The sequence below is a fragment of the Panthera uncia genome, chromosome F1 (assembly GCF_023721935.1).
Source record: "Panthera uncia isolate 11264 chromosome F1, Puncia_PCG_1.0, whole genome shotgun sequence".
In the NCBI taxonomy this organism is placed as follows: Eukaryota; Metazoa; Chordata; class Mammalia; order Carnivora; family Felidae; genus Panthera; species Panthera uncia.
Genome location: NC_064813.1, coordinates 36213713 through 36285801, shown reverse-complemented (window position 1 = coordinate 36285801; position 72089 = coordinate 36213713). Strand labels below are relative to the sequence as shown.

At 39.0% G+C, this 72089-nt stretch overlaps 1 protein-coding gene across 3 annotated transcripts in view; it reads right to left on the bottom strand.

Moving 5' to 3' along the window:
- Positions 1-71270: 71270 nt before the first annotated feature.
- The window catches only part of NEK7 (NIMA related kinase 7), a 158922-nt gene continuing 158103 nt past the window's right edge, over positions 71271-72089 (bottom strand). For all 3 annotated transcript variants that reach the window (XM_049634306.1, XM_049634308.1, XM_049634307.1), the window contains one exon: positions 71271-72089. This exon is cut by the window's right edge and continues 1987 nt beyond it. The gene's annotated coding sequence lies outside the window, so the exon portion shown is untranslated.

Sequence of the window (72089 nt, the reverse complement as noted above, 5' to 3'; positions counted from 1 at the left end):
ATCTCTGGCTCACAGCTTGCAGGTGAGAGCCTCAGCCGAGGAGCCTTGGTGTCAAGAAATCAGCAGCTGCTCGTATATCACACTGGTCATTAGTGGAGGATCATTCTGGACCTTTGCCCACAGCACCTTGCTATGGCAGGAGAAGGGCTATAAAACCCTAGGCCCTGTCAGCCGTTGTCACTTAGGTGAGAATTTATCAGGTCTCCGAGTGCCCTCTGACTGGATTATTATGAATAATGAATGAAGCTTTATGCTACACTGAAGCATTAATAAGATGGGAATGACTGGGAGAAATTCCGCGCACCACAATCATGGTCGCTCTCTGGGTTAGCAAATCCACAGCTGGTGGGCCTGCCCGATTCGGCCTCTGCTGAATCCGTGACTGAAGTGAGGTCCTCCTTTAATTACAGAGCCAAGCTTCCCAGTCTGAGATTTAGCCTGTGGGTGGTAATAAAGAACCAAGAATGAAGTTGTGTGTGCACACTAGTAAAAGCAGACGAAACGAATTTTAGATTCCTTTACGGTAACAGTCGGAATGTTTCGTGTCAATCATATATTTTACTATCACTCTAAAGCAAGATTCTACTGTTGAAATGGAAGCCTTGTAGGAAATTTCTAACATATACATGCAAGTGCCTTCCATGACTAAGATACTTGGGGTTTGGAGAAGTGAATGTTGCCACTCTTCTAGATGTGGCTGCTCCTGTGTGAGTCTCAGAAATATGTGAACTGAAATGTAGGAAGGCTTGAGAAACGAGGGTCAGAGTGTACCACTGATATGACAGACAGCAACGTGTCTCAGATATGTCTAAGTAGGAACCATTTTCTAAAACCGAGGGAGGATTACATGTCCCTTCCAACAGGGCCAGCCTCGGAGCAGATACCTTCTCTAGGCTATCATCATGGCAACTGTTTCAAGACATTCCATTTTCTTCCTTCCAGGTTCTCCAACTTTTAGTAAAAAGTAAGGGCATCTGAGTATCTTTCTCAGAAAACACTGTTTTATCAAATGACATAAAGAACAGCCTACGCTGTTTTGATTTTCCATTTGAATTTCTTCCCAGACTTCAAGGGCCAAGGACTAGACAATGTGTTTGTTGGTTTGTCTTCTTCAGTAGACTCACCTACCAGCTCCCACTCAGTTAAATTCCATTCTTCAGATATTTTCTGAATCCATAAACTTTTCAGGACTCTGGGAAATTATTTTTTTGAAGACATTTCTTCTACCTGAATGGGTTGATACTCAAGAATAATATCCCTTTCTTGATGTACCAGTGAAAACCTGGACATTACACTTCAGTGCTCTAAGAAATGCTGTGATGAAGTTCCTCTTCCAAGTGACAAGAATAGGAGTTTCAAAGATGTGGGTCTATCTCAGGCTGGTTAGGTACAAGATGACCTGGAACATAAACTCAATTTCTTTGGTCCTCAGTTGCCCCATCTGTAAAATGAGGGAGGTAGAGATTATTTCTTAAATTCTACCCAGGTTATAATTCTAAGACTCATTATTGACTTAGGGAGACTCAGAATACATCGACCCCACCGTTGTTATAACCATGAGAAAGAAAAAGCCAGAGGCTAAAATACATTAAAAAATGGATCCTGAAAGAATCGTCTCCTGTTATTGGTACAAAGAAAGAAATCTAGGGCTCCTGGGTGGCTCAATCGGTTAAGTGTCCGACTCTTGATTTCAGCTCAGGTCATGATCTTATGGTTTGTGCGTTCAAGCCCTACATCAGGGTCTCTGCTGTCAGTGCAAAGCCTGCTTCAGATCTTTGTTTCACTCTTTTCCATCCCTCCCCCCACCACAAAAATAAATAAACATTAAAATTTTTTTAAAGAGAAAGATGAAAGAAAGAAAGAAAGAAAGAGAAAGAAAGAAAGAAAGAAAGAAAGAAAGAAAGAAAGAGAAAGAAAGAAAGAAAGAAAGAAAGAGCAAGAAAGAGAAGGAGGGAGGGAAGAAGAAAGAAAGAACTCTATTCCCTGGTCATTCAGATGAATAGAAGTCATCAAGTACAATCACTTAACATCAACTTGACAACTTGTGCATGCCTTTCACTGTGTTTTTACCCATTCTCTTCCCCTCTTTTATTCCTAAACATTTTTCTAGTCTAGAATTATAAAATTTTTAGAACTGGAATGGAATTTCTAGTTGGTCAAGTTTAATTTCCTCAAATTCTCTGCCTCTGAAAGCCTGCCTGACAATCTAAACAACCCCAAGTGCTCTCTCACTCTCTCTCTCTCTCTCTCTCTCTCTCTCTCCATTGACTATATTGCCTGTTTCACAAGTTAGGCACTTAAATAGTAGCTTGGAAAATGCAATATTCATGCATAAGACTCACCTTTCTGAGATTCCTCAAGACAGACATTTTGTCTTCAATTTCTTTGAATTCTTCATAGACTCTAGCAGCGTCTTTCTCATAACATTTATTGAATGATAATGTATTAAGTATCTACCCTGTGTCAGAAAATGTGCCGGTCCTTATGGATAACAAAGGTGATTAGCACATATTTATTACCCTCACAGACTTCACAGTCTGGTAGATATTTAATATTGAAGCATTGCATTGTTATAATTTAGATGACATCCTTGAGGGAAAGATGAAGCGATATGGATGCAGAAAGCATTAGCTAAGAAGCTAACAGGTTAGATGATCGCATACAAAGGGCACTGGATAATTACTGTGCTGATGTCAGTCTTCAAGTAGATTCCCAGTGTCATAGTTTTCTTGTTTCTGCTTCACTCATCATCATCTTTGATGATCTGGATGAAGATGTAGAGAGTACGCCTGTCAAATTTATGGCTAAGGGTAATTCTCAATTCCCTGAATTATTAAGTTATGATTCCAAAGGAACTTCTTAGGTTGAAGTGATGGCCTGTGTCTAGGAAAGTGAAATTGCCCAGCATGAAATAGGAGCCTGGTTATGAATACATCAAACCACATTTATGAGGGTAGAATAGGGGAATGTGCTATGGGTGTCCTCAATGAGAGCATGTTCAGTATGAAGCAATAGATCATTTTCAACCTCAACCCAGTATCTAGAGGAGGTGATATCCTGCAATAGGAAATACCTATAATGTTAACTGAGGTGTGGGTGCCACAATTTATAAGGAGAAATATAATCAAACAAGAGCACATAGGGAGAAGGAGAACCCAATAGTCAAACTGACTCACAATTATGTCATAAGAAGGAAGATGGAAGGAATTAAGGTGGTTTTCTGAAAAGGAATAGAAGAGAACACAGTCATGGTCTTCAATTATTTGTAAGGCTTTGCAAAAAGGATTAAAGTTAGTCTGTGTAAACCTAAATAGATGTTGGAAAATTCACAAGGGTAAATCTCAGCTCAGCATAAGAACGAATTTTCAGCCAGCTATCTAAGTAGACAGAGTTGAGAGGTGGTAAATGTGGAAGAGAAAATTCAGAGAATCCTCAGATCACCAGGACCTCCTATCCCCAACCATCTAACTGCATATTATACATTGAAACCACTCTGTTTCAAGAGTACTGTGGATATTTTGTTGTGAGTATGGGTTTTGTGTATCAATGACATATTAAGAAGCTGTTGTTCAGAAAGCATGATACTGCATATATGAAAACTTCACCTCTATCCACCTCTTTTGGAAGGTGACATTAGAAGGGCCATTAGCTAAATATTTTCCCAAGGGGAAGCCTAAGTTAAGAGCTGAGCTAGTGCCCGAAGGAAAGTTTTCTGTAATTCTCCACAAAGAAGCAGAGAATGAGGAAAGGGGAGAAGTGGCCCCATGTGACCAAGGGGAAAACTGACCCCCACACAAGAAGACTTTTTGATCCCCACACAAAAGGAATCCTTCCTTCACCGACACACTAAACTGACGGAGGTACCAGGTAGGCAGTTCTTTTTTTTTTTTTTTTTTTCTCTTCCAGGTCTACTGAGAAACGTATGTATTCCTGAAAAGGAATACAAGTAGGTAACGCACGTAACACTATATAAGATTAAGGTGTAGAGCATGGTTTCATTTACCTATATTGTGAAATGATTATCACATGGATTTAGTTAACATCCACCATCTCATATAGATACAATAAAAAGGAAAGGAAAGCAGGGGCGCCTGGATGGCTTAGTCGGTTAAGCGTTCCACTTCAGCTCAGGACATGATCTTGCGGTTTGTGGGTTTGAAACCCACATTGGGCTCTGTGCTGACAGCTTGGAGCCTGGAGCCTGTTTCAGGTTCTGTGTGTGTGTGTCTCTCTCTGTCCCTCCTCCGCTCACACTGTCTCTGTCTCTCAAAAATAAACAAAACTTTAAAAAAAATTCTTTAAAGAAAGGAAAACACATGTCTCCTTGTGATGAGAATACTCAGGATTTGTTCTCTGAACGCCTTTCCTGTCTATCACACAGCAGTGTTAGCTGTAGTCATGATGTTGTGCCTTTTATCCTAGTACTTACTTACCTTATAACTGGAACTTTGTACCTTCTGACCACCTTGCCCCAATGCTCCCTCCTCCCAACCCCCCGCCTCTGGTCACCACAAATCTGTCTCTTTTTCTATGAATTTAGTATGTTTTTGTTGTTGTTTTTAGATTCCACACACAAGTAAGGTCATAGTACAGTATTTGCCTTTCTCTGTCTGATTTATTTCACTAGCATAATATTTTCAAGGTCCGTGTTGTTGCAAATGGTAGGATTTCCTTGTTTTTATGGCTAAATAATATTTTATTGCATATAAATATATATACCCACAACTTCTTTATCCATTCATGCATTGGTGGACACAGGTTTTTCCATGTCTTGGCTATTGTAAACAATGCTGCTATGAGTTATGGGGTGTATATATCTTTTTGAGCCAGTGTTTTTATTTCCTCTGGATATATTTCCAGAAGTGAAAGTGCTGGATTATATGGTAGTTCTATTTTTAATTTTTCTGCAGAACTTCCATACTGTTTTCCATAGTGGCTGCACCAGATAGCCTTCTACTCCCTTCCCCTCTCACCACACATTCAGGGTCTAGAGGAATACAGAGGAGGAGAAAGAAAAAAAAAAATGTGTGCTTAGAGACCTTCAAAGCTCAGTCTTTCCCCTCCAGAGAAAGCCTAGTGATAAAAAATGAGCTGCTACCAAAGAAAAGTTCAGGAACCAGATAGTGGATTGAAACTGTGTCCAAACTGAAATTCAGTGAGTTCTCATTCACAGCATCAGGAGGGCTTCATGGAAACCTTGCAGAGGGGAGGGGACTCCAGTCTCAGACAAGGGCTAACCAGGGGGATCTTTAAGCCTCTTTCCAATTCTAAGATTCTGGATTTAAAACGCACCCTACAGTTCTGGCTGACAAGCTTCTGTTCTCCATGCTTACATCTAAATGAATGTTTATAGGTCTAGGTGGGAATTTTTAAACGATCGATTAAGTAAAAACAAAACAAAACAACAACAACAAAAAAACAGGTCCTTTTAATTCACTCACTCAAACCTCATCATCCAAATGAATTACTCCTAAGGGGTTCCTGGGTGGCTCTGTAGGTTAAGCATCAGACTCTTGATTTTGGCTCAGGTCATGATCTCATGGTGGTGAGATCGAGTTCCGCATCCCAGCTGCATGCTGAGTGTGGGTCTGCGTGGGATTCTCTCCCTCTCTCCCACTCTCTCTGCCCCTCCCTTGCTTGCTTCCATGCTCACTCTCTCTCAGAATAAATAAAAATTCTTAAAAAATGAATTGCACTAGGGGAGCCTGGGTGGCTCAGTCAGTTAGGCATCCGGCTTCGGCTCAGGTCATGATCTCACAGTTTGTAAGTTTGAGCCCCGCATCGGGCTCTGTGCTGACAGCTCAGAACCTGGAGCCTGCTTCCGATTCTGTGTCTCCCTCTCTCTCTGTCCCTCCCCCGTTCATGCTGTGTGTGTGTCTCTCTCTCTCAAAAATAAACATTAAAAAAATTTTTTTAAAAATTGCATCTAAATGAGTGGAATTTTCTGATAATTGTGAGGAACTTGTACAGAGTAGAAGCTCTGTGTGTGCATGTGTGTGCAAGTGTGCAAGTGTGTGCAAGTGTGTACTTGAGCACATGTGCTCTGCTGAAACATGTCTGCTGGGGGGGGGGGGGGGGGGTGGTTCTTCCCACTGAGCCAACACAAGTTTGTTATGCAAAACATTGGCATTGGCAGAGTTTCATACCACCACTAAGCCATAATCAGCTTGGCAGGCATGAGGGATGCCACAAAACCCCAAGGTTAATTGGAAACAAGGCAATAAACACTAGCCTCTCCCAGGGCAAGCCTTAGACTGAGAAGGTGTCCGAGGACATAGTCTACTTCAACTTTAATGCACAGAACTGCTATTTAAACTCTCAAAGGTAAAAACAAGCAATGGCAAGTTTATCAAGATTTTAAGAAAACTGCACAGTCTTCTTTTTTTTAATGTTGAAAAGAACATAAGGAGTTTAACGACAAATCACCTAGAGTTCACAAACATGAAGGAAACTTCTAGTCATGGAACCACACACAGGCATTTCAGACCACCCTGAAATAGTTTTATATTCTGACATTTATAGGGTCTCCTTGCTCCCGAGGCTTGTTACACCCTTAAAATGCAAACTTATGTTACTTCTGGGCACAGGACTGGTATCTTCACATGACATTAGACAGACAGTTCATAAACAGGAGTCAGAAGATAAAGAGTGTTGAACACCTAAGACCTTTTCAATTTGCTACATGAATTTTACTTCAATAAGACAATGTTAAAATGGAAAATAAAAGGAAGGAAGTGGGTGAGGGGAGGAAAGTATAGTTCGGGGTCAGAAGACATTAAACACAAGGAACATTTAGGGTCACAATAAATGTGAAGGAAGATGATGACAAAGGTAAACCAGTGAATACTCTGATAAACAGGAGTGAAACTGGACCCAGGACCAAAAGAAAATGTTTGAACAGGAGAAAATGAACAGCAACAAAGATGAAAATTGAGAAATTAAAAACAATAGAGCCATGGAAAGATAAGAGATACATAATATATAAAAGAAGTTGAAAAGAAGTAGAACAAAATTATTTTAAAAAGGAAAAGAAATGTAAAAACGCACCATAATCAATGCTGCTGTCTTTGCCCCTAAGAGCTCAAACAAAGAAAGAAGAGATGCCCATAATTATTATTTATTCATGTCCTTTGCTTCAGTGGGGTTCTCCTGGCAAATTTCCAGCAGCTTTGCCTTTTGCAGACTAGGGACTTCAGAGTATAGCTGCTCTGCGGATTTGGCCCTGTAATCTCCTTTAATGTTTCTGTTGCACCAAAAGGTCACTCTCAATTCAGATGTTCATAAAATTGACATTAGTTTGATGTCCCTTGCAGATCTGGAGCCATGGCAGACAGGGGGCTGCCCATGATGGAGATCCGACCTTGGACGTAAAGAATCCCCTCCACCTTTTGTCATCTCCTAAGGTTTAATCATTTTGCTGCCACACCAGACCTACCTCTTCCATCGGAGTCTGTGTGTCCTGCCCCAAGCCACAATTTCAGGAGCAAGCCATAATGACTGATTTCCATAAAGCAGCCACAGTAGTAGAGGACGCAGGCCGAAGTGTCACGGCCTGTCCTAGGAACCTGAACTACATTGCAATTTCAACAATAACTTAAGATGTCTCTCTGCCTCACAACTGTGCCCTGCGGCAATTTCCATGTGTTAAGCCTCTGGTAGGTCCCAGGTCCTTTATATATATTATCTCTGATAGTTACTCCAGTCTTGTGAGTTGTTAACATCCTCACCGTACATCTGAAAAAACAGGCTCAGAGGGTTTGATGTGTTCAAGAACATACAACTAGAGAATGTCAGACGTAGGCTCTAAACCTAGGTTTGATGGAGGAAAGCATTCAGGTTTTCAACTTGACCGCATTGGCCAGATGGGTAAAAGTTGTTTTATCCATATTTCCAATCTTCTCTAGGCTAAATTGTCGCAGGATTTTTTTTACCACAATACCCAGGATTTGTTGTCTCACCGCTTTGAAGAATGAAGAGGTGGACACAAAATGAGCAGCAGACCAAAGTTTATTAGAGTGAACAATCAGAAAGGAAGAATCCCAGGAAAGCTCTCTTTACAGAGAAGGGACATTCTAAAGTGAATGACTAAGGACTGCAGGCAAGGGTCCTTGTTTTATAAGGTTCTGGTCAGCCCCTCCTTCCCTTCCCCCTTCTTCCTTCTCAGGTTCTACCCTTTTTGGCTTGAGAGCTCTAGGTGCTGGGTTGTCCATTCCTGATTGGCTCATTTTTAGGTCTTTTGTCAATTTCCTGAGGGAAACCTGACGGGGGAGTAGGTGGGGTCTTTTACATTCTTAAAAGGAGCCTTATGCCTGAGGGGGTTTGCTGTGGTCAGACACTCTCAGCATTGTTCCAAAATAGGTGTTTTTCCCCACCCTGGGACCTCAGGTCCTATCCTTTCCCTCTCTGCTTATTTTTTTTGAAATTTTTTTTTCAACGTTTTTTATTTATTTTTGGGACAGAGAGAGACAGAGCATGAACGGGGGAGGGGCAGAGAGAGAGGGAGACACAGAATCGGAAACAAGCTCCAGGCTCCGAGCCATCAGCCCAGAGCCCGACGCGGGGCTCGAACTCACAGACCGCGAGATCGTGACCTGGCTGAAGTCGGACGCTTAACCGACTGCGCCACCCAGGCGCCCCACCCTCTCTGCTTATTTTATCCCATCTTTTCCTATCATAAAATTAGAGTAGAAGATTTTAGTAAATTCAAGGTATTTTACTGAGTGGTGTGGTGTGCCAGGCGCCGGAATTGAGAGCGAAAGAGCAAAAGTTTCTCCTTTTAAGAGCTTACCTTGAAGTGAAGGACGCAGACACATAGGCAAAATGAAGGGTCCCAGGCCCCTGGGGTTCTAGGAAGGATTTCCCACTCCCCCGGAAACTCAGTCTCACTGGCCCACTTAGAACCAGTAAGAATCAAGTTTTCTTGTTTTAATAAAAAGTAATTAATAAAATAATTTAATGAAAATAAAAATTCTTTCTCAAGAAAATATTGAGGCTGAACCATTCTCCCCAGTACTAGTCCCATCCCAAATAACAAAATTCGCTCTGCAGACCCTTTTCCCAGAGCCACTGGGCCAAGTTGCCTGCAGTTCACTAGACTAATGAACCTAAAATCTTATCAGTCTGCATTTCAGTGGTAGGAATCCATAGAGATAAATCTTATCTCTCACATACAAAGACACAAGCAAGACCATTAGATAAAGTCTTTGTCTAGGCAGCCATAATTTCAACAATGCAAGTAAGAGTCTTACTTGGTATTTCACTCCCATTTCACTCTGTCTTTCCCCATATAATGTCACTGGCCAGGGACAGCCTTATACATGGATAAAGTGGTGACTGCCACATCAGGTAATACATGGGGTGCCTGCGAGGGCCCTTACTCCAAATATACCTTTCTCACTGGCTTATCTCAATGCCTAATATGTCACCATTTTGGAAGAACACGGAAATCTTTTTATTGATGTTTATTGTAAAACTAATGCACACTCACTGGGGAAAAAAATTAAGCACATAACTATGAAATAAAACGTGAAGGTCTCCTTTTGCCATCCCTTCATTCCAAACCCACAGGCATTTCCTGAGAAAATCATGAATGTAGATAGTTAGATATTTGTAATAATATACTCAGTCCCCTATTGATAGACATTTCATGTGTTTGTGATGTTTACAATTACAAAATGGTTGCAATTAATATCCCAACATATATATCCTCAGGCATGTGTGGGAGCATTTCTAAAAGATAACTTTTTAAAGATGGAACTGTTGGGAGAATATTCATTCTAAATGTTCATAGATACTTGTAAAGATTCTGTAAGCCAGGGATCTAAGTTACAGTGAGTACACCAGAAATTGACTATACCATGAAATCTTCCTCACTTGTGCTGCATCCCAGAAAGAAAAATACGTGGGCACGTATCCATAAGCATATGTCATGCATTCAAATAACACCCACTATATGTGCCCTGGAAGCAAAAACAGTTGACTGCTGTTGCTTTAAGCCATTATCAACCATTTGAGAGTGGGATCTCAAGACAGTGGGTCACAGTAAGTGTGGGGGGCACCTGGGTGCCTTAGTTGAACATCTGACTTCAGCTCAGGTCATGATCTCGCAGTTCCTGAGTTTGAGCCCTGCACTGGGGTCTTTGCTGACAGCTCAGAGCCTGGAGCCTGCTTAGGATTCTGTATCTCCCTCTCTCTCTGCCCCATCCCTGCTCGCGCTCTGTCTGTCTCTGTCTCTTAAATAAATAAACACTTTAAAAAACTTTTTTTTAATTAAAAAAAAGTGTAAATGGGAGGCAATGTGAGGCCAGGATGCACAGTATAGAGAATATGATTGCACAGGTGTGGGAACTAGAAAGCAGAGGTGGGCATGGAGAGAGGAGCGGGAGGTGATGAGAGGAAAATGTAAAGGGAAGAGAGAAAACTACAATCCATTCACAAGATTACCTAGAACTAACTGTTCAAAGCCACCTTCTTTTCATTTGTTCCCTGACAGAGACTTCTCACAAAACAATGGAGTGGGGAGAAAAAGAAATAGACTGGAGAGGTTGAAACCCATTGCCACAAGAGGAGAAAGTGAAAAAAAGAGTTCCAGAGTAGTTGCCTCTGCCTTATGAAAAAAGAGACCTAAAGTGCCTGGCCCCAATGTTAGTTTCCTTCCTTTCCTCTCTCTCCTCCAAGCTCTCGGAGAGCTGCAGTGGGAAATAGAATGAACTGACACTTTACGTCACTGTCACTCCTTGTCCTTCTGACAGGTGGTGTAAGCCAACAGGCTACTATCAAGTTTCTTGGCCTCAACTACAGCCACCCTCCCCATCCTGGCATTTCTACACAATGAGTGCTACTCTTCTCTCCATTTCTATACCTTTGCATATACTGTTCCCTCTGCCAGGAATGTTCTTCTACTAACCCATTATCCCCCTTTTCTGTGCCAACAGCTATCATCCTTCAAGTTTAAACTCAAATGCCAGTCTTCTGGGATGCTGCCCTGACCCCACCCATACATTTCCCCCTAGGTTAGTCAGTTCCTCTCATTAAATATTTTCAGCACACTCTTCCCCTTCTATCCCAATGAGATTCAATAATCGTTTATGACATTTCTTGTTTAGGTCTAGATGAAGGAGCCATGAGAGAAGGAATACATCTGCCTTGGGCACCAATGTGTCTACAGCATGGCATAGTGCCTAGCACGCAGTAAAAACAGTGTAAATACTGTAGAATGATGATCAAATGGATGGATAGAGAGTAAAAAGAACAGTGGTCAAAAGAGATAGAGTTGTGCCAGAGCAGTTGAATAAGCTAGAACCTGAAAAATCAATTTCTGAAGATTAAGAGTTAGCCATAGGGACGTCTGGGTGGCTCAGTTGGTTAAGCACCTGACTTTGGCTCAGGTCAAGATCCCATGGTTCATGAGTTCAAGCCTCGCATTGGTGGTTCAAGCCCTGCTGTTAATGCAGACCCTGCTTGGGATTCTTTCTCTCTCTTTTCTCTCTCTGCCCCTCCCTAGCTGGTACTCTCTCTCTCTCTCAAAATAAATAAACTTTAAAAAAAAAAAAAGAGTTAGCTTTTTGTTCAAGTCAACAGACTTGAACTAGTTTGGCAAAAATTTATACATAAGAATGTTCAGAAATCACCATGAAAATAAGTGAATCTCACTGTAATAAGAAAACACTATACAACCACTTAAAATATGTTTTGAATAAATATATCATATTTCTGACATGCATTGACTGAAAGGGATGAATGCATTTAAATGTAAACACATTTAATAAAATTTAATGGAATTCACAACTAAAACTGAAGAATTTGTTTCACGATAATGAAAACTTGAAAGTAATTTTGGATTGTTTACATATTAGGGCAAAAGAATTACTTCAAACAAACTAGTTCATAGCTTTTCAATTATAAGAGAATTAACTTTAACATTTCTGGAATGACAGTCTTTATTTGATATGAGTTATTCAAGTTAAGATTTAGCTTTATTTTCAACTCTTGAAGCTTATTTAACAAATATATCAGATATATTTGATTTATCAAATATGTTAATTGTAAATAAAATATTGCCTCTCTGATAAATATGTAATTAGCCCTTTCACCCTTGTTAAACATGTATACTATATTATTCCCCTGAAAAGTTGGAATGACTTAAAACTCTCCATGTCATTACATAATTAGGTATGTTCTTTAAATGAGAATCATGTATATGAACAAAAGATGTCTGTTTCATCACACCAATATATAATCAAACTGTAGACATTCCAATCAAAAAAGTTCAGGCCGAAGCTCATATTAAATATACTGAAAACACACAGAAGATGCCATTTAGGCTTTAGGCTAATGAGAATTTGGTAAACATTACATCAACTCACTTTACCAGCAAAAGACTCACCTACGATGGCATAAATCAGAAGGATTATATAGTTGGTGATGAAATAAAAGCAAACCTCAAAAGCATAAAAAATCAGATCAACCTAAAACATTTCTATTTATTTATCATTATTTAGTTTAGGGCTATTTATTACTACATTTATTCCAACTTTTGAAATTATACCCTAATCAACATTACAGTAATCAATCCTTCTCTTTATCTCAATCTGAAACTATGGAATTTCTCTTAAGGAGTGGATTATTCATAATATTTTTATAAAAGAAATGTGTATAATATCTAAGCCAAAGATTTCTTTGTGACTAAATATTTACTTATGTTACATAGGTCCTCTCTTCAAAAAACATTTACCTTTGACTTAGAATTATAGATGGATACCATACCAGTTTGGTTGATTTTCCAACAGCTAAATCAAAAAGCAATTTAGGGTTTTTAAATTTATCTTTTTGGAAATCAGGTCAACTGTATATTTTTATGAGCCACAAAAAGAATGACTGAATCTTCTAAGAATTAAAATCTATTACGTATGCCCTATTGTGAAATCCATTTGTTTTCATAAAGAGTAAAAACAAAGCACCAGGCTAACAATAGATATCTTTTGCACCAAACCACAGACAATCTATATGCTGTTGTCTTCCCTGGTTTAAATATGTTCCATGTTCTCCTCACCCTAAACTCATTTGGCTTGAGTTGTTGATCAAAGAAAAGTTATGCATGAGAGACCATTCTGTTCAGGAATGAGGGTCTGTCATGCCCTGAAACATCCCTGTGATTTATAATATATGAACTCTGTGTGAAAGAGGTAAATAAATTAAAGCAATTTGAAAACAGAGGGAAAACATGCTGTGCGTACAATTTATTGGTCACACAACCATGGGTATTATATTCTAATCCAATTTTAATTTCTAAAAATGCTTGGATGAAATAAGCAGAAACTGTCCTAAATATAAGAACACACGTACACACATGTCAAATATAATAAAATCACACCGGAGAAATAATTTTTCTGCTTATGTGCCTTTTAAAAATGAATTTGATTCTTTCGAGTTCTTATTGGTGTATCAGGTGGCTTGTCCTTTGTTAATATTTTTCATTTTTACCTTGATTCTTGCAAAAAATTTGCAGTTTATAAGTAACGTGAAGCCAAAATATTCTCTCTGCTAAACTAGGAAAAGTTTAGATCAATCCAATGAAAAGCAGAAATAAAGAGAAAAAGAGGTGTCCGTTCAACCAGGCTGTTCTGTGCATCAGATTAAAAGAACGGGCCATTCCTCTCCTTTGCAGAAAAGAGAAAGATGATGTGCTAACCAGAGGGCCATAGAAATTACTGGGATAATTTTGCAGGGCCTCCTACGTCAGGGTTATAGAATGACTTAAAGTTTGTTTCTTGAAAAATTTTGAATGAGAACTCAGATAAACTTATTGTCATAAGTAAATGGCAAAGTTTATCTCAAGCCATGTGCAAATAAATTATTTTCAGAATTGCTCATAATTTAAGATAGTTTTGCACCTTCTTCCTCTCCATTACTATGGAAAATCATGTCAGTTTGGGATAGTAAAATTAAAATCATTGGAAATGTTTGTCTTGCACATCTTGCTAAATTAGGAAACTGTCTAAAAATTTTAAATGCTCATTCTCATGAGTTGGCTCGCCTTTTCCCAGACAGAATCTGAGTGAGTTAAAAAATACAATCAGGCTAAAAAAGTAAACAGTTGAAAAAAATTGGATGAAGAGAAAATGAGGGTAGAGAAATAAGATGAAATTGGTATCATAAGTAATATGTGCTGTGAGTCATGCCTGTTTGTGTACAGTTTGCAGAATTACGTTGTGAGTTTGATTCTGAGCTTCCGAGCATTCAAAGATACATCAGCTAAAATCTACCCAGCCATGCAGCTCGATAGATTTTCCAAGGACTAAGAAAGATTCCTTCCCCAGATCTTCATAAAAGGGACGCTAAGGTACATGGTAACATCTTCCACCATATCACAAAAGTCTTGCTTTTGCAATGTTCTCAGGCCAATGGTACAGTGCCAAAGTTCCATTCAGTAAAAGAACGCTTTGTAAGGGCAAGTTCACGTCATCTCACTTGCAGCTTTCTAATAAACCAGATGGATTCAAGGACGAATTTTCAACTATCATAAATGAATAGACTGTCTAGCTTTTACACAAGCCACACAACATTGCAGCCAAACTTCTTAAGAATGAGAAAGAGTCAGCTCAAGAGTTTGTTTTCCAAGCTGAAACCTGGACTGCAGGCATTCCCTTTGCCAATTAACAGGAAATCCATGGGCTTCGGCAATCATCCAAAGAGAGAGCAAGATTTTCAGCATCTTCTTTAAAAAATGCAGCCTCCTGACCCAGATAGGAAATGGTCACCCAGCTTCCACAAGTACCATCTGGCCTTACTGGATCAATTGTTCAGGATTTGTGTTACGCCTTCCCTAGCTGGTATGTTACAACTGATTGTAGGTCCCCAGCATGTAAAGGAAACTGTGCTCGACAACTGAAGTCTGCAGATAAGAGAAACAAAAATGTGGTATTTGATAAATGCCTGTTTATGTTGCTGCTTGTATGCCAAGCAGGAACTATGTATGCTTTAATCACTTCTGTATCCCCCAGTGCCTGTCACAGAGTGAAACAATTTGAAGATGCATGACACATAGTAGGTATTCAATAAATGTTTCTTTTCATCAAGTTTTCAGCAGAAGAAACTCAGACGATTTTCAGACACAAAGTTGTCCAGAGTCCAGGGGCGGGGGAGGCAGAGTTATCATCAAACATCTCTCTCATTTCACTCGTGTTTTGCCTCAAAATTTATCATTCCAGTATTGTATAGAACTTTGGACTCAGACTTTGATTTCCAAACCTGGCTCAGTCAATAATTAGTAAAGAACTTAACTGCCTAGGTCTGCATTTTGTCATCTGTAAAATGTGAATAATATAGACACTTACTTATTGGGTTATTTATAGGATAAATAAATGAGATGATGCATTTACAGTGCTTGACACACAGCATGTCTTTTTTTTTTTTTTTTAAGTTTATTTATTGAGAGAGAGAGAGAGCACAAGCAGGGGAGAGGCAGAGGGAGAGAATCCCAAGCAGGCTCCACACTGTCAGCACAGAGCCTGATGTGGGGCTCAAACTCATGACGCATGAGATCATGACCTGAGCCAAAACCAAGAGTTGGATGCTTAATTGACTGAGGCACCCAGGCGCCCCAGCACATGGCATGTCTTAAATCAATGTTTATCATTGTCTCTGCTCCTGGCTGGCACAGCTGCCCCTATTTCTGTAGTCTCTCAGGCTGGTCCTTTGTTCTCCATCAGTCCCTGGAGTAAGTGTACCATAACGATGCAACCAAGAACCAAGAGTGCAGAGATAGTCCAAAGATCCAATCCATAGTTCTGAGAGGTGGGAGCTTATATGCGTAGAAGTGAGGGAAGACGGAGGGGATAAAAAATGGCTAGATGGGGTACGAGCAAGCAAAAGATACAAGAGTTACAAAAAGGATAGCTTTAGTGAATTTCCTCTATATATCTAAGTCCTCCACAGACTCATTTTGTGCCTTATTCTTTGCCTCTCCTCTTTAAGACTATGCAAAGAATGAAAACCATCCTGTTTTTCCTAAAAGCCATGCACCCACACATAAGTGGTATTTCTATACAAAATTAATGTCATGGACTTAGTCACTCTCCTTTGTTAAAAGAATAGGGCATCGAGGCACCTGGGAGGCTCAGTCGGTTAAGCATCTGACACGGTTTCGGCTCAGGTCATGATCTCACGGTTCTATGAGTTCGAGCCCCGCATCGGGCTCTGTGCTGACAGTGGGGAGCCTACTTAGTGTTCTCTGTCTCTCTCTCTCTGTCTCTCTCTCTCTCTCCACCCCTCCTCCACTCGCGCTGTCTTTGTCTCTCTCAAAATAAATAAATAAACTTTAAAAAAAGGAATAGAGCATACGTTTTAGAGGAAAGCATTTGCAGCACTAATAAAATTCTGGCTTGAATAATTAATCTTAGTCTGCCTAACGTCTTCAGAAACATATTTATTCCAGAAAGCAAGATCCACTCGAACCCTTTGATCCCTGTTGTATTCATCTATTATCAGTTATGAAATCTGTCTCATACTGCTGTAACAACAGAGTATTTCTGAATGAAGCAGAATGTTCTGGGACATATGCTGGATGGAGAGATTGGAAGGCAGCTACGCTCATCACTGTAACACCACCCACCACCAGCCAGATAGAGAGATTGGATTCATTCTCAGGTTTAAAAGATGAAGTCAGAGTACCACAGTATAGCAAGTATCACATGGCAAGTACCATGAACAAGCACTTGAGGATGAGAGCAGGGACTGTCCTCACAGGATCCAGCATAGTGCTTACCAGGTCGTTGGTCCTCCCCATATACTTGTTATTTAACTAACCTGATAATGAGAACAACGAACATAGAAAAATGGAAATACATTGAGGAATCAAGTCTAAACTCCTCATTTTATGTGTGGGGTACCTAAAAGCCTTTGAGATGACTTTGCCTGAAATCACATTGTTAAGAAAGGTGGTCGTTCGACTCCCACTTGGCGGAATAAAAATGGGCCTTATACCTGCAACGCTTTCCTACCAAGAGATAGAGTCCTCATAGTCTATGCTGGGCTTATGAGCATATGTAGGAAAAGTCTTCCCTTATTTCAAACTCAGCATGTGCTCCCTTGTTCTACTTAAGTGTGTGCCTCACATGGCATCTGGCCAACCTCACTACCATATCTGGGTTTTTGTGGGGAGGGGATGAGGTTCTTTGGCTGGAGCACAAGAGGGGCGAGAGCAAGCCAACTGCCCTACATTGGCTGTTGGGAGGGACCCACTGGCCACGGGGGATCAATGCCCGCTACTGATCTTGTTCTGTCTCTTCTTTATGTGAGTAAAATGTTGTTTTACGTAGCGTGTGACTGCACTGCATTTTCCTTGGCAACCGTGACTCCAAGATGCAGTGGGCAGAAGTGCTCAGACTTCAACTTGGGATGACAGACAACAGATGCCGCTTGCTCCATACACACAACTGATTAGTTTGCAGAATCTGATATGGTAGATAGCTCCCTATGGTCCTTTCCTCCTGGTATTCATGCCTTTGTGCAGTCTCTTCCCTATTAGTATGGGCTGGACCTAGTAACTTGTTTCTAACTCATAAAATACTGCAAAAGTGATGGCATGCCACTAGTGAATTAGGTTGCAAAAAGGTTCTGGCTTCTGTTTTACTCACCTTGCTTACCCTCTCTTGTTCTCCCACTTGACTCTAATAAAAGCCAACTGCCATGTTGTGAGTTCCCTATGGAGAGCTCCACTTGGAAACAACCAGAGAGAACAGCCAGTGAGAAACTGAGGCCCTCATTTCAACAATTCACAAGGAATTGAATCTTGCTAACAACACATGAGTGACCTTAGAAGCAGATTTCCCTAAGTCAAGACTTCAGATGAGACTGCAGCCCAGGTCAACACTTTGATTACAGCTTTGGGAAAGACAATGAGAACAAGAACCCAGCCAAGGTATGCGTGGACTTCCGACTGGCAGAAAACCTGAGACCATAAATGTTTATTATTTTACATCAATAAGTTTTGAAGTAATTTCTTACACGGCATAGATGACTAAAGCATCAGAATCAAAGCCTTTTTCTTCCTCAACATAGACAAATTTGCTGATGATGTTTAAAAAAAAAAACTATCTTCGAAGCACTATTTTCCCAGTTACTTCCATTTTTCTGCGTATTTTCCACTTATTTTAAAACTTCCACTTTATGAAATTAATCTGTGTATTTTGCTACCAAGAGAGTTTTCTATTTCTTTTACTTCTGTTAGCAAAGTTCAGGACCAGTCCTGTACTCTCAGTTACAGACAATGTAAGCAAGGCATAGTATGCCAAAATACGTATCCAGGGACTATCTTATGAGATACATATCAGCTATATCTAGTATAGAACTCCATAAAGACTCAAGTTAAAAAACAAGAAATAGAAAAGATCTAACAGTTCACCACAGGAGATGTACCTCCTTCCTCATTTCCCATTGAAGCTGTGCTCTTCTCCTATGTTTTCACCAGACCTTACATTTAGTCTGGTAGTTTGAAGCCTCTGGTAGGGATTCTGGGTTTCCTTTCATTGATTTGGAATCTAACCTTGGGTTAGTCCCTTAGCCTTGCCATAACTTTTTTTTTAAACCTTCTCATAAATCAAAATAATACATCTAGGGAAAGAATTTAGAAATCTTTGGAGAAAAATTATTACTGAAGAATATTTGATCAATCACCCTGTGGATTATTATCTTAGTAGAGAAAATGTGTGTGTTCGTGACATTTTCCTATTATTTATTATTGTATTTAATGGTAGTATCAGATGACAGCCCCTACCGATTTTTTTGAAAAGGTGAGAACCTTCTTTTCTTTGTATGGTCTATATACTATTTACCACATTAAAACACAAAATGCATAAAAGCAGATGTTATCACTGGTGGATGATGTGTCAACAAATTAAGAGGTTAGGATGTATGATCATGATATACTTTTTTGACCAAGGTTAGCCCAGCTAAAAAAAAAAAAAAAGTTAGTATATTACTTTAGTGTTAGTAAATAATAGTTGGTTTTTTAGAATAATTACTGTTCAGATCATTCCAAAGTGTCCACTCCCTGAATTTATCATATTTTTTTGAAAAGCAAAGATGTGGGGAATAGATGAAGTTATTTGGCTGTAAAGGGATATAAGAATAGATTTTAATTGGTTTTTAAATACTTTAAACTAGCAATTCTTTAAACGGATCCCATCAGTTCATATAACCATTGTATTGAATTACAGTGTATCTGATTACATGGACTGTAATCACAATGCAATTTTATTTTTTCTTTCTCTGCCCCTTTAAAATGTATTCAGTGGAAATAATTTTTTCTCTGTCTTATTCCCATGACTTTTCTAGTCCATCTTGAGAAAGAGAACATCTTACAATCACAAGTCAAAAGCACAGTCTTGATTAAGGCAAAAGTGTCGAGGCTCTGATAAGGATCATAATTTCACACCTGATTTGAAGGAAAACTTTCCTCTTTCCAGGATCCTAGATGTGGGTTCAGGTCCCACCGTGGGCTCACCATTACCATGGAGGAAGGAGATACGGTTCTTCCCTCTTTCTTCCTACCTCATTCCTACCAGAAGCTGTTTCTTACCCAGGAGGGGCAGAGAAAGGGGAAGAAGAAATAAAGGGGAAGCAGGAGGTTCCGCCCTGACTGGGACTCTTAGAAGCTGCCTTGGTGCTCTGTGGACTATGGCTGTCAAAGCTGACTTTCTCTCACGGGTTCTTCTGAGTCTCCCTTGCTTTCCTGAGGCACGAGGCCCTGGTGCCCAGAGAGCACAGAGTGACCCTTTTGACTGGCCACTCCTGACATTCACTCTGTCTCTCCCCTTCTGGAGTCCCACGTCTGGAAATCCCTTTTAGGCAAGATCCCCTTGAAAAGGGACTGATAATCATGTTAAGAGTTCCCCATCTAATCCCTGATATTCCCTCACATTTAACCTGCTATTGCAAGATCGTGTAATGTACTCCCAGAGATAGCCTCAATATGTGGTAACAGATCCTTAGCAAGAGTCAGGAGCCACTGTGACCCATGACTGCAAAGGACACATCTCCCGCTGTCCAAGGGTCCATTGTGAAGTCTCCTCATTAAGCCTGGTAAGCAGAGGGAAATGTCTCCTACCCTTCCCTTTGTCAGAGGCCTCAGAGCTCATTTCCCTCTGAGCAAGTTCTCTTTATAAAATCTTCATCAAAACAAAACCTTTTTATTCCCCTAGAATAGAATATGGGTCAAGAGTTGTGAAGCCGTTTTTGACCCAGTTCCTTAGAAGAAATTGCATACTCACCTTGGAAAATCACATCCCTTGTAACCTGCTTCTTCATCAAAATTTCCAACTTAACATTCCTTTATTTTAAATTTTTTTTAATCTTTATTATTTTTTTTGAGAGAGAGAAAGAGAGCAACAGAGACAGATGGAGACACAGAATCCGAAGCAGGCTCCAGGCTCTGAGCTGTCATCACAGAGCCCGATGCGGGGCTCTAACTCACAAACTGTGAGTTCATGACCTGAGCCAAAGTCAGATTTTCAACCCACTGAGCTACCCAGGTGACCCTCCAACTTAACATTCCTGATAGAATGAGCTGAACTACAGTGAAAAAGTTGAGCGGCAAGTGGATCCATGATTCTGTAAAACTAAGATGTTCTCATGTGTCCTTGGACATTGAAAGCTGCTCTACTGAGAGCACACACATTGAAAAAGACATAAGGTTAGTCTATACTTCTTTGAGCCGATTACAGGATAAACATAAAAACGCCCCCTTCTGACACTTTAGATACCAAGGTTCAGCCCAGGTCAAAATCTTATGGCTAAGTTATAAATTGCAGGAAAGCATTATTCTTGAAGCATTGACACAGCTTAAAAGGGAGCTGCTGAGCAGAGCAGAGGGAAAATATGGAACACATCCAAAGCCATGCAAGAGCAAACTGAAATGTGTCTAACAACATATATTTTTTAAATTGTAATGAATGTTTTACATGCATCATATGTTGGCTGACTCATTACTAAAAGACAAATCATTCAGGACATCATTTTAAGGCTGATTTAAGTAATCAAGGGGTGCCTGCTGGCTCAGGCAGTTAAGCGTCAAACTCCTAATTTCGGCTCAGGTCATGATCTCACGGTTCGTGAGTTCGAGTCTCACATTGGGCTCCACGCTGACAGCGCAGAGCCTGCTTGGGATTCTCTCTCTCTCTCTCTCTCTCTCTCTCTGTCTTTCTGCTCCTCCCTGCTCATGCTCGCTCACTCTCTCTCTGTCTCTCTCTCAAAATTAAATAAAACTTAAAAATATACTTTTTTTAAAGGCTGACTTAAGTCATCGCAAATGGGCTCTTGAGTATTCCCAGTATATGCTGCTACATGATAAACCACCTCAAAATTCAGTGGTCTAGACCACAAACATACATTTAATCATAATTCTGTAATCAAGGCTGGGCTCAGGTAGGTGGTTCTTCTTCTGGTCTAAGCTGTGATCACTCATATGGCTGCAGGCATCCAGTCACTGACTGTAACTGGGAATACAACATGGTTTCATTCCCATATCTGTCACCTTGGCTATAATGGCTGGAACAGCTGGAAATATGCTCTCTATCTCTCTCATTCCACATGATCTCTGAGGCAGAGTGGCCAGAACTTCTGGGGTAGCCTAGGGTTCGAAGAGAATAGAGCTGGAAGCCACCAGGTCTCTGAAAGGCCTCCAGGCTAAACAGGCACACCTTTACTTTTACCACATTCTATTTGTGAACGCAAGTCATAATGTCAGCTCAGATTCCAGAGGATGGGAAGTGGACTTGCTTCTTACTTTACTTCTTACTCTACTAGGTGAGAAGAATTGCGAAGAATTTATAGCCATCTTTATTCACCACTTGAGTTTTTAAAGAAAATAGCGGACTCTGTCATCTGTGGAAAATACTAGCATCGGTGTTGAATACTCTCTCCAACATTCTGGCCAACAGATGCTTTCAAGAATCAATTTCAGCAACATTTATAACTAGAAAGAAGAGAAACTTCATACAAAGAGATGGTGATGGTATGTATGAGGCCTAAGGAAAAAAACAGAATATATATACAGGGAATACCAAATACTGGAAGAGGCAGACAGTGCATTCCCAACCATCTCCAGCCCTGCTTTCCTTGTGCATTATTATCGTCAAATATCCCAATTGTTGTCACCCTCGTAACAATATTGCACTAAGTCCTTAATTTGTCTTTAATCCCTCCTTCCATTCATCTATCCATTTATGCAACACACATTTTAACTGCCTTTGAAGTGACTATAAACCCACAATAGTGTAATGATGTAATTACAACAAAAGTTAAAGAGTGATGAAACAGAGGTGAGAGGGCTCCGCAGGGCCATGGTGCTAGACGAAGTTCCTAGGGTCCATAATCCAGCCTTTTGAGAGACGAGTAGAAGTTTACCGGGTGCATAGAACACATATGAAGTCAGGGAGGCTAGAAAGAATTGTAGCACTCAGAGAACTGAGAATAGTTCAGTAAGAGGGGAAGATATGGTATATACAGGAAATAAATTGATGATAAGGCTACCGATGTGAGCAAGATTTCATACGTCATTCTAGAAGACTGTATTTTAACCACTGGAATCAATGGTTAAATGGGTTGCTTGGAGGTAGGGAGGCACTGGACCCTCCAAGCAACGTCCCGCTTGGGGTCATTTTCTTTCTCTGTTTCCTGAGCACCATCAGTCCCAGGGTCTCCCCCCCCCCACCCCAGTGAATAACACTACAGATAGTGTATTAAATAGTTTTTAATGCTAACAGATGTCTTTTAACTGTTTCTCTTTAAAATCTTTCCCTAAATCTCTGTTTTAGATGACGGGGACGCAATGACTATGCACAGGGGCCTAGCATGTGGGTTTTCCTGGAGGCTATTGTTAGTATTATTAATGTCTCACATAGAACTGGAATCAGTGAAATGGATGTAGAAAAAGTGAAAGAAGCAGAAAAAATAGCAGAAGGAGAAGGAAATGTGACATGCCTTAATGTCAAAGGCATAGAAACCAATTCCTTTGTTCTGCTCAGTGAAATACAGAGACAGTTGTTTAACAGCCCAGCAGAACAAACATAATGTGTGCATTAAGAGTTAGTCAAGGAGTAATCAGGGAGGGGAATTCAAAAAGACTAAACTGTAATTTACATTAATTAACATAAGCCATATCTATTGTCTACCAACTATAGCCCCAGCACATTAACAGACATGAACTGTATATACAATGATGAATGAAAAAAGACATGTTTCTGCTCTTTTGGTGTTTACCATTATTCTCTCAACTGGTGTTTGATGGAAACCTTGGAATTCATTGCCAAGACCCGATTTTCTCACTAATAAAGTGAGAGATAAGGAATAGCACTTTTCCTAGGAAACTTAAGAATTAACCAAAGCATGGGGCACTTGGGTGTCTCAGTCGGTTGAGCGTCCGACTTCGGCTCAGGTCATGCTCTCACAGTTTGTGGGTTTGAGCCCTGCGTCGGAGTCTGTGCTGAGAGCTCAGAGCCTGGAGCCTGCTTTGGATTCTGTGTCTCCCTCTCTCTATGCCCCTCCCTCACTCATACTCTATGTCTCTCAAAAATGAATAAACATTAAAAAAAAATTTTTGTTTAAAGAATTAACAGAAGTTCCTCTTTAGGTTGACTAAGATGCTATTAGGACTTATACATTGTCACTACATGGGGATTTTCCTTTGTCTGGGATAGAAGGCAACAGTATGACCAGAAAGAACGGGGAAGTCAAGAAAACTATTGTTGAAAGCAGGTATGGAATAAGGCTGAGGACTAGGGCTTCTCTTCTGTCCTCTGTAGGAAAAAACAACTCCCTCCAAGTGTTACTGCAGACTTAAACCATAGAATGGCGAGATGAATGGGGACATATACTGCTGTCTGGCACACATTATTCGATGGAAATTAAATATTATGAAGCTTCTCAACTCAAGAAGTCCACCCTTCTGCCCACTTCAGATAGAATTTAGAACCTAATTTCAGTTTATTCTCTGTTTGGAACTCATCCCTAATTTAGGCACAGCTCATTGCCAAGACCTATTTGCCCAGTGATTAAAGGTTGACTTTAGGGTAATGGTTCTAGAAAGCATCTTCCATTTCCAACTGTTCAAACTGCAGGAACCACAAAGTTGGAAACTCCATGTCGTGGCTTTTTTAGACATAGATCTTGGGGATATACCATTAGTTTGTTGAGAACTTGAAGCTAGTAGCATCAACAAATAGAACATATTGAGGACAGAGATGATCCTGAGAAAAGCACCCTCTTGGACCTTGATATCTAAATCCACATTTGGGATTGAGTGGTCCCCTCTGAATTCTTCAGAATTCTCACCCCCAGGCTTCTCACCTCCTTCAGTTTATGCCATTCTGCCTGGATGTAATCGGGAGGACATGTGGCCACTTCCCCACCAGGCATTAAATATTAATAATCTATTCATTTTGGAAAGTTTGGAAACACAATGAGAATTTAATGACTCTGCTAAGATCAATTAAAATAAGACTATCACAAGACATTTTATAAGATTTTCATTTCTACTCCCAAGCTCTTTAATCTAGCTAATTTAGTATAAGACTCCATGCTGGAAGCCAAACTTGTAATTTGGAAGTTAAGATGGGCTTTTCAATTTAAGTCCCCCTCCTTCTCCCCCCCCCCTTTTTTATTACAGCCAAATGCAACATGCTGTTTTAAGATTCTCTGGATTATAAACGTTTATGCCCAATCCTCCTTTAAAATTATTTTCTTTTCCAAACTTTAAGAGGCTAGACCTATTAAAAAGTTTAAAATTTCCTAAGTCTTTAGTTTAGGAGGAAGAACAAAACTGGTTTCTACTATTCAACCTTTTGCATGTACAAATTCAAGGTTCTGTTTTTACAGAAGAACCTTTTTCCAAATTTATTTCCAGCTACTTTTGTTTTCCTTGAGGGACCTTTGAAACACTATATTGCTACTTTTCATGTTTTTTATTTGCCCTGTGGAACAATAAAAGCTCAAAGGTTCATAAATATGCATTCTGTAAATGTATTATGCTGACAAAGTGTTGCTCAGATAGCTGTTTTTGCCTTTGGGGAATGAATAAGTTTACAGCATGCTTAAAGGGAGAAAAGAAAAAGGAGAACAGAGGAAACAGAAAAGAGGAGGAAGAGAGAAAAATGGAGATAAGCAAAAAGGAAGAGAAAGATATGAGGAGAAATTAAAGAGCCACAACAACAAATGAGGGGAAGAAGGAATCCACAGTGAGTGAAAACTACAAAAGAAAATTAAAGACAAAAGTGCAGCCATATTTTATAAACGTTTTATAATGTCAAGAAAGAGAAAGATATCTGTTTTTTCACCAAAGATCTGAAGTTTATTTTTTACCTCAGAATGATTTGAACTGAGCAATATGCCATATTTGTATTTTCATTTGTGTCAGGCTTTTCTTAAAATAAAATTTGAACACAAGGTTTTCGTCCTTATTAACACTAATTCCCTCTGGAATTAATCTAGTTCTGCTTCATTCAACTCAAATTAGATAAACCATAGGTCTGATGATTATCAATATGCAAAGAATGGAAAGAGGAACACATTTCAATGACAGAAGTGAGAACACCTAAATACACTAATGTCTAGTGAACTGTGCTAATGAGCATAAGTGCAGATATTAGTGAACTAAAGCTCTGATTTGGATTAAGTTTGTCAGGTGTAGAAACGATTATTGGTTAATCCTATGTTAACAGTTTCCTCTCTCCTAAGAATCAACTGTGCAATTTACAAATTCTTCACATTTGTGAAATAAGTTATTTTATTTAAAAAAAATTGTTTTAATTAATCTATTTATTTTGAGGGAGAGAGAGCGAGCACGAGTGGGGAAGGGGTGGAGAGAGAGGGAGAGAGAGAGACAATCCTAAGCAAGCTCTGTACTGTTAGCATGGAGCTCCACGTGGGGCTCGAACCCATGAACTGTGAGAACGTGACCTGAGCTGAAACCAAAAGTCGTATGCTTAACCGACTGAGCCACCTAGGCGCTCCTGAAACTAAAAATTTTTATAGCAAAACTAATTAAGGTTGGGAAGAAAAGTAGACAAAATACCATTAGTAACTTAAAAGAGAAAAAGGTCTAAGCAATAGTAAAATTATCGAGGAAGAAATTGACAAAATATTTCACTGGGCAGTCTCTAGACCATCAGTAATTATTGCCAGCTATTGTATGCCACAGACATTTTTATCACTACAAAGTAGCAGTGAAAATAGTGAAAAGTAACATGTATTCTTAATTTAGATTCAACAAGATGAGTAGTCTATGTAAAATGTTTCACCCTCAGAGCTAACCACCTATCATTTTTCTCACATCTCTCTCCGCCATGGCATCCTCAACCACCATTGGTTGGGTAGAAGCTCCTTCCCTATCTTAGCACATGTTGCTTCCCCTAAGATGTCCTCAAAATCCCACAATTATGCAGTCAAATGGTTTTTCTCTACTTTACAAAAGTTATTACCTTATTGGTGCTTCTGTTTCATTTATTCAGTGGACATTGAGAGCCTGGCATTATATTTGGCTATTCTCTGAGGATTTTCTTGTCCCAGAGGGATGACATACTAAATATAACAGGATGTGCTAAGTGCTCTGAGAGAGAGAAGGAGAGAGCCAAAATGCAACAAGAAGTGCTTAATTCTGCCTAGGAGGAGCATGGGGCTGATGTTATCTGAAGTAGGCCTTAAAGGCTCATCAAGCAGAGAAATGGGGTTAGAAGCATGAACCAAATTAGAGACACCAAGACGTAGAATATGTTCAAGGAGGTGTGTGCGACATAAGGCAGTTAGATAATATGTTTAAAAGAATGAGAAGCGAGAGACAAAACTGGGAAGGCCATTTGGGAAAGGCCCTGTACTCCAGGCTGAAAGTGGACTGAGTCTCATAGACCTGTGGCTCTCAAAATTCTGACCACCGTGCACAAAAAGAAATACTTTGTATATGCAGCCCAGTATATGTGCAGTAATTAAAGTAAAATCTCACAAAGCAAAACTTACCCTTTCAACTTGTGAAATGCTAATATTTCTAGTGAATTCTCTTCTATTTCCTTCTGTGAAGGTCCATTATAACCCTCCAAATGGACTGTGTGACCTCAGTCTGAAAGAAAATTTGTCATAGGCAATTGGTTTTAGAATATGAATAATACATTTAATCCAAGTTTTAGAAAGAAAAATAATGACGGAGGAGAAGATGGTTTGAAAATGGAGGAACTAGAAGCAGGAAGTCTGGGAAGGACAGTCAGTAAAGCAGTCTGGGCAAGAGATCTAGAGTTAAGATAGCAAAAAGCGGAGTGTTTCTTAATGCCAGATTTGAAGAATTAATTCATACTAAGGGTTGGTGATGTGTTACATTGCTACTCTCAGGATTGTTTACACTGCAAAGTGGGCTTTTTAAAAAAGAGAGTTTGTTTGGGCGCCTGCGTGGCTCAGTCAGTTAAGCAGCCGCCAACTCTTGAATTTCTGCTTAGGTCATGATCTCACGGTTTGTGAGTTCAAGCCCCATATCAGGCTCTGTGCTCACAGTGTGGAGCTTGCTTGAGATTCTCTCTCCTCCTATCTCTCTGCCCCTCCCCTTCTCTCTCTCTCTCTCTCTCTCTCTCTCTCTGAAAAATAAATAAAAATGTTTAAACATTTTTTAATAATAAAAAAATTAAAAATAATAAAAAATAAAAAAGAGAGTTGTGAAGACAAAGGAATAGCCCCTCAATCAGTGACACAGCTTGGAAGCACATCCTCCTCTCAAAATTACTTCCTTAGAGGAGGCCCTGTGTGTGATCTGGGTTTTAACTATGCACGATTGAGGATGGAGTGGCTGGTAATAGAAATGGGTATATACAAGTAGGATGAAACCGTGCAAATTCATGTTTCTCCCCCTCCCCCATTTCTTCTCTGAAGAATCCCTTGTCGGGGCATCTGGGTGACTCAGTTCCTTAAGCGTCCAACTCTTTTTTTTTTTTAATTTTTTTTTTAATGTTTATTTATTTTTGAGACAGAGAGAGAGCATGACCAGGGGAGGGTCAGAGAGAGAGGGAGACACAGAATCTGAAGCAGGCTCCAAGCTCTGAGCTGTCAGCACAGAGCCCGACGCGGGGCTCGAACTCACGGACCGCGAGATCGTGACCTGAGCCGAAGTCGGCCGCTTAACCGACTGAGCCACCCAGGCGCCCCAAGCATCCGACTCTTGATTTTGGCTCGGGTCTGAGATCCAGGCCCATGTCAGGCTGGGCACTGACAGCACAGAGCTTACTTGGGATTCTCTCTCTCCCCTCCCTCCTCCCCTCCCCTCTCCCCTCTCTCTTTTAAAATATATAAATAAATATTTTTTAAAAATCCTTTCTCTCCTGTGTTTGGGCAAAGATTCCCTCAGTCAAATTGTGAGTGTGTGTAACCTATCATCTCGGTATTTTCAAACTGTGTGTGGAGTAAGGATTTGACACACTAAAAGAGGAAGGCACTATCCTAGCACCCATGGGTCAATTTATTCTTTATCACTTCTTAAAAATTGTATAAATTATGTTAACACAGCGTGAAAAAAATAGTCACTGTCTTCACCACATCAATTATTCCCTCTTGTTTTTCTGAGTGGTGGTTATAGTATATGTACAATTTGAATTCCCTTTTTCACTACCTTAAACATTTCCAAATTGCTACATGATCTTCAGTGAATTGAAGGCAGAGGCATTTTCCAGTTCCCACTTACAAGGTGTTTTTACAAATGTCCCCCATTTTTTTCAAACTCCATTTTAAATGCACCCAGCCACGCAAACCCTGGTTTCCAAAGGAAGGAACACATTTGTAATGGGAGACATGCAGTGTGATTTGCCAGAATTCTCTCAGAAAATCGGTTCTAGAATTTGAATTCAATGCTGTGTTTGTATTAGGTCTTTTCAACTGTGGTTCAAGGTTGAGCCTTTCCTGCATGGCAGGCAAAGGGAGAGATTTCAAACTAATGCTGAAGTCCAGATGCACTAAATACAGAGGAAATTAATTCTTTATTACACTATTTCATCTAGTCTAAATGAGTATTTAGATAAAATGTGAATCTTCCTTGTTAAGCAAACAGCTTCTTCTCTCCAGGATGTCAGTTCCTCCTTCAAAGGCCTTTTGTTTTATGTGGTCTCCAATATTTCTCCATTTCATCTCTATTTCATTCACATTCCATCCCCTAAGCTCAAATGACATTCCTTAAAACACGAGCCTTTTATTATAATTTTTTTCTTCTTTCTTACTTTGATTTCATCCCCTTTTACCTTTTTCATACTTTCTGAAGAGAGCCATCGTCTTCTAAAGCAATTTCATCAGATCACTGAGGTTTCTTCAAGGAACACTTTAAAAGCCCCCTTTCATGTGTTCCCCCATCCACTGACCTCTAAGCACCCAACAAAATCAGCTACCGCTGTGGCTAAAAACAAATCAAAATAGGCCCCCAAGCGTATATTATTTATTTTTTATATTTATTTATTTACGTGTTGTGCTTTGCATTTTGAAGTTGATTCCAAGAATTTTTCTTGATTCTAGGGCAGTCCTGGATATGGATATTGAAAGAAACGGTTACTAAATGAGGAGAAGGAAAAAAAAAAAAAGTAAACTGTCACCCAGGATTCTATCAGCCAGGAATCTCTGTTAACAAGGATGTGCACATTTCTCAGTACACTGATAATCCATTACCATAATGATGGGTCTGAGCTCCCGCAAGTTCGCAGACTGCTGTCTCAGTAGTCAAAGATCATTACACGCAGCACAGTTTCACAAAGATGTTCTTAATTCCCTGAAAATTAGTTTCCCCTGGATGCTATTGGTGAGAAATTTATATAATCTTATTGTCCGCATATTCAGAAACTTTTGTAAAAAATCCAAAAATAACAAGGAAATATACCATGGATTGTGTGTATAGTGATTTACTCATTGACTCATTCATAAGTTAAATGATTGTGTTTATGTTAGTTTTATGCTAAGTTGTGTGTTAAAAGCATTAACTGTAAAGGTCTCCATCCTTATTTCACTCTTAGAATCTCATCTCTAGCACTGATAGTTAATTCTGTTCCCTTCAATCTGGCAGGTTCTCTCTTATCTTTGTCTACACCTTTACCAGCTCTGCCTGGAGCCCCGTTCTGCCACGTCTCTCTTGTAGGTTTTCACAGGCAGATTTCTACTTCTTCATACTTCTGTCTTAACTACATTCCTTCATTAATACATATACATATATGTTTTTAAGTATATATGTATCCATATATATGCACACACACATATATACACACACATATATATACACATACACACACACACACACATATATATACACACACATATATACACACATATATATACACATATATATATACACACACATATACACATACATACATATATATGCACACACATATATATATACACACACATACATATACACACATATACACACACACACATATACATATATATATATATACACACATATATTTTTAAATTGTGTATGCACATATGCCATCCTCATCTTCCTGGAACTGAGATAGGTTTCCTGGGCTTCCTCTCTTATTCTTTTCCACTATATATTTATATAATTATATAATACATACTCCATTGTATATTCGTATAATAAGAGTAGCATTTTGAACTTCCCATGTACAAAGTATTCACCCATTCCCACCTCCACTCCCCATTTTCCCAAAACCAGTCTCAAATTTACTCATCGGTTATAGAACTTACGTTAAAAAAAAAATTCACACTAATCAGCAAAACTTATCCAGAGAATTGACATTGGTCTGTCATCAACAGATTGTCGAATGGAAAGTACTTTTGGATATTTTAAGTAAAATTAAAATTTTGTGTTGTACAGATTTTTTTTACATTTTCCTCACTTATTTTTTTCATTGATCAACAGTCTTAATTGGATTAGATCAGAGGACTTCTGCTATATTATTATTAATTAAGAAAATGAGAACCAAATAGCTTAAGGCATTTATCCAGCGATGTCATCTAGCATAAATGGGGCCAAAGCTCAGCGTCATATGTCTGTGGATCCAGAGCCAAAAGTTCTTTGTTGTGCTGAACTTTCTCTCGGTTTCTAAAGACAATTTAGGCCAAGACTTACAGTTGCATGAACATCACTATTTCTCTTAATTCCTCTAAAAACATGTTGATCTCTATAGGATTAATTCACGTGAACAAAATAAACCTAAGACCAATTTTTCAAAACATAGCCTTCATTTACCCTGTAAAATTAAATTACTCTTAAAAAAAAAAAAAGAAAAAAAGAAACAAACAGTTCTCCAGGTGCAATTGAATTTTCCCATTTGGCCATTTCTTTCTCATTTAGAAAATGTAAGCAGTCAATACAGAGCATAACTAAGCCCAACTATTGACCTCAACAGGTCGATATGGATGTTCGATATTAGTCAGACATAGCTCAGTTGTCAAATTTGCACTTGAGGAAAAGATTACTGTTTCAATTCTTATTACTTATTCCAAGAGCCAACTGATTCCCTGTGGTCTTCTATGTAACCTATCTGTCATATTCAAAGCAAAACTGCCTTCAAATGCAATATTGACCTTAGAGAGCAATCCTGTAGGACAGAGAAATTGTTCCTGGTCTGAGTATCTGTGCCTCAGCCACAGACTTACCCTAATCCTTGCCAATCACCTTGCTCTAGGGGAATCAGATACATGCAATGTACCAACCAGGCTATGTGGCAGGGGTCTGAGCAACAACGTAATCGTGCATTTCCCACACTTATTATTGAATGAAATTTGACTGTGCCTTTCATTCCAAAACTCAACAAATAATTGTGATCTTCAACTGAAAAGACGACGGAAACCATTTAGATAGACCAATGAAAATGTGTCGTCATTTGGGTAGCTAATCTTTGGGAAGCAGGAGACTGAAATTTCCTCTTCTACAGGCATTAAATTTCTGGTGTGTACACAGCTCTAAGGAGAAGGCACCGTGCATCTCTCCCCAATGCACGAGCACAAGCATGTACACAGCTACTCACTCAGGAAAATGATATCAAGGTGGGGTACTTAAATGCCAAATAATACAGAACAGCTTACATGCTTTAATAGAGTCATGACCATAAGTTAGGTACAACAATTAGACTTAATCTACAAACTGTAATAAAAAAAAATAGGCTTCTTGTGCCAAATTTGGAACGAGAAAACAGGCAAGTTTGGGAAGGCATTAATGATGGAAGGAAAATATGGGTTCTAAGATTTGTGTCCCAGAGATCTTCTCGCTCAGCCCTGCCTTCATCCTGTACCTCCCAGACACACCCCATGCTCACTAGCTGCTCCTTCCCTTCCAATCAGGATAGGGAAAACACAGGGAATGCCTCCCCAGATAAACCGTCATAGTCTCAGGGTCTATGTGTGACCCTGGTTAGACATTTCCACTTTCCCAGGATAGTTTTTAAAAATTAATAATAAAACAATCTCCTTTACCAGTTCAGCTGTGATTATGTGAAAACCTGTTTGGCAATGGATTGGTAAGTGAAAACATGTCAGTTCATGCTCATTCATGTCAGTTTATTAAGCCACAAAACCATATGTTTTGTTTTTACTGGGCGTCTAGTGCGTGCTGATAATGAGACAGACATTGGGACCCACAACCAAATGAGACACAGCTCCCTATAATGCAAGCGGTGCACATATAAACATAGCCTAGTAGTGCAAAACAGGAGCATAAACAAGATGGGAAAGTCAGGATGCACTTCAATGGGGAAGAAAGAATTAAAATTAGACCTTAAAGAATAAGCAGAAATTGTCAATTGGGGCATAGATAAGCACAAAGACCATCATTTGAAAAGACTCAGAGTAATGAAAAGGCCGATAAGGTAGGAAATAGTGGAATAGTGGTGAGGACTGACTGGTAAGAGAGAAGGTACAGGAAGGAAGGAAGGGAGAGAGGAGAAGGAAGGAAGGAAGGGAGGGAGGGAATGAGAAGAAGAAGAAAAATTGAGGCTTAATCTGAACAACTATACATACCACTCTGAGGAATCAGACACGGATGGATCCCAGAGTCCAAGGAAATTCACCAGAAGTTTATAGGCTTGGGCAAAGGAGAGACATCATCGGCTATGTTTGCTAAAAAGAGAATCTTCACACCATGTCTGGCACTAACAGTCACTCCATGTGTATTTGATGATGGAAAAGGAATATGAAGCTTGTATTGGAGGGGAATCACCTGGAAGAAAAAGAGACTAGTTTTACATTTCTTGAAGTACAGGGGAGAGAAATAAGGGCAACCTATAGGCAGGAACTGAGCAAAGGAGCAGGAGGGACAGACCCAGCGCATGTTAAAAAGTGTAACTGACACTGAAGCTCCTGTGTGGCTTGGTTGGTTAAGTGGTTAAGTGTCTGACTTCAGATCAGGTCATGATCTCAGGGTTCCTGAGTTCAAGCCCCACATTAGACTCGTTCTCAGCACAGTGTCCACTTGGGATCTTCTGTCCCCCTCTCTTTCTGCTCTGGAACCCTACTCATTCTCTCTCTCTCTCTCTCAAAATAAAGAAATAAACTTTTAAAAAGGTGTAACTGACCATATTACTTTAGAGGTTGGATGTTAAGGAGAGAGGAAAGAGAACTGGATTTCATGTTTGTAGATGGTGGTACCTATAACAGAGAGAGGAAAGTTAACATAAGGATTAAATTTCTGTGAGAAATTCCTGTGATCAAATTTCTCTGGGAGAAAGTTTGTCACTATCCTTTCTGTAATGCGATACGTATTTGTGAAATTTTATCTGTGACATGCGTCCCTGTCAGGTTTAAACGCCATGGATACTCATGAGATACTGCTTGGTAAGTGTTCAGTTTTACTTATAGAAGAACAAAAGAAAGGATCAAGGGAAGGAGGAAGGAAGAGAAAGTTGAGAGACAGCAGTAGAAGTGGGTCCAGAGTTAAGGAGAGAACTGCACAGGTCAGCAAATAGAATCGTTCACATAAAACGCAGACTTGATATGAAAATTATTGAATCAGTGCTGTTGTATAAATGCGGCTTTGACTCCATTCCGATATAGATTTTGAAAATCAACAAATTTCTTCCTGGCTGAAGAACATTTTTACATGTGTGGATATATTTCCAGTGAAGCTGCATCTACATGATTAATTTTTAAAGTAGTATCGTAACTGAAACATTATTCTATTTCACTTTTCAAGCATCTTGAAAGTGGAGTGGCCAATTAATGGTTCCTTGCATTCCAGATGGAGGACTATAATGTCCTCGATGACACATTTTCAATGTCCCATTTCAAATGATAAGATATAAGTACTCAGCAAACTGCAGACATTCTAACATAATCAGAGAAACGAATCCCTGACACCAAAGTTTTCAGGATCTACAACAAACCCACCCATACTGTATTCAAGCAACAGCTATCACTTGGGCGATTTGATGTTTAAATACTGAGCTCATCTCTCATCATTTTAATACTGTCTTCACCAAGCATGTTTTAAAATAAGGCTAGAAATTATTAGCATATCATAGGAAAAAACAGAAAAGGAAAAATTACACAGGGTGAGTAAGAAACACTCTGAATGTTTTAATATGCAGAGTCAAATATTCTTTTACACTTAACTCAATTTTGTATTTCATATAGGCCTGACTTAATGTAAGATGACTGATGTACTCTCCTTATTTCATCTATTGTAATGTTCTTCAATCGCCCGAGCATTTCTTAATCAAAAGAAGAGTTCCTTACCACCCTTGGATATCAAAGGAGAAGGTTTCTATAGCTATTACTGAACCAAAGAATGATTTTTTGAAGAACGAAAGGTGAAACATTGAAAACCCTTTCGGGATACATCTGAAAAATGCCACATGTGTGTTTCCTCCAAGTATCTGGTGCAACCCATCAAAAGACTAGTAAAAACACAGGCCCACACTCACTTGATACAAGTATTCATTTCTCCTATTCTCTCAAATTTTCTGTGTGGTGTGGATCTACTAATCTTACTCACGCGGAGTAGAGCAGAACTGGGTAAAAACGCTGGCTCTGATTAACGAGTCAGGTGAGGAAATGACCCCTGAAATGCTTTCATTTCAATAAACCTTTTATGCTAAAGAGCCAGGCCAGGGTACGATAGACATCGTCATGGCAGACCAAAAGATATGTAACACTCGAACAATAGTAAGATCTCCTGCATTGAGGCATGTCCTATCTGCAGCCATAATGTCACTAGGTGAAAGTTATTTAATTACTTTGCCCTGGAAACTCCAGCCTGTTTGGTTCAAAAGAAGGCATTTATAAAGCCTACTTGGAATTAAGGTAATTAGCACGTATCCCATTATTCAAAAGCTCAATCCTGTGAGAATAAATAATTGTAAAATTCAATTTAGAAATGACTGGACTTTTTTTTTTATGCTGTGGCTGGAGAACAGCTTTCTCTCTCTCTCTCTTTAAGATGGAAACCTACCCATTTGAAAACAGAAGTTGTTAACTTGCTTCTTGAATTTAACATCTGGTAACATTTTCATCTTTTGCAAACTAGTAAAATGTTATAGTATTTTTGACAGTGAGAGTTCAGTGCCAGGAGAAATTTTATCAGTACAAAGAGACTACAAAATGGGTTTCTTACTGGGCCACAGGGTTTCTTAATCCTTATCTTACAACATAAAAAAATCGCTGCGGGGAAGGTGCTATTTGCCCATAATTTCTCTAGGAATTAATTTAGGGAGAACTTAATGGCAAAGAATGGGATACAACTATTCCCCTAGACCAAGTTAATGCGTAGAAGTGAAATCTGCTGTTGTTTGAATATTTTAGTCATTGAAGGGCTTTATGAGCACTGCACTTTACTGTAATCACTTCTCCCTCTTAATCTATCAATGCATCTAGCTTTTATTGGACCACATTTATCATTAATTGATTTGGTTTTTAAAACAGCCAATAACTTTTATTACCGTGTGATATTCAAAGACAAACATTTTAAATATTACCGGAAAACTTTTAATGGGGAAAAATGAAAACACTCGAGGACCACTGCACAGAGCCATCTAAGAGGGTTCCGCGGCATACACATCCTGAAAGCGTGTGACACAAGCGGAGTGGTCACGGAGCAGTGTAGTGAAGATACAAGAATCGGGATGTAGATTCTAGTCCTGGAACTTATGGAGACTTCCTCCAGCCCTTCAAACTCTCTGCACCTCAATTTTCTCATCTGTAAACTGGGGAAATAGAGTGTAGGAATTAAGATAATTTGTGAAAAGCAACTAGCATAGTGCCTAGCAGTAATAGGGCTCATGACCAGTCGTTATTTGTTATTCCTGTAGGGGGCACTGTCTGAAGCGTAAATTGACAGGAACTGTTTTAAAATTTCAGCCTCTTAGGATTTTGAGCAGAAAGAAGCTAGAAGAGTGTTGGCGAGTGTGTGAGCGCGCACGCACACATAGATGAGTTTACATTTGACCGTAGTCATATAACATAAAAGTGAAACATTGTCTACTCAATTTTCCAAAGCCTCTATATACAAATAAATTATTGAGCAAGGGCTTAGAAGCACAAATTACTTCTCCGAGGACAAGGAGGGTGTTACCCAATAAATGTTCTGATTCAAAGGTTCTGGCTAGGTCTGATTTGTCTGTGGTATTGTGGAAACTACTTAGAGGTCAGAAAGAGAATTAACACCTTTTCAAAAGCAAAACGAAACAAAAATCATTAAAAATCTTGGTTGCAGATAAAATGTTATTATAACCCAAATGTTCTAGGCAGCACTCAAATGAAATTGAAGGAAGAAATTCATCTGAACAGGTCTTACCTACAAAGAAAAAACATCATTTGTTTTATTGTCATTAAAATAACATAATTGCCAACGTTGTTTGAACACTCACTATGTGTTTGACACATGCTAAGTGCTTTTCATGTATTACCTTATTGAATCCCTACAACTCTGAAAGGAAAAAAAATGAAAGCTTTAAAACATTAGTAATTTATTCAAAATCTCCTGGCTACAAAGAGAAATAAAGATGCTGACCTTCATTACAGGTTTATATGATTACAAAACACCTCAGCCTAAGGTGTGCTTTTGAAATCACAACATATTTGGGGAGGGGTAGAGAGAGGGGGACAGAGGATCCCAAGCAGGGGCTGTGCTGATGGGCTTGATAACAGCCAGCCCAATGTAGGGCTTGAACTCACAAACCTCGAGATCATGACCTCAGCCAAAGTCAGACGCTCAACCAACTGAGCCACCCAGGTGCCCCTGAAATTACGATACTTTTAAAAGTTATGTGAGATCAGAACAATTCAGATATCTATAAAAAAGTTTTTTCTTTAAAAAAAATTATCTGTCATTTTCCCATGAAAGAAGAGACAATATATGTATACCCTCAAAATTAATGTATTGCAAAGATGTATGTTAAATGTATGAAAAATGAAAAACTTGAAAATGTGCAGTTAGGTTTGTATTTACAATAGACAACAATTATAGGAATGAAGCACCCCAAAAAATTCATGTCACTAAGTTGGGGAATGGGGATAAAGTTAAACTTGTCTTCAGAATGTCATAACAAAAACAGCAAAATGGCTTGAATGGAAAGCTTTATCAAAACCATAGATCTAGGAGGATAAATCCCCTTTCGTGTTACATCAAGAAGAATGAAAGCACAAGAAAGAAAACTATCTGTATTTCAAACATTAGCAGAGGGAAGAGAATGCAAAAATATCATTTTATGATGGAAAATTGCAGAGTCACCGCCCCTCTGCTGTTCCTCCTCAATAACCTCATCTTACATGAGAAGAAGCGAACATAAAGGTAAACTCCTTGGGTCCCACACCCGGCTCTGTCCTCGGTAGATGTGTCACTCTGTGAAAGGTACTTATCCTCCTTGTGCATCAGTTTCATAACTTATAAAATGGAGAAAATAATACCATCTACCTCATGGGGTTTTAATAAGGATAAAATGATTTGTAAAGTGCATAGAACAATACTCAACCCACAGTAGATTGTGGGTTTTTTTTTGTAAAAAAGAAAACCACACAACTTTAGTTGCATAGCTAAATAAGAAATATTTGAACTATAAAAAATGAGATATTTGAACTATAGACAATAACAACTAAAATGTATCAACTGCTTGCTATGCGTCAAGTGTTAAAATAAGTCCCTTGTATAGGTTAATTTGTCTAATTCTTGCAATAAGTTTTTGAGGTAGCTACTGCTCAGACAAATGAGATAACAGGGTCTCGTGGCTGATAAACTGTAGAACTGAGAGTCAACCCAGGCCATCTGGCTCCACAGTCCCCATTTTTAATTAGAAAACATAATTATGCTCCCAAATACAGGAAGGAAATCTCATCATTAAAGACATAGAGGATTGGTTAATGGTAAGTATCAAATGAGTTCTTCAACTAGCTTAATTTTAAGTTAATCAGAATAAGCCCAGACAACATCTTACATTATCTTTAACGTAAGAGGAGGGATGTGTGTGTGTTTAATTTGTCAAAGATCATTCATGTGAGACCAAAATATGTATTCGAAACCTTGCACTTCCCAGGATTGATTTAGTTCACTACAAACAGACAAAAAGAAAATAGCCACATAGATTAACTGTGACCTAATTATGTTAGCCTGTTCCCTGCAGGAACTTTCCATCTTAATTATTAACTCTATATTGGGCTAAAGACAAACCCTTCTATCCTTTGTTATCCTCAAGCTGTGCTCTTGGAACTCCACAGAAAACAGCTATCATTTACTGAAATCTATCATGTTCCCTGTGTTGCACTAGCCCAAGGCTTCCTAAATGATGTTAAGGTAAAAATATTCTAGGGGATGTAATTAGGTGATCCAAGGGAAAAAAAAGTCCCAAATAAGTGGATATGTTTACCTGTTAACCAGGTGTCCTTTTTTTTTAATGTTTAATGTTTTTTTTTAATTTATTTTTGAGAGTAAGAGAGACAGATCACGAGTGGGGGAGGGGCAGAGAGAGGGAGACAGAATCTGAAACAGGCTCCAGGCTCTGAGCTTCCAGCACAGAGCCAGACGCAGGGCTCGAACTCACAGACCGCGAGATCATGACCTGAGCCGAAGTTGGACGCTTAAACAACTGAGCCACCCAGGCGCCCCCAGGTGTCCTTTTTATGATGCAGAATTTCTCAGAGCTATTAATATATTTGCCAGCGTGTGTGTTGTGAACCTCCAAGAAGGGAATTTAGTAGTTTTTTCTATGCTTATATGACCATAGAGACTTTAGTTGTTAGAGCACAGATGTATATCTCCTGCAAGTAAGTGATCTCCAGAACATACTTGAGTACATCGGCACTTTAATTATATCTGTTTTACACATTACAGTTTTCAAAGATAGGTAGTATTATCTCCATTATGCAACTGAAACTAAAGCTAGAGATGTCAAGCAGTTTGGTTGAGGTTGTATTTGTTATGTGGCTGCAACACGATTCAAACTCAGGTCTAACCTGCCATAAACGGTTCTGCTCTTTCCACCACCCCATGCTGCTTCCCCCGCTAAGAAATGGAAAAACACTCCCAAAGACCAGCCGCCTGCAGGCTCCCTGTCTTCCTTTCTCCCAGAACTTCCAGTTACCACCAGCATGAACCTGACATTTGCATGAAAAGCAAGAACACTTATTACTGGATCCTTGATTCTTTCCTCCTCCTCTTCCTCACTCTCTAAGAGAAAATACATCCCATAGATGGGACACCTGACTTTGAGATAGAGGATTTTGGAAAAATCAAAAGTTTGATCCACCGGAACATGAGTGCAAAAATCCCTTTCAAAGGCCACAAGGAACCCCCAGCCTTGCCCCGGAGGCCTTTTGTGTCAGGGTTGAATTACAACAGTCAGACCTTCCTATTAGCGGAGAGGTTGGGATGAAGCAGAATGCAATCTAATGTCATTTAGGAGCTCATAAATCATACATGTACCTTTCATAGTTGCTAGAATCCTATTTATCCCTATGGATATAGCATTTGCTTCCTATGAATAAATAAAAGGAGCCCTTCTTTTCCCCCTAGCACATCAAGACTTGTACCAATGAAATTGGACCCCTTTTTCACACCACTTACAAAAATTAACTCAAAATGGATCACACTTAATCATAAGACCTAATACTATAAAACTCCCAGAAGAAGAAAATATTGATCTTCAAATATGACTTTTGGACATGACCCTAAAAGCACAAACAACAAAAGCAAAAATCAACAAATGGGACTCTCAAACTCAAAAGCTCCTGCACAGCAAAAGAAACAATTAACAAAATGAAAAGACAACCCATAGGATGAGAAAAAATTTTTGCAAACTATATATCGAATAAGAGGTTAATATCCACAATATATAAAGAGCTCAATTTACTAACAAAAAAAAAATCCAATTTAAAAATGGGCAGAAGGACAAAATATAGATTTTTCCAAAGAAGTCATCCAAATGAGCAATAGTCAGATGAAAAGATGCTCAACATCACTAATCATCAGGAAATGAAAATAAAAACCACAATGAGACATTACCTGACACTTGTTAGAATGGCTCTCATCACAAAGAAAAGGGTCCACAGGTGTTCTGAAGGATGAAGGGAAAGGGAGCTCATATACACTGTTGGTGGGGATGTAAATTACTCCAACCACGCTGGAAAACAATGTGGATTTTCCTCAAAACATTAAAAATATATCATACAATCTAGCAGTTCCAATTTTGGGTATATACCCAAAGGAAATAAAAATAGGATTTCAATGAGATATACATACTCCTAGGTTTATCACACTATTATTCATAGTAGCCGGGAGACGGAAACAAACCAAAAGCCCATCAATGGATGAATGGATAAAAAAGATGTGATACATTCACATAATGGAATATTATTCAGCCATGAGAAAGGATGATATCTTCCCACTTGCAACAGTGAGGATGGACCTTGAGCTAAGCAAGATAAGTCAGAGAAAAACAGATAGTGTATGATCTCACTTATATGTGGAATCTAGAAAAGTTAAGCCTGTAAAAACCACAGCGTGAAATCGTTACATAGGGATGGAGGGCAGGGATAAGAGTGACGGCATTTAAGGGTACAAACTTGGGGTACCCGGGTGGCTCAGTCAGTTAAGCGTCCGACTTTGGCTCAGGTTATGACCTCGCAGTTCAGGAGTTCAAACCCTGTGTCGGGCTCTGTGCTGACAGCTCAGAGCCGGAAGCCTATTTCAGATTCTGTATCTCCCTTTCTCTCTGACCCTCCCCCACTTATACTCTGTCTCCCTCTCAAAAATAAACATTAAAAAATTAAACATAAAGAGTACAAATTTGTAAAAAGTAGTGAATAAGCCATAGAGATCTAATACATGGTATAATATAAATATAGACAGTAATATTGAACTATAATTATGTAATGTAATAAATACTTCTACACCCACAATGATATTACAATATATAAATGTATCAAAATGACCGGCTGTACACCTTAAGCTTGCACAACGCTACATGTTAAATTTATTCAATTTTTAAAAGGACTTTTTATAATATGCTCATAAATGGACTATTACATACACAAGAATCATATAATCATTTCATTCACTCAAATATCATCCAAAATATTCTTCTTTCTACTTTCATCCACTCATTTACTACTATATTAGCAATGCATTTATTGAGCTTGCCTTGTATACTTTATTTCTCCTAATCCTCACAACTCTACAAGATACATTAAGAAATTTTTTCTTAACCCCTCTGAGTAAGTTAGGATTTAACTTCCTTGTGAAAAAAAATCTTAATATTTAATACTTCTCTCTTCTACTCTAATTCGTGGTTTTTTGTGGTTGTTTATTACAGAAAAAAATACTTAAAATACTGAAAGAGTTTGTAAAATTAACAACACAGATTATTTTCTTTAAGGCAGCAAAACGTATGGTCATTTCTGTGCATACAGGTAGTGGTATCCATTTTCTGGGTAACATGGAATTATTCAGAGTTTGAACCATCCACTCAGTTGTAATTAAAAGGCACCCATCCCCTTTAACTCCCTCTCTAGTTTTCATTGATGTATTTACTTCAGTCAAATCAATGCAGTCCTTTCTAAACTGCAAGGTAACAAAAACCAGACCCTAAACATCATGTAATAAAATAAATCATTTTCCCTTCTGTTTTAGTTCTTGTCCCGTGTGTCTGACATGGCCTCACCATATAAGGAGGTGGCCTTTCTCGTTTTCCACGGCTGATCTGTCCTCAGCTTCTGAAATTTTTGAGAGCAAAGCCTCTGGAAATTAGATTGGGAGTAAAGGCTGGGAAAATAGTTAAGCAACGAAACCAAACACAGATCCATTTTTCAAACTGCTCACTTTGGGGCTGTCATCCAAATATCTACGGCCTATAATACACAAAAGAATTAGAACACAGAGTCTTCTGTGTTTCTTTACTTTACTTAAAAGTAAACACAAAATCTTGTACATTTTTCTCAACAAAAAAAAACTGTACTATATTTGGATATTTGCACAGAATTCAATCATTGTGTGAATACAATTAAGGGAATACTTTTCATAAGCACTATTTTCAACACCTATGCATTTTGGGAACTAATAAACATTACCTGAAGATACTTCTTTTCTCATTTGCTGATGTCAGTTGGGGGAAGAAAAGGTGTAAGTCAGAATAGCGTTTGAACTTGCTGAAGTGGGTGGAGAGGGAGAACGGCTGAATTCAGTTACAGTTTGATGAAAGGTTGGAGTAGGGGTTCTGGATGGTTCAGTTAAAAGGATGAATAAAAGTAGTAAGGGTAATTGGAAGAAGGAAGAAATAAGAAGCACAGAAAAAAAGCCATGGATTTCAACAAGGGACGTTAACAATTCCCACTAAAGCTCCGTATTTAATTAATAAATTCCTCTACTCTTAGGATTAATAAATCTTTTAGGCAAAAATTTATCTTAAATAAATTCATGTCCAAATGTATATGCTTATTAGTTAATGGCAATTTTTTTTTATTTACGCACGAAGGCTGTAAGCCATTGATGGTAATCTCACTTTAAATACATAACTAGTATGTTTTCGAACCCAGGAGAGATTTGTTGACATTATGACAACAGATTTGCAGAGGCGGACAGAATACTTTCCTACCGACAACACTCCCCAGGGCACAAGAACCTCGAGAGTAAAACACTTTTCTTAAGGGAAAAAAATTCTGAAGATGGAGAATTTTCAAATCAAAACACGAGATATTCCTGCTTTCTTCATTGGAAGAGATCCAGAAAAAAATAAGACATGGATAAAGGGTAGCGGAGGTGGTGGGTGAGCAGTCAGAAAGGCAACTTTTGCCTTTTTATCGGATTTAGTAAAATGCCACATTGATTGCCAGGATGTCTACTCCAATTCTTCCTCTTCTTCCTTTCACTTTCGTGCTAGAGCGCATGGAGTGGCTGCGGGCATTTTTAGTATGCAGCTGAAGGGAAGTTAAGGTGTTAATTACATTTAAAAGTTAAAAGTGAATTACATTTCATTTGGAGTATCGGGCTGGGTCAAATCAGGAGATAGAAATTAGAGTAGTTACAAGTGGGAAGACTTAGTGTCAAGAATTATTAACTATAAAAGTGGATTGGAGTAAAAAGGGATTGACCAGTAAGAAAGAAAACTCTAAGAAGTATAGGAATGGCAGATATAAGGAACAGCCACCACCCCTAGGGCTGAGATAGAGTGCCCGAGGAAGAGCCTTCCATCGTTGAGATCCAGACATTGCTGGAAAGGGCATGGTTGTGGTGCCCCAAATAGCAGAGTAGTCACCCTCCTGCCACGCTGGTGGAACTTACAAGAAATCAACACTCAAAGGTATGAGGAAAGGCTGTTTATGGGAAAGTATCTTATTAGAAGCATTCCCCTGTGAAACCATCCTAGGGGAGGGAAGCCATTAACTTCGAGGCGGGGAGGGCGGGGGGGGGGGGGGGGGTTGGAGCGGGTGAGAACTGGGGAAGCCACTAACTGCTGGGTGTCTGTCACTGGTCACTGCGCACTGCAGGAAGCCTGATGGGGGAGAAGCAAGGAGAGCTCTAGGAGACTGATGTGGAGAGACCTTTGCACTGCTGGAGCTGAGCACTCAGGAAACTGCCCTTGGATCGTTCCAGAAACAGAAACCAAAACCTTTTCTCCTATAGTATCTCTCCAGCACCCCCTACCAACAAAGCTTAATGTTGTGCAAGCTGACATATGAAAAATATAAATAAAGGGCCCAGATCCATTTTTTATAAAGTAGGCAATTAGTTTGGAGCTGAGAGGTAATAAATTGGTAACGCGGTCAACCCCTTTGGTTATTAGGCCTCTATAGGCACTTTTATTTGCCCACATATTTGAATTCCTGTGCATAACAAAACACCTCTATACTTCCAACTGAAACTAGATATCTTATAAATGAAGATGTTCTCATTCCTTCCTCAAAATAAGAATCGCGATCCCAACAGTCACAGTATCCATTGCTGACTGCATTAATCATTGCTCATATTCAGTCCCAGCCCCACTGCAAAGCCATTACCTAAAGACTGAACTATAAAATTAACATTCAGCATCCTGTATGTAAAATAAAACTGGAAAGGAGAAAAAAGAGAAAAATGATAAGTACATGCACATAAGCATGCACATGTGAAGAAGAGAAAATACGGAAAGCTGTTATAGTCCTTGTCTCTGTAATTGTCCATGAGGTTGTGGTTGCTATCTCGGGCTTCTTTTCTCAAAACCTGTTCTAGATTTCTCTTGCCCTCAGCCAGAACTTCAGCTGTTCTGTGTTCATGAACTGGTGAACTGATGCAACCCTTCATTCCATAAGGATCTGAGCACTTAATTGCCCCTCCTTTTTTTGGTTGCTGTGGTTCCATTACTTCTTACTGTTGGGTATAGAAGCACTAAAGCCTCCCCAGAGAGTCCTATGGAGTCCAGACTACCCACATTGCCCCATTCTGTAGCAGCAACTTGACTTGGTTTTGGTGATCAGGTATAATACTTCAGCTAGAAAATTAACCCGTTTTTGTTTGCCTGCTGGTTCAGTGCGTGTGGAGCCCCAAATGGCCATGCGTCAGTTTCATCTTCCAGTTCAATAGCAGAATTGCCCTGTCCCCCTGTGAAAGCACTCCCCTTTTGTGAACTGGGAACTCTAAAGCAGCCGAGCTCACGTTTCCTTCTTCACTGTCTGATCAAAACTGGCAACTCCATGACTATAGATGAGTTGAGGTAGCACATTCAAATGTGGTATACAGGGCCTCCAAAATTCAGTTGGCATAGATGGCGTAAGGTCCAGAAACATGTTTTTCACTTTAGAGAGGATGTGTTGGCATGCTCCAGACTATCAAACTCTTGGAAGTTTATTGAAGTGGTAAGACCCTGAATTTTTGTGGGATTCCACCCTCTCATTCACACCTGTTTTTTTTTTTTTTTTTTTAAGTTTATTTATTTATTTATTTATTTATTTAGAGAACACAAGGAGGAGGGGCAGAGAGAGAGAGGGAGAGAGGGAAAATCCCAAGCAAGCTTTGCACTGCCAGCACAGAGCCTGATTCAGGGCTCGAATTCACCAACTATGAGATCATGACCTGAGCCGAAGTCTAAAGCTCAACCAACTGAGCCTCCCAGGTGCCCCCATATCTGTTTTACTAAGGCATTTAAAGTATGTGCTAGTTTCTGCTGATCTAATTCAATCTCTGTAATGTTGTCAGTATAGTGGACCAGGTAATATTTTATGGAATAAACTAGATACACTTACGTGGTTTTCAGTCTCCTCCAGGTTTAGTTGATGTATTGCCAATCATTCTTATAAAAATGACTTTCAAGACTCACATGCCTATTCACTGAACATTGTAAGACAAAGGTGCATGGTCATATGCTGCATAAAATGTAAATTTTGGTCGCCAGTACTGGAAGTGAGTAAACAATGAGAGATGAACAGAAGAAACAAGTTGTAAAATACACAAAGGCAAGCTAATCTGTAGGGATTTCTTACAGTCATCAGACATATGCATGTGTAAGTAGAAGATTCAGCCGTCATAAATACTTAGTCATAATGGAAGTTCTCTTTATTATTTCATACTGAAGCATACACAATGATAAAGCACCATGCATATATTTTTTTTTCTTTTTTGATTGGATTAAAATGAAATAGAATCAATAAGAATTCTTTTGTTTGTAGGGTACAAACCTGTAGCTGTACCACATACAGCAAAAACATTTATCGGTGAAATCCCATGCTTTATGCATCTCATCCAACAATGCTAAAGAATTTTTTTCTACATGTTTACTCATTTGTGAGAAAGAGTGTGAGGGAGGGGCAGAGAGAGAGAGGTAGACAGAGGATCCCAAGCTGGCCCCGAGCTGACAGCAGAGAGCCCAACGCGGGGCTGGAACTCAAGAACCGTGAGATCATGACCTGAGCCAAAGCTGGATGCTCAGCCCAACTCATCTGACTGAGCCATGCAGACACCTCTCATAATGATAAAGAATTTTTACCACCAGTGTAGGGAAAAAGACCAAGTTATCTTTCTAATTTCTCTATTAGAATTGTGACAAAGGTCTGTCTTTTGAACCGGAAAACCAAGAGTATACAAGCAGCTAATTAATAAAAATAGTGTTGTTTTTCTTGATTTGTTAATGTTTGTGGTATTTGTCAACATTACAAATTTTTTATTTCTGGTATGTCCTTCACTCATTCTGGATACAGATTCACTTTTGTATTTAACTCTATATTGACAATTTGTACATTTCTGTTTAAGTTTTCCAAAAGCATACAAATTTCAGGCCCACCCAAACTTGGATCCACCCCTGAGCTGAGACATGGAAAGACTGGTCTTGTAACTTGCCAAATAAATGTGATGTTTTAGTACTCCCGCATATTTATTTATTTATTTTATTTTATTTTTTTTTTCTTATTTATTTATTTATTTATTTAATATATGAATTTTATTGTCAAATTGGTTTCCATACAACACCCAGTGCTCATCCCAAAAGGTGCCCTCCTCAATACCCATCACCCACCCTCCCCTCCCTCCCACCCCCCATCAACCCTCAGTTTGTTCTCAGTTTTTAACAGTCTCTTATGCTTTGGTTCTCTCCCACTCTAACCTCTTTTTTTTTTTTCCTTCCCCTCTGCCATGGGTTTCCGTTAAGTTTCTCAGGATCCACGTAAGAGTGAAAACATATGGTATCTGTCTTTCTCTGTATGGCTTATTTCACTTAGCATCACACTCTCCAGTTCCATCCACATTGCTACAAAGGGCCATATTTCGTTCTTTCTCATTGCCATGTAGTACTCCATTGTGTATATAAACCACAATTTCTTTTTTTTTTTTTTTTTCTTTTCAAATTTTAATTTAAATTCTATTTAGTTAACATACAAAGCAATATTGGTTTCAGGAGTAGTAGAATTCAGGGATGAGTCACTTACATGCAACACCCAGTGCTCTACATAACAAGTGCCCTTCCTTTTTTTTTTTTTTTTTTTTTTTTTAATATATGAAATTTACTGTCAAATTGGTTTCCATACAACACCCAGTGCTCATCCCAAAATTATTTAATTTTTTTTTAACATTTATTTATTTTTGAGACAGAGAGATACAGAGCATGAACGGGGGAGGGTCAGAGAGAGAGGGAGACACAGAATCTGAAACAGGCTCCAGGCTCTGAGAGGTCAGCACAGAGCCTGACACAGGGCTTGAACTCACGAACCACGAGGTCATGACCCAAGCCAAAGTCGGATGCTTAACCCGCTTAACCAACTGAGCCACCCAGGTGCCCCAGTACTCCCGCATATTTAAAATCAAGCATTATTTAAATAGGTATTTACATACTAATGCTTTTTAAAAGAATCCTAAAGCCACAGTAAAAACAAAATCCTAAAGCAAAAGAAACAACAAATCTAAGACTTCTAATTGCTATGGAAATACAATGCTCCATCAACAAAAATGTACTCTCCATTGAGACCAACTTACAAAAACAAAAATCTTGGATCTTGTTACAGTATTGTGTTTATTAACAAAGAATTTAAACCTTATTAAAATCTACACTAAAAAAAATTGTTGGGTTTTCAAGGCTCACCTTTGGACCCCACAAGCATGTGTGTGCCCTTTAGTTGTAGATTTGCATATTTATTATATTTTTTCCAGTAGGTGGCAGTAAAGAGTCTTGTTGTTAATCAATAAATATATTACAACAATTTCTGCCTGATGAAAATAAAATGTCTTGAGACCAAGGATTCCTTTTTCTCATATAGACAAAGGTGCTTATATGGGTTTGTGGTCATGCTGAATAGTTCCAGCTATATGTAAATTCTAACCTAAAACTCAGATGCAAATTTAACTCTATGACCTGGGAACTTGGAAAGCTACCCAAAGTTGGGGATTAATCTACCCCGGGACATCTCCAAGGAGAGGGGACACAAATTGGTAATAATATATTATTTCTGCAGAGTTTATAACTTCCCTGGTGGGTGAGGGGAGTGTATTTTTCTGGATCAAGCACATAACTCTTGGAAATGAGGGGCAGCTGGGTGGCTCAGTTGGTCAGGCATCTGAGTCTTGATTTCCGCTGAAGTCGTAATCTCATGGTTGTGAGATGGATCCCCACATCAGGCTCCACGCAGGGCATGGAGGTGGCTTAAGATCCTCTCCCTCTGCCCCTCCCTCACTCACACTTGCTTACGTGCAAACGCTCAATAAATAAATAAATAAATCTTGGAAAAGACTAACCTGTTAAATTCTGATCGTTGGTAGCTCTCAAAAACATTCACTGAATAAGATTAAAAACAGCCAAGCCTATGTGATCTAACTCTGGTATCAGTTTGGATCTGCTATTGGTTTTGTTTAAAGCTCTCGTGTTCCTTTTCACACTCACATATCTGTGTGTGTGCGTGTGTGTGTGTGTGTATTGTGTGTATGATTATATGTACATATATAACAACATAGCTATGAGATATGTGGTTTTGAAACCCAGAATTTTCATATGTTAACAATGAATGCATGGTCCTATAAAAAATCAGTGTTTGTATAGTATCATTGCGGGCAAAGGAGTTAGTGCTGGGAGAACAGAAGAGTTAAAAACCAAAGCTGAAAAACAGTAGGAATGGCTTGCAGGTTGAGACTTAAGAGGCAACGTGCAGCTGAGAGCTTTGAGAATAACATCAAGTGGAAACAGGAACAAAATGATTTTGAATAGTGTAAAGGCTTACACATCAACCTTAACTAAAAGACCATGAATGGATATGGCGGATCAGTTATCCTTTTAACTGAAGATTAATACAAGTTGCTCCATTATTTTAGCTGCATAAGATACCAACATATTTGATACAGCTTTTGTGGGCCTCTAATACTTGACAGATTAGACTAAAAAGTCTCGTTTCAAACTAAAAAGCATTGTAATCCACATGAAAGATATTTGACAGGGGAGCACCTTTTGGTGAAGTCATTTTTCTTGTGTCTTAAAATTTAAGAATGGTACAAATTAGACTGTTTGTACTTAATTTTCATCTTTGACTGGGAAAGTTTAAAAGTTTAAAGAATCTATTTGCCATTGATTCAGTCTGTCAGTCAATAAGATAACTTACTTTGGGGAATTCTCTGTTCTCTCCCTGCTCTTTTATGATTCTACACTGCACAGGATTCTTAAACATCAAAAATATATATTTTTCCTGAATAATCCACCCATTCCATTACTGTAGTCTCATTATGCATACACAGTGTGAATTTTTGTTATTGTCTTTTTAGGATATGGGGTGTGTGTGTGCGTTGGGGGTTTAGAGAGGGTTGTTTTCTTTTCTTTGGGTTTTTTATTTGAAGCGAGTGCTTTAGCCACATGTGAGATTTTATTAAATCAGCCTGACTTTGTGGTTGTGAATAAACATCACCTTCCAAAGACTACTACCTATTTAAGTGTGACCCCATCTCTCCCAACAAATAAAAAGTTATCCAATGTAAAAAGTACCTTAGATATGCTTAGTTCATGAGTGTTCAGCAACCAAAGGGCAGTGAAGTTAGAAATATGAATGCAAGTGGCTTCCTTGTGTGCCAGTGAAGAGGGAAGGATCAAAGATAATACAAGAAAATAAAGATATTTGGAAAAGCTTTGAGATGGAGAATGATTTAATGAGGGTCTACTTATTAAAGGCAGCTAAGAGAGGGCTAGATCAAGGAGGGACGGATCCAGAGGGCTGGATCATGCTCAGCATGGCATAGGTCAAGAAAGGATTCTCTGAAAGATATTTATCGGGAGAGGAGAGCTGTTAATAACTGCTTCGTGTAAAGACAACTGGACCATATGACATTAAAGGTTCTTTTTTTTTTTTAATTAAGGAGCAATTTGGAATGCAAAATGGCCTAACTTAAAGGATGAAGACTTAGAGAGAAGTGGAGAAAAGAGGAGAGAGGAGAACAGAGAAGCAGAGGATAAAAAAGAAAAGAGATCTGTAGCATGGACAGAAAGTGGAACAAATTATGGAGAGTGATGGGTCTATAAATTCTTTTTTTTAATGTTTATTTCTTTATTTTGAGAAGGGAGAGAGACAGTGTGCATGCATGGGGGAGGGGTAGAGAGAAAGAGAGAGAGAGAGAGAAAATCTCATGCAAGCTCTATTTGTCAGCACAGAGCCCAGTGAGGGGCTAGATCTCACAACCCTGGGATCATGACCTGAGCTGAAATCAAGAGTCAGATGACTAACTGGCTGAGCCACCCAGGTGTCCTGTGTCTATAAATTCTTAATTAATGTGCTCAGTTGGGCTGAAAATGAGACTCTGACTTGTAAATTATCTTTTACTATCTTTCACTCAACAACTAAGATTCTCACGTGAAAGACACATCCTGAGATAAACACCGATTGTTGACAGATACCAATTCAAGGACCTACTGAGCTTCAGAACCAGCCTTACCACAGTCAGTGCTGTTCCCTGCTCCCACCCTCGTCTCTTAAGTTTATAAGCGTATGGTTGAGAGAACGAAAGAACCATCCAAGTCATGGGTGTTCAGTGTGGTAGAGTTCCGAGGCAGACAGGTGCTTCTTTTCCCTCTCCCACAAAGCACAAGAGAAGAACGCCATGAATGACTGGCGAAGATCAGGGTGCCTGCAAGAAGAGAAGATTCTTTGCTAATCGGACTCCTAATGGTTTTGCTCATCTATGCCTTGCACTTACTTGAGCGAAGAGAAAAAGAAAACAAAATTAGAAAGAGATAGAGGGTCGAGGGAGCCTGGGGCTGGGCAGCTGAAGAGCAGCCGGAACATCTATACAGTTTCATGCGGTGATCTTTCCATGGATCAAGCGGACGATAAGGAAAGATTAGAGTCTTGCAGGAACACTACCTGGAGAACTGTTGAATCAGGGAAGAGATCACCACAGCAGGGGGCTATGAGGTATACCGCCAGAGGCAGGCACTAGCTAGGAATGTGGGGGAGTGGAATCAAATCTCCAGTCTCCAAAATTAGGCAGTTGGTTTGCTCCGACAAGCCACTGAGAAAGCCAGTATTTGGATGCTTGTCACCAGCGGCTCATTTTTCATGGAGTTAATAAAGCTTAAGCTTCCGAAGTCTGTGAAAGGCGTGAACAATCTATTAACAGAGTCATATGGGGCTGTTTTTGTTTGGTTGCGTTGGGTTTTTTTGTGTTTGTTTTTGTTTTTGCCAAACTTACAAAAGTAGGCTATTTTTGAAAGAAAATGTCAGGTTCATGAAATAAATAAATGTGGGGATTAGGACGAAAGAGCAGTTGAGGATGATGACATTTCCAGCTAAGAAGACTGTAAGAGATGTTGGCATTATTAAATGCTACAGAGATAAAAGGTAGAATGCTGGGTTTGAGATTAATGAGTTTACATTTGGATATGTTGACAAGTGTCTTTCGTGTCAACTCATTTTTGCTGATTGGTTTTGTCCAGGTTTCCGCAGGCCTTGGTCCTACATCACCCCCATTGCTAATCTTTAGCTATTACACACACCATCAGTGACTCGTGCTGAAAACCGAAGCAGAGAGCGGCCACATGGGGGTTGCATGACCTGAAAACACTGTCTCTGTGTGCTAGGGGTGCTAAGGTTCCACCCGGGTATTTTGAAGTCTCATCGGAGTCGTTAGTTTTGCGCTTTGAGGATGCTGGTAATCGTTACTCCCAGGTATGAAGGATACGGTAATTTCGGGGATTGCTAAAAACCTGTGCCAGTTGTATGCTTTACTACTACTGAAATATTACAGAACACATCCTCTGGGGATGGAAAAATTGCTCACAGATTGTCCCTGAGATCAAATTTGGAGGGAGCCCAGTGTAGGAACTTCATCTGGACTTGGTCCCCAAAGTAATACATAGTGAAGAATCTGAGGAGCGCTTGGGTGGCTCAGTCAGTAAAGCATCCAGCTCTTGACTTCGGCTCAGGTCATGATCTCATGATTTGTGGGTTCAAGCCCCAGGCCTGTTTTGGATTCTCTCTCTCTCTCTCTCTCTCTCTCCCTCTCTCTCTCTTTCTCTGAAAATAAATATATATTTAATTTTAAAAATCTGAGAAGGGTGGGGACAAGTTGACTGTGATCCGCTTGACCTATCTTGAAAATGTCTAGCTTTACCAATGATATAACAGCTACTATGTAAGACAGATGATTTTGCTGTCACAACCTATGTTCGAGATGAAGACTTAAACCTATGTTTAAATCCCTATGTTAGAGATGAAGAAAATGAGGCTCAGAGAGATGACCAAAGCCAAATAGGTCTAGGTGTAGGAGAAAATAGAAAACGCCCAGCTTGTCTGATGACAAAACCATGCTCTTTCCATGATATCCTATTAGAAATGCTTAGCCAAGGATAAAAACGATAGCATCCATGTATCACTAACACTTTGAGAATATTGGTAACCATTTGAATCAACTGCTTATTTTTTTCAGATTAGTTCTAGTTCTATAGTAACCCCTAACTATAAAAGTTTTACTCAGACTTTCCCATTGTCTTATTTATAAAACCCAAAGCATTTTGATAGCACCTTCAGCAGAGAATGATCATTAAAGAATGTACGTAAATTATTTTAAAGACATAATAGATCTCCAAGGACATCCTCATAGATTAAGTGTCAGAGATGAAATATTGCATTTCAACTTCATAGGCCTTTTAGAGTAGATATGAAGACAATAATTGAGAGTCCTGTAATGTGGAATTTATGATACTGCAATTCTAGAAGCCAGTCATTTTTTGTAACAATGTAACAAAATATGTGATCTGACCTCTTAGAGTAGACTCTGTTTCAGACCCTGTCTCCTGATATCCCAAGCAATCGGATTCCATTTGTGAATTTAAGGGATTTATATCAATGAGCCTCATCACCGCAAAATCCTCCATGCTTTAGAAAACTGTATCGTCTCTAGTGGAGTATTTGGCAAACCACTTGATCTCATTTCAAAACGAAAGGACTCTGGAGACACTGATGCTAAAAAATGTGGTTGTAATAAGGGGAGGTTGACTTTGGCTCGTGGGCCATTCTGCAGAATGCCAATCACCAGCATGGCACCTTAGATATAAATGGGAGATAGAATCAAAGAAGAAATAAGGTCCTTTCCAGCCTCCTACCCAGCAAGGCAAAAGATGAATGCCAGTCTGCTCCACTTCTCTGTATTCAGAAATACATACACAAAGCCCAGTAGTCTCTGGGCAGCAGGTGATCTGTAAATTCCCTCGTCTGTTTGGTTCTGCTCTAAGAGCAGCCTTATTGAGCTCTGTGATATTGCTGTTTCACAATTTCCTATACTGCTTCTTAGCTCTTCAAAGAATAAGGAAATCAATAAACTTTCTTCTGTTTGTTTATTGCAATTTGGTATACAGTCACTTCAAAACCTCCTTTCCATGCTGGCTCTAACAGCTGAGGGAGGGTACACGGTAGCAAAGCATTTCTTTCTTCAGGAGCTTCGTTATTTCTTCCCCTATTCCCTGTGGCTGAGTACAGGATGATTTAGCAACATAGCACAGTGAGGGGGATGTCATGATGGGCTCTGACATTGCCTGCCTGGGATGAAGGCGAGGGCCAGAATCGCAGTGATCGCTGATCACACGGGAGAGAGGGTGTGCAAGCATCTCAACAACTTGTTTGCCAGCAAATCTCTGGCTCTCCTTTGGATTGGGGAAGATAGCATTTCTAGCAGTAGCTTCATTTTTATATGTTGGCAGGTTATTCAACCAAATAAACAATCATTTTTTATTGTTGCTGAGTACTCTACCAGCCTGTGGCTATCAGAAGCTTTAGAATAAAGGAAGCATCCAGAGCAAATGGCTACTGCTTATAAAACTCACTTTCCCCGCCCCACCCCCACCACCCCCATAGGGTTATGCTTTAAGTCTAAGTCCCACTTACCATTTTAATTTTAAAAATGTCAAATCTCATCCTCTGAAGAATGCTTTCGTTGGAAAGAAATAAATATACTTGAGTTTAGGGGCGCCTGGGTGGCGCAGTCGGTTAAGCGTCCGACTTCAGCCAGGTCACAATCTCGCGGTCCGTGAGTTCGAGCCCCACGTCAGGCTCTGGGCTGATGGCTCGGAGCCTGGAGCCTGTGTTTCCGATTCTGTGTCTCCCTCTCTCTCTGCCCCTCCCGCGTTCATGCTCTGTCTCTCTCTGTCCCAAAAATAAATAAAAAACGTTGAAAAAAAAATTTAAAAAAAAATATATATACTTGAGTTTAACCTAAAGTTAAGTTTTCATGAAAAATGGGGGCAGGAGGGAGAAACTAGGACTCTGCACGAGTAAATAAAAATGAATAGGGAGATGTTCTCCCAGAGAGAGACATGGCATTTCCTGCCCAAAATTTTGCTCCTATATTCAGGGTTGGCAGCCAGCAACATAAGGTTGTGTATAGTTGCGGGGACTGAGGCTGACTTATTATATACCTGTCTCTGGCTATAAAAGGAAGACAGAAAAGGTCTTCTCCCTTACCAGTATTTCACCTTCGTCATATATAATTCGTAATAATATAACCCATTACGCTTAAAGCAGCACCCAAACATTTTCCCGAACTTCACCTTAATTCCTTAGTTGAGATCTTCCAGTGTTTCACCTTCCATCTCTGTGATTGGCACTTCTCCTGAGCAGGGACCCTGGGCTTCTGCCCGATGAAAATAGTCAAGATTTTGGTCCTCCTGTCTCTGGACTTCTGTGTAGTGCAATTAAAATTAATGGTGTTTCTTCTACCCGAAATCATAGTCATTTCTCAAAATGCCCCATAACCCTTGAAGCTCAGTTCAGATGCTCTGTTTCACGAAGCATTCCCTGACCTTCTTCACAAGTTTCAATGATTCTTTCCTCCTATGCTTCTAAAGCTTTCCATTTGACCCACTTTAATGGCACACATATCCTTCCTTTTAATGTATATTATCAATGTGTGATATCTCCTGTGGTTGAAAATAGATTCCTTGCCAACGATACCATGCCTTATCCATTTCTGAAATGTCTATAATGTCTAGAACTAACTTGTTCATAATGGGTCCTCAAAAATGTTGAATTTAGTTTTAGGAGAAACTTACCCAAGTATGTCATGGATTTATTATTATTATTATTATTAAGTTTATTTATTTTTGGGAGACAAAGAAAGAGGAGGAGGGGCACAGAGAGAATCCCAGGCAGGCTCAACCTTCATACGGGGCTCAACCTCATGAACTCTGAAATCATGATCGGAGTGGAAACTAAGAGTCGGACGCTTAACCGACTGAGTCACCCAGGTGCCCCGAAGTGGATTTAAAAAAATGTGTGGAAATGCTGAGCGGTGGGAGGATCTGTTTTAAAATTTACATTTTACTATTATTCAGGCATCTGTTGAGGCCAACAGATCACACGATGACTGCCATTGGAAAGATAGTTTGTTAAAGTTCCCAAGAGAAGGAGGCATTCCCATGCAGGCCATTCCCCAGGGGCCACACAGGGTAGCACTAGAGGAAGTGAGGACGGAATCCTGAGCAATAACCTTAATTGTGGCTTTTTCAAGAAAGCTTGGAAGAGGCTGGGTAAACAGCTAAGCACATTTAAGATTGGCGAGTTTGAATAATTTCAATGGCGTCTGGGTTGTCCCTACTTGTCTGATACTCAACCATGAGTTGATGAGAGCAGGGAATGGTAACCCCAGAGTGTAAGAACCTGATAAGGATGTCTGGGGGGTTATGGGCTCTGCATTGGTTGGTTTGCATCTGAAAGTTATGCTAGCAGATGAGCCATTTGCTATCTCTAAAAATTGGCCATAAAAGGAGCAGTCTTAGCAGGGTTGGCTTACCAGGTGTCAAAGTGTTAGAAATACTGAAAAACTTAAAATGTACAACTAATTCAGGATCTTCTTGCCCACTGGAAGCTACTTCTTCCTCACACGGATTACCTATCTCTGTACCTCTCCATATTCCCACCCCATCCATCTGTTTGTGAATAAATACAGTTCAATAGTGCATAAGGAAAAGATGTGTCTTTCCATAAAATTTACACATAATTCACACTTAGCCTTTTAAGTACCATGATATTCACCTTTTTCAAAAACTGAAGCATACTGTAGACCCATAAGTACACTCATCTTACATGGAGACAGCTCTATGAATTACCACAAAGCAATGACATTGCTTTTTATTCTAACCATTTCATGAGACTCTTTTTTTTTTTTTAGCATTTATTCATTTTTGAAAGGCAGAGGGAGACAGAGCATGAATGGGGGAGGGGCAGAGAGAGAGGGAGACACAGAATCTGAGCTGTCAACACAGAGCCCGACGCGGGGCTCCAACTCACAGACCGTGAGATCATGACCTGAGCCGAAGTGGGCTGCCCAACTGACTGAGCCACCCAGGCACCCCAATGAGACTCTTTCTGAAATACATTACACATTTTCTTATACTGTTGCATGGTGCTTAGGGGTATAGACTCTAGTCCTAGAATGTCTGGGTTCAAAATGTCTAGTCTTAGAATGTTCTGCCACATCTTATCTGTTACCATTAGGCATGGCACTTAACCCTTCTGTTAACCTTTATCGATTGCCTCATGTGTGAGATGGGATAATAACATCAACTGCCTTGTGGGATTGTTGTGAAGAATAAATGTGCTTAGAACAGTTCCTGGCATATAGTCTATGCTCAGTAATATTTGCTTTCGTTTTTACTAAGAAACAGTGCATAGAATAATGATCAAACTTTTCTTCATGACAATACACAATGATAAAAGAGACTCAAAAGATGTCTCCAGCTGTAATCTACTGTCCTTGTCTGATAGGTATGCTCTTAGATTCTACTTTCGGCTTTCTGTAGGCTTTATGCCTTTTTAATAAATCAGGCTGTTTGTCAAAACATATGTTTGTTTCTTCTTATGTTTATATGCCCTTAGTACCAAGAACAGAGCTTAGAGCTTAATATCTACCCAACAAATATTTTCAAAAATAAACTGTAATTCCTAGTTTTTGCCATTACACTTGTGTCTAGTACCAAACAATAAAATGTTTTGCTTGTAATCTGCTAAAGGCAGGAAAACCAAATGTTCCAAAGTGGGGAGGTCCACACATGAGCCTAAGCTTGTATACAGACATGTCCAAATACAACCAAAAATCTATTTTCCCAGTAAAAGGAAGAAAGCAAACCTCACTGTCAGAAAAGGATGAATCAAACACAACAAATTGATCTATTTATCAAGCTTGACTGCACTTTTTTGTGTTTTCTACTTGATTCTGACCATAATCCAGTCTCTTAGACCCCTGTCAGGGTTCCAGACTCACAAATAAGTACCAATAATACTATTTACTAGAAACCTTGTACAATGGATGCCAGCAGCACAGCTCTGTTATGCCTTTCACCATGTATATAGCTCAAAATGGGAAAAGAGGGCATTCTCTCCTTCCTCTACTTCTCTCCCATTTTGTGGCACGTCCCCTTGAAATTCTTGCACTTGTAAGATTCTCCTCCACAGTGACAGTGACAGTGACGCTTAATGGTAGACCAGTGACCTGGTGGAGTGATGATGAACAGAGGCAGAGGCGCACAGAAAAAGATGGAGCTAGACTCATCAAACCAAGGGATTCTTAGCAAGATTGGCAGAAGTGCCCACTGGAAGTGGTGATGTTCAGTTGAAGTGTTAAGTGGTGCTTAACAGATGGTTAGAAGTAGCTGACTGGCTTTGGAGATGAAAGTTAATTAAGTAGTCGCAAGAATGTTTTTCACTTGATGAATATTGTGGTAGGTTCCCAAGGATGTCCATGCTCTAATCCTTGGAACTTGTGAACATGTTACGTTTACATGATAAAAGAAGACTGCAGATATGATTAAGATTAAAGAGCTTGAAACGGGAGATTTTCTTGGATTATCCAGGTGGGCCCAATCTAATCACATGAGTCCTTAACAGCAGAGAGACTTTCCCAGCTGCAGGGAGATGACAGCATGAAAAGGAGTCTATGCACCATGTCAGGCTTTAAAGATGGAGGAAGGGGCCAATGACCGAGGAAGGTAGGCAGCCACTAAAGATGAAAACCAGGGATCAGATTCTCCCCTAGAGCCTCCAGAGCAGCCCAGGCCCCTGAGACCTTGATTTGAGACCCATAAGATTCAAGTGAGACTTCTGACCTACAGGACTGTAAGATAATACACTTGTATTATTTAAGCCACTAAGTTGGAAGCTTAACAATGAATGAATACAAATATGTATGGAGTTCCATCTTGGACCAGCACCAAAGTACCACAGCAACAGCGGTGTACAAAGCATACTCATTTCCTGCCCGACTGAGGCTTCAAGTCCTGTGTTTGTGGAATTCTAAACCCACTGATAAGTGCAAATAAGTATGAGGCAGAGAGGGAGCATCTTGTTAAGGCACTTCTACTGTATTACCATCTATATTAAGTGTGTAAACCATCTGAATCGTCAAAACAGACAACTTCTGAATCAGCCTACCTACAAAATGTGCTCTTGACAAAAAATATAAGGTATTTGCGTAAGTAACTTCAGAGTGTTTTACTGAGATAAAGAAGAAATCAAAAACTAATTTAAAAAATGATAAACAATTCTGTAGTATTGTTTAGTAAAAACTGCCAGAGGTGATGAGTGGAATGAATAGCCAACAATTAACTTGGCAGAAGTAATAAAAACAAGTGACATGTGGAATTAAATACAGATGACTGCCAGTATTTCCTTGGTTTAGTAAATTGGTTATTTACGAACTACCACACAGAAATATAACTGCATATATACCTATCATACGTTGGCTAATTAATTTTAGGTCATAAACAACTTAAGAAATGAAGCAAGTTTTCTCATTATTTGACCTCAAATTTGTATATTCCATTGGATTTGATGCAAAATATTAAAATGGATGCCATTTCTTAAGAAATAAAATACCTTCTTTTTTGGTTGTCACCAATAACTGACAGGAATGAAAGGTAAGTTATAAATGGACAAAGAGGCTACTGCTTCGTTGTCTGTTAGCTGGGAAGACAAAGTGAAATATCTGGTTATTTTCATTTAACTTTTTGCCAAAGATTAGCTTTCTCAACCATACCATGTCTCCTTGTAGAAATGCATACTAATTTAAATCAGAAAGGAGACAAATTTCCTTACAGATGGTAAACTTAGAGAATGAGCCTTCTATCTGACTTTAGTAAAAGGAAGGATAATTTTGTTTCAAGGACAAGTACAGTAACCATTCTATATCATGTAATTAACAGCTCTCACTTTGATAATCTCTAAAGACATTGTCTTCATGTAGGAAGACAACTTAGTTTCCAATTTCCACCACTCCAGATGCCTCTCTGGTGTCCACGAGGACGTCTTAACCTCAACATTATTGACATTTGGGGTAGAACAATTCTTTATTGTTAAGGGCCATCCTGTTCATTGCAATATTTAGCTGCATCTCTGGCATTTACCCACTGGATGCCAATGGTATCTTCTCCCCGCTTCCCCCCCCCCCCACTCCTAGTTTTGACAATCACAAATGTCTTTTGACATTTCCAGTGCCCTATTGGGGACAAAATCTTTGCAGTTGAGAATCATCAGCCTATGTGATGACTAGTGATGAAAGTAAACTAAAATAACAGAAAAATATCTTTGAAGGTATGAAGTCACTTTGTACTTCATGGTTGTACTTCCTTGTTGACTTAGTGACGAAAATAGCTTCCGTTAGCAGAGCATGGGACAATTTTCTCAGGGTTAACTTTGTAATGTATTGACCATTAATGTAGCACAGACTGATCTTTCATTGCAGTGATCAAGGTCTTTCATATTCATAGCCAGAATTGAAATAAAACTTTAAATCCTAGTGATTTCTAGGGGGAAAAAACACCACAATATTCTGTTAGCCACTCTCCCAAATCATTTTGTAAATTCCTTTTTAGTTAAATCAAAGGATAGCTATATATGACTTAAAAAGATAAAAACTTTAATAGAAGCCCAAGAAATATGAATATTATATATATATCACCAAGAGTGAGGATTAAAAATATCACCAAACAGTAGGTACAGAGGGACTTAGAAAGAATGACCCAATTTAAGCCCTTGTCATGAAATAGGGGATGACTAAATTATGTGGGATGCAGGATGTGTGATACATAAAACGTGAAAGATACAAGAAATTCAGTGTTTATTTTTACAAGTTTACTTACAAAATGCTTAGTGTCCACAGAAGGAACGGTATGAGGTGGTTGGGGAGAGGAAAACGGATTTCTAAAGGAACTGCTGAATTATATATCATTTCTATTCTTTCTATAACCAGAGCAACTTTGGGGTTTATTTACAACACATAAAGACAAGAGTTTTGAATGGTGGCTTGTGCTTGGTGCTTTAAAAGAAATATTATTAAAGAATCTCTAGTTGCTTTGAAAGTAGAATAACATATCCTGAAGAGGAAAAGTATCATCATATAAAATTTGGAACTAGTTTGAGTCTCTAAAGATACATACCAGTCAATCAACCTGCACAAAAATGCAAGCACAGACCGATTTGTGTAGTTCAATAGGGTATGCTTATGAAACACCAGGGAGAAAGCATGGCTAATGCTAAAGCATTGGCTACTTTGAGCAGATGTTATATTTAAGAGAAAGGATAAAGTGGATAAAGTTCAAGGTAAGCTGGCATAGTACTACCATTTTCATATCTAGCTGTCCTGTATGTATTGCAATAAGATCTGTTATTGTTACTGGAGTCTCACAGAATAAATTTGGGGAGGGGCACCTGGCTGGCTCAGCTGGTTAAGAGTCTGACTCTTGATTTTGGCTCAGGTCATGATCTCACAGTTCCTGGGATTGAGCCCCACATCGGGTTCTGTGCTGACAGAACCGCGAGCCTGCTTGGGATTGTCTCCCTCTCCCTCTCTGCCCTTCCCGCACTCGTTCTCTCTCTCTCTCTCTCTCTCAATAAATAAACATTAAAAAACACTTTAAAAAGAATAAATTGAGGGAAAATGGCTTTTATTTGAAATTTTATGGAAATAAATTAGATACCTAGATTGATGACTTAGAGACAGGAAAAAAAAATTATCCTTCTTCACACTTTGCCACCAAATACACAAAAAGGAGAATATGGTTTCTGTAATAATGTAGATCAAATTGATGTTTGCTCATTTTACACAGCCAGCATGAGATGTGTAATCCCAGGTTTCAAGGAATAGCGGCATGTTTCAAGAACACTAACCTCACTTCTAAAGAGCAAATATTTTTGAATTCCTCATTTTTCAGTTACCAGATGAATTCCCGTGGTTTAACCTATGGAAAGACCAGATCTTAGAGTACAATGCATGCGTGCCTGCACACACACACACACACGCACGCACGCACACACACACAAGCAAGCTACATGTTCTTTTTTGCCCTTAGGAGATTGAAATTTGATTTACCAAGCTAGTGGACAGGTTGGCAATTGAAATCAAACTGCTCTCTGCTTCTCAAAACACTAGGCATGAGGGTCGTTTCTTCTGATTGGTTATCCCTGGAGAGAAGTAAAGAGCAGAGGGAGAAAATATTGTGGCCAAATGCACCTGAGCTAGCTGCTGGATCAATGGTCAGTATCAGCAGGGCTCTATTTAATGAAGCTTACACCAGTGTCACCGCCTTGCCGACAACAGTGGGTAGCTCTGGAGCCAATGCAGAGGAAGCAGAATCCATTGGAAGACAGAACAATTGCTTCATTTTGTGGTACAAAGATAGAAATCTGATTTTTGTGTACATAAGAGCTAGCTTTAAATCCTTAACTGGAAGAGAGCCTTGCACAGAACACAGAGGAAGACATGATAGATAGGGACTGTGCAAGGCTGTCTAGTTCACAGAACTCCAGGAGAATTGCTGAGAGAGCTTTATAGTCAAGGAGCTCCCAGGCTCTGTAGACAAACACCCACCCAAAAGCATGCTGTCTCAGTTACCGAGAGAAAATCGTTGTTTTCGTTTGTGCTTTTCCGTGATAAAGTGTTTTGACAAATCAATAGAAGCAGGTAAAAACTCTGCTGATGTGATTTACACCTAATTTGTCTCATTATTGCCTCATTATTATGGGGGAGCCTCAGCAGGGCACCTCTCCCAAAAGCTGCATCAGGCACACACTTGAGAGTTAAAAGGAAAGTAGAACTGACAGTCCTAACTCAGAATATCCGTGTTGCTTAAATGTTCTTGGATTTCCTTGAACTGCCTTTGTGCTTGCAAGTAAAATTATGAGGCTGTTATGTCCTTTTAAAGACTTGTTTCTAGGTGTTAGTAAGATTAAAATTAAGGCATGATTTCTCTGAAACGTTAACACAATGCAGCCTAAAATTAAGGAACTCAGATGATATCTATGGTCTTCATGCATATTTTCGATTTCCACATCATAATCCACCTTATCTCTTATAAAAAATGCATTATGCTTGTTTTTAAGCATTAGGGTAAATCCATCCTTCACTAGATAACGGGCAAATTACTAAAACAGACCTGTCATCAAAGCAACCTGGTTGTAATAGGTAAAATAGTAGAGAATCGTACCTGTTTTTACAATCTTAGTGGAATAGAATGTGAACTCCCGAAGTACCATCACATTGACACATTAGAGCTGTTTCCCTTTTATTTTTTTAATTAAAATATTTTTTTTAATTTTATTTATTTATTTTGAGAGAAAAAAGACAGCGCGAGTGGGGCAGGGGCAGAGAGAGAGGGAGACAAAGAATCCCAAGCAGGCTCCATGCTGCCAGTGCAGAGTGGGATGTGGGGTTTGACCTCACGAAACCCCGAGATCTGATCTGAGCCAAAACCAAGAGTTAGTTGCTTAACCGACTGAGCCACTCGGGCACCCCAGAGCCATTGTCCTTTTAAACGAACCAATTCCCTGGAACTTTAATCAACATCCTTATATTCTTTCCCAAATCCCCCATTTTCTGGTCTTCCTAACATTTTTCATGCGTTGATTTTCCCCACAAATATTTGCTTTGAGTACATCGTGGACAGGAGATCACTTTCTCTCACCACTATCCAGGCTGTGTGACCTTGGACAGCTCAACATTTTGAGCTTTATTTGGTAACGTGCCAAAATCAAAGATAATATTTACAACTACTTAAGTAATTAAGACAATTCAAACAAATAATATAGGGCATATGTCTAAGTGTTACACCTAGCTCTTGGCATGTCTCTAGGGAATACACATTAAATGTAAATACACTCCATTTTTCCATGTCTGTGATTGCCATTAACAGATCTTCGTGGGGTGATAAAGAAGTCCCTTACTGAGCTTCCTCCTCAATCCCCTGTTCTACTACTGGCTTAACGTTAAAGCCACCACTTCTCCACCCCCAGGCCATTCATTGATCAAGTGCTACACCCAACATACCAGCTGAGCAGACTTTCTTCCCATTTGTGTTTGCTGACTGTCCCTGTGAGCAATCCACTAATAAGAGAGGGACAATAAAGAATAAAAGGAGCTTCTTAACTCATCTGTATTTTAGCTCTTGCAGTTCTGGATTTTTCTCAGAAGATTCTTCTGTAGTCAACTTGACAGCATGAGACTGAGCAGAAGAACTAAAATAAAATCTGACTCTTTTAGTGACCTTGGGAAAACACTCTATCTTATTTGGGTCTCAGTTTTCTCAACGGCTACAAGGGGGCAATGACACCAATTTCACAGGAATATTGAGAAACTACATACAAATGAGTCCATGAATGTAAATATTCATTTAACAAGATTTATTGGATGCTTACTATGTTCCAGGCGCTTTGCTAAGCACTGAGGATGTAGCAATGATCATGGCAGACATTGCCTCAGCCATTAGGGACCCTAGAACCTTGAGTGGAAAGCAGACACAAACTAATGACAGAATATTTCGTTACAAGAGTGGTGCATGCCATAAAGGAGAAGTACGGTGACTTAAGTGAAGGTATTTCACTGATCAGCAATGTCAGGAAAGGCTGGGGAAAAGAAGGGGCATCATGCCAGCTTCATTTTAAATACGTGATAAATGCAAGGCACACAGAAATGAATTGTGTTTATCTGGATCTAGGACTCCTACAGCTATTAAAGTGGACAAATGTCTCCTGATTATTCTAGTTCCTCCATTTTCATTAAAAAGTGCATTGTTTCAATAGCCTATAGCATCAAACACATACGCAGATCTCGGAAATGATGCAAAGATTGTATTTCAATGATTGAGGTATTCGAACACACATTTCAGGTTGTTGAGGATATATAAGTAAATGATAAAAATATAAATGTTAGCCAATAATATATATTCCTTATGCATTGGTAATCAGGCAAATTTGATCGGCATAAGCTTGCAACACACATCATTGATTCATCCACGTATTTATTGAATAATATTAAGTGCCTCCATGTCAGGTACTTGGGTTATCCTCATCACAGCTTTAGGCAAAACTGCAGAGACATTTATTTCTTGTACTTCCCAGACCCTGCCCTATCCTGTTCCCTCATGTTGCCTTTGGACAGGTCACAGTCCTTCCTGAGCCCTCACACCACAGTCTTTCAGTGAAGAATGCCATTCAGCCAAATCCCTTGCCAATCGAAATGACCTACCCCATCGTGCAGCGGACTCTGGATTCTCACCGAATAGCGGACTGTCGCAAGGAGGAAAGTACTCCGATTAGCCTTCTGTGTTGGACACTTTTATTTCCATCCTCACAAGCTCTCAGCCTGTCTTCTACTCCAGCCATTGCTGAGATAATAGTGTCACACAGGTGACGTTGGCGACACATGCCCTCAGCGGCTGCATTTGATTCTCAATGTCTTCCTTGGAGACAGATGAGGCAGGAGCAATCTGCAGGACCAGAGCTCCAGAGGAAGTTTGGGCTGAGGAGGCCGTCAACACGTGCAGGGGACAGAGGAGGTGGTGGAAAGCCAAGGAGCCCGGTACAAGGGGACGGTCAGAGCCAAGGAGGCAGTTGGTGGGATCAGAACACTGGTCTCAAAGAGTGGAAGTGAGTAAATATTGCTAGTATGAGCCAGGTTTCCCACTGTCAGATAAGAGTTAAAATTTGATGAAGGAATAAAAAAATAATTTGGAGGAAAACTTACTCCTTGTAGTAGCATGCCAGCTAATGTAGAAGGAATGACAGAATTGGAAAGTCATCATCTGGCAACCATCAAAGTAATAAAACAGGTAAGAATACTCAGTGGATGCTAAACTAGTGGGCAACAAGGTATTTACATAGTCTCCAAATATCTACCTAGTACCTACTATTAATTACAAAGTAAAACACAATAACTTTATAGTTTACGGCAGCAATTTAAGTGATCAAAACTTGCACCAACAGTAATGGACAAATTGACATTCTTGCTTCATGATGTGTTACACGCAGATAAACTCGGCATTGCTTCCGTAATATTCCATTTCGTGAGGAAACATCAGAAAAACCTGAATTAAAGGTCATTATACAAAATAACTGGTTTGTACTTTTCAAAAATGTCAAGGTCATGAAAAATAAAGAATAGACCGAGGAACTGTTTTCACGTGAAGGTGACAAGAAAGGCATGACAACTAAATTGCTTAGATCCTGGGTAAAAACTAAGAAAATAATTTTTGCTGTAAAAAGCAATTGCTGAAATTTTGTGATTCATAGGTTAGATAATAGTAACGAATTAATATTTCTTTCCTGATTATTATGGTTGTACTGTGGTTATGTAGGAGAGATCTTTGTCTCTTAGGAAAGCAACACTCAAATATTTGGGGGTAATAGGCATCATGTTTGCAACTTTCTGGCTGGCTCAGAAAAAGTCTATTTATAGAGATTTGAAAAGAAATAATAATAGGGGCATCTGGGTGGCTCAGTTGGTTGAGCATCCAATTCTTGATTTCAGTTCAGGTCATGATCCCGAGGCATGGAATCGAGTCCTGTGTCAGGCTCTGTGCTGAGCATGGAGTTTGCTTAAGATTCTCTCTCTCTCTCTCTCTCTCTCTCTCTCTCTCTCTGTGTGTGTCTCTCTCTCTCTCTTTCCCCCCATCTGTCCCTCTCCCTGGCTCATGCTCTCTCTCTCTAAAAAACAAAACAAACGACAATAACAAAACACAATAAAAAACAATAAAAAATAATAAAAACAATAATAAAGCAAATGAGGCAAAATATTAACATCTGAGAAACAGAGGGGAAGAATTCTTAAGTTCTTTGTACTAAACTTGCAATTTTTCTGTAAGTTTGAAATTATTTGCAAATTACAAGTTTAAAAAATATGTGCAGACTCAACATAAAGTTAAAGTTATTTTAAGTAGAAAAAAATGTCCATGCTTTTGTACTGAACAACAGAAAAATATAAAGAGGTATAAGGAAGAACTTATATTGGTTTAACTATCTTTGTCGTCTACAGTCATAATCTGAAGTTAGCAGCTTAGTTTGTGCCCTTCCTTAGCTTCTCCATGTTCAGATGAACATATACAAACATATGCCCATAAATGCATATGCATATAAAACAAAATTATAGTTTGTTTTTTAAAATCGAATCACCATGCCTTTGGCTCGGACCTCCCATTATCAAGGGACAGAAGCATTATGGACTTATGGAAAAAAGTATAAAACCAAACCCGTCTTATTATTAATAATAGTATGAGTATAATGTAATTTATGCCCTATTCAAAGACATTCAGATTTCCTCCTCTCTTCGTTCTTTTTCCAGGATACACTGTGCTGCAATAAACATCTTTGTGTAAAGAAGATGATAGATAGATAAGATAGATGATAGAAATAATCTTTATAAACGGCTTTTGTTTCTGTAGAAGATTCTTCAAATTGAAATTGTGTGTCAAAGTGAATATATGTATTTATTTAACAGATCACACTAGATTACTTTTTAAGAGTAATGGTAATACACCCTGCCAATAACAATTAGAAGAGTGCATTTTCTGCCTCTTCTCCAGCACTGGATACCTGCTTTTCATGTTTAAATTGATTTATTCTGCTATTGACTGTGTTTAAAATTTCTTTGTTTCAATGTTTATTTTTGAGAGACAGAGCATGAGTGGGGGAGGGGCAGGGAGCGAGGGAGACACAGAATCTGAAGCAGGCTCCAGGCTCTGAGCTGTCAGCACAGAGCATGACACGGGGCTCGAACTCGTGGACTGTGAGATGACCTGAGCCGAAGTCAGATGCCTAGCCAACTGAGCTACCCAGGTGCTCCTGCTACTATCGATTGACTTTCTTCTGCTGTGAATTACCTTATATCTTGTTCTTTTTTCCTCCTCTTTTTCCTAGTTGCTTGCATTTTTACTTACCAATTTTGCTTATGAAGTTGAGGGTATTTACCTGTATATGATTTCCAGGTTTTCATTTGTATTTGGTTTATGGTGTATGTTAACATATGGTATCCATTGCCAATTATTTAAGTGGTCCAATATGCCTATTTTTTCCTTTATTTTTAGTTTCTTGTCTAGATTATACGGGTCACCCCAAGGTTATGCATTCTCCTAAATTTCTCCTTTTCTTTCCTTCCTTCCTCCCTCCTTCTCTTTCCTTCTTTATTCAGATCATCAATTCTTTTGGTGTTTACCCTTCTCTATAGTGTGAATTAGAATCTTTGTTTTCATCCAGTGGATAGTTCTAGTAACTTTCATTTAATAAAACATACTTTCCTGCAGATAGAAGTCATCCTCTTTCACATATTAAGTTTCCATAATACTTCTTTGTGTATTTGACCTACTTATTTTGTCCCACCATTCGATTCCCTTGATCCTCTGCCAATATCACACTGTTTAATTGAAGTACATTTATGGTAAGTTTTACTACTTGGTAAGACAAGAGCACTCTATTTTTTAAAATGTTCTCGGCTATTTTTATATATTCATTTTTCCATGTGAACTTTGACATCATTTTATCTGGTTCTAAAAAAAAAAAAAAAGATGAGATTCAGATCAACACTATATAATTAATATTACATGGGTCTTCCCATCTGGAACACAGCCTCTTTTTCTATTCGTTCAGATTTTGCTTTGTGTTCTTCCAGATTTTGCTTTTGCAACCAGATTTTGTAATTTCCTTCACATAGGCTCTGTACATTTCTTGCACAACTATCTTGAGGTATTTTGTAATTCTTGACTATCATGATTTTTTTATATTACTGATTATGTTACTATTGCATTATCTTTATATCACTGATTATCACAAATATAGAGAAAATATACATTTCTAAATCCACCTTGCTGCATTACTCCATCCCAACCCCCTCCCTCCCCCAGGCAGGTTCTCAGATAGGCTGGCTATCTGCCACAGCATTCCTCCTCCGCCAGCAGGACCCTCCCCTTGTCTGTTCTTCGGCTGGCTCCTTTTCATCATTTATGTCATTTTACGTCAATGTCACGTCCTCAGTGTCTCTTTTCCTCCATAGGACTCATAACAATTTGCATTTATATATTTCTATTTCTGTAGATGCCTTTCTTTCTGACTAGGTTTTAAATCTAGGAACACAAGAGACCTTTTGCTCCAGACTCTATATAGGGCCTCATATAGGAGGACACGCGATAAACATTTGTGGACTTTCGGTGGATAAATCCTTTCCGTGGACCTCCTCCTTCTCTCTTACCACCTTCTGTACCTCCCTCCAATATCTTGTTTCTTCTCCATGTGCTACTTCTCTTAACCTTCAAACCATTTTAAGTTCACTTTATCTTAAAAATTATGCTAGGACTACTTCTGGCGACCATCTAGTTTTCCTTCATGTATCATCATCATTTTTATTTTTACCTGAATTTGCTTTGCACTCCAGTCCCCTATTGAACATGGGATATTACCATGACTTCCTCATTAAGTCCAAGAGCCTCACCTCAGTCCTTACGATCTTCGACTTCTTGGTAATTTATGGCAACTTAGAACTTAACATTTTTCTTCTAGAGTTGCTTGTTTTTGCTTTTCTTACCCCCTCACTTGCCTGTGCCTCTCCTGATTTTGGTTGTTTTTGCATCTATGCACAGTCCCTTGAAGTGCTCAGCTCCACTTACAAAGTGACGATCTTCATTTATTAATTCAACAAAAATAAGTTGAGTGACTACCAACAGGGCGTTGTGTTAAGTGTTACACATCACACTGAGCAACACAGGAACTACTTGTCCATCTAGTGTTTATGGTCTAGCAGGGAGACTGAAAGGAAACAAAGAATCACATAAGTAATCATTTGGCTACAGTTGAGGTAGGCACCAGAAGGAAAAGTACAGGATGCAGTCTGGGTGGCTCTTGAAAAAGTGTATTTAATGTCAGCCATGAAAGATTGGTAGGATTTTTTTTTTTTTTTTTTTTAATATATACATAACCAGAAGGGAAGAGCTATTTGAGTTGTACTGGTCCAAAGGCGAGAAAGAGCTTGGGGCCTTTAAGAAAACAGTGCAGTGGGACTAGAACGGATAGAACAAAGCAAAAATAGATGAAGCTATAGCCCAAGAAGTACGTGTATTCTATTCTACACTGACTGCAACACTACGCTATAATAGCTATGTTGAGCAAGCACCTGCTTGGTACCAGGCATCACATTTGGTCCTTTATAAAAGGTATTCTAATTTAATTCTCTTGTAGAGTTAGGAATTTATACTCCTACCTTACACTTGAAGAAGTAAGGACTGGAGAAATTAAATGATTTATTTATAGGATTACGTTTCTAGAAAGGAGTGGAAGAGATGATCGTTATGCATTCTACCACTCACGGTGAAAATAATTTACTTAAAAACCCCTGGTCACAAAGCCTACTTTTAAAACTTCCTTTTACTTTATTTTAAAAATTAGATTTAGAGACCCAAGTGAACAAGCAAGAAGACCAGAAACTCCTTCAAATAAACCTCTCTCAGTCAAAAGATAAAACACACATCACCAACTTTCGCGTCTTTCTCGGATAATTAATCTGACGAGTCTGTTTTAGTTCATCATTAATTGTACTAGAGACTCACATGTAAGTAAAAATAGATAACGGAACAACTCCGTGGAAGTTTTTTGATAAGGGTTTCATTGCAGATGTCATCCTTTTGCACCAATTTGGTGGTAAATATAGCTGCACCAATTAATAACACATTAAACATATATGCCCAGTACTGACTTTTCTAATTAACAAACACCCTTTTGAAATAAAATTTGTAACTAGTCAAACACTTTCTTGTGGCTAAAATCTATTACTATGCAATTACGTGCGTGTGCGCATGCACACACACACTTAATGAGACAACAGGTTCTGTAATACAAATTGCAGATTACAAAGTTAGCTGTTCTTTGCCACAGACTATTTTGAATGTGATCCTGATGTGAAAGGTAACCCATCACTGCACCGTCCGCCTGCGGATTTTACCCCGTAAAGATCTGGCCTCAACGTTTCCAGGTGTAGAAAGTAATCTTTACTTTTTATGTGAAAAGAATGTTCAAATTATCTCTAATATGGTTAGCAGCTTATTACAGTGACAGGAATGGAAACTGTGGCCTAAATTTTGGACTCGTAGTTTTATAATTTTAGAACACCTTTCCTATTCAAAGACAGAAAATGATGTACCACAGAGAGTAGGAACATGTGAAGGTGTGCCTCACTTTAATCCACTCGTATAAGAACTTCATTATTACCCTCGACTGTTTTAATTGTTAGGCTTCTCCCCAAAGGATAAAGTCTTAGGAATGATTAAGAACTGTTTTTTCTGTAGGTTAAGTGTTAAGCGACGTAAACAATAGTAGGTTTTAGGGGGAAAACATCACAGATACATAAAAATTTTATTGTACTCATTTTTTAATTTTGTATTTTTATTTATTTTAGGATATTATACAATTTTCAAAGCTAACAACAGAATCTTTTTTAGTATGTGTATTTGAAGCATAACAAAATAAAAGTATTTCACAAAAGGAGTCCGTATTACAGTACTATTGAAATATGAGACATAGGATAATTATGCTTTTGTGGGTTATGAACATAATACATTCATTTTAAAGAAAAAAACATTTAATATGAATAACATTTTGGTTAAAATAAATATCATGTCATGTAAATGTTAACAGCAACACCTGAAGTATATTGATACAAAAAAAGGTGTTTTGTAATAGGTACTACGTAGAATGGTGAAGCATTCATGAAATGGCTGTAATATCTTATTAAATTTACAATCACTGCACATTGCTGAGCACTTTATTTATATGGGGATATCCTTCTTCCACCATTCCTAAACCTCAGCATACAAAACAAAGTTACCCCACATTTTCCTCTGGGAAACTGGTACCAATGTCTAAATAAGGTTTAGAATCAGATGTACCTTTCATTTTACTCCTTCCCAATTCAACTGTTTTACTTAATCAGTACAAAATTTACCTATAAACAGAAATATAAAGAGGATATTTTATAGGTGATTATAAAAATTAAAACTTCTAATCATCTTCATAATTCTTTGAAATGATCTCATTCAAAATTAAAATTTGTTTTTTACACAGTGGTTTCTTCAGGAAAAAGTATGAACACTTAGATGAAAAAAAAAAAAAAAAAGATACAATACCCAAAACAAAAAGTTTCCACATGTAGAAAATAATAATGGACTTCCCTGATCATTAAATTCTTCCCAGCTACTTCCTTCTAGCAGAGAGATTCACTGAAAAGAAAAGCTTAAGTCTTTCCTTAAAAGTCACTATGAGGGGTTAAGCTAATGAATTTTAGATTCATGTATTTTTAAAGAATGCAAGAAAAAGGAGAGGGTTCCAATTACAGAAAAATTTTCTCTCAATCAATTATATTACAAGAAAATGAATAGGACACGAATGGTCAACAAAAATAATTCTACTCATACTACTGG